We start from the raw sequence: 72,089 nt of genomic DNA on the forward strand, positions 1-72,089 counted from the left end.
AATATCAGGTTGTTTCGTTTCGTTTTAACAATGGAAAGAGCAGGAAAATGGAGAGAAAAGAAAGAAAGAAAGAAAGACCGAAAGGAAAGATTATGAATGTGACGATCTTAAACATGCCGTAGCGTAAATCGCAGTATAGCGTTTAGTTTGTGTTTATATTTATGGAAAGAAAGAGAAACATAGGGAAGTACCCCCACCACCATCACCCATAAAGCAAAAAGACAACGAAAGGTAAGAAAGAAAGAAAGAAAGAAAAAAAAAAAAAGCACGTAAGGAAAGAGCAAAACGGAAGTTGTGTTTGTGTAAGTAAGTTTGGTGCGTTTCACGTTAATGGCAATTCAGGTTATCATTAAACTCTAAACACGCGGGTTATAACGAAATTGAAGTAATGTAAATGTGAATTCAATTCCAGGTAACGGATTGTGTTATGTTTGAATCTAATTTTATTATAATAAATGTTTTATAAATTGTGTTTATGTTTTATCCTAACCAATGGCAAAGTAAGCGTGGTTCGTTTCAGCGTAAGTCCAGTCCAGTCTTTAGATAAATTCTAACCGGTGGTCGGTTTTAAATGTCTGCTGTGAACGGTCTGGAACGGTGTAAGTGAGTGGCGGTGGTAGGATGAATTTGTTAGAGAGAGAGTTTACTTTACTACTTCCATTAAATGTAACCGATTTTTACAGTGGACTCTCACCAGACAGAATATAGGAAACTCTGATCAGCGAGAAACTGGATATGTATTAACCCTATAACATACGGCAGATGTCGTGATTCAGTTTGTAAATGATACGGCTGCACCAAATGTATACAGGTGCATTCCTATAAAGGTCAAAGTCGGAGGGGAAAAAATGAGTTCATTTTATTTATATATATATATATGTGTGTGTGTGTATTATATATTTTTTATTTGTTTATGCGATATGTTTTGAATGGATTCAATTATTTACGAAAGTGCATTTTTACCTAAATGCGTGTTGGGAATAATTTTCCCTTTAACCAATTTCATACCCCCACATGGGGAGCGGCATATATATTGTTTTTAAAATATAATTATCCACTGACACATGTTTCGTCGTTTACGATGAATCAGAGTGGCTGAATCTAGTGAGGTTCGAAATCGGGACGCACGGTAATGAGTCTAAATGACTGCTTGGATACATCGCGATTCAAAACGTACCGCAAAAATAAAAAAAACAAATAACGTCTAAATAGATGTTATTTGTTTTTGCGATACGTTTTGAATGAATTCAATTATTTACGAAAGTGCTTTTTTACCTATATGCGAGTTGGGAATAATTTTCCCTTTAACCAATTTCGTACCCCTACATGGGGAGCGGCACGAACCCAGGTCGTCGCACGCATGAAGTGTGCCATACTGACGACCTAACCATATGGAGCACGGTTATGCCTCGATTTTTTAAATTCTTATATTTTTATCCAGTTCCATATTCTACGATGTGACAAGCAACGCGTCATATACAAACTAAGATAGTTACTGCTGGCATGCAGGCGGTAGATATCACATCTACAAACATTAACTGAAATTAGCCGACTCCCCAGACACGATTTCGGAACAACCTATTTGTCGGAGCACGTCACTGATGAGATGTAGTACATTGACACCCACTTTGGGTCTGGTGTTGTCCGTTGTCGATGCTCGATTCTATCTAATTCTGGGTTCTAGCTTTATCGTGAAAAGTGTATGTGAACAGTATATATGTATGTATATATATATATATATATATGTGTGTGTGTGTGTGTGTGTGTGTGTACAGTTGTTAAAGTTAAAGGACTTTACGGTGTCTATTGTTTATCAAAATGTTAGGTGAAAGGACGGATTAATTTAAAAAATATACTCCCCCTGTATATAATGGGTTTCTAAATTATAACTCATTATTTCAGCACTATCGTCATTATTTAGAGGTTCGATTAGTACCACTTAAAATCGTCAGGCAGTGTCAGAGAGGGTGGACAGGCTGAAATGGTACAGGTACTACTGGGACCTTTAAGAGATCTCTTGCACTTACATTGTAGAGAAAGTTATCGATTGCTACAAGCGAGAAGATAATGGTAGACGGCTGTTGCGATAACACAAAATAATTTTTTAGTTAATAGTTAAACGAGAAGAGCCGGAGAGTGCTGGGAATCTTAGGAGACTTGGTGTCACTCAGATTTAAGGGAATACTATTTGTTAATACCAGTGAGGAATTATGCATAATAATCAAGCATTAATAATTAAGTATTAATATTTTATTTCTGTTTTTTTTGTTTTGTGTTTCAACCTTATATATGTGATTGCGTTGCTCTGTAATTAAAAATAATGTAATTAATACTCCGATCATTTTAGTAATGGTAGCATTAGCAGTAGTAGTTACAGTAGCTACCAATTATTTATAATAGTAGTTATTATTGTTACTCTTATTTTGAGTTCTTTTATTTTTAACAATAATGTGATTTCCTCTTTTCTTCAATTTCTATTAATATATTTTTAAATGTATTTTTTTATTTGTCCTACATTTCTCTCCGAGTTTCCCTGGGTCATTGTATTTTCTCTGCAACTAATGATAGGCAGTAACGAAGAATACCATTCCTTAAAGAAAGTGCCAATTATCCTTTCTTTAGAAAGAAAAAAAAACAAACAAATTCATAATTAAGACCAATCACGAAATAAATTCAAAGAAATCTCAATAAACCAATCAACTCGATAAATTCATTTGGCAAAACAGAAACTTTATTGAATGCATCCAGATAATTTCATTTAAAACTTTCTTTTGTTTTCACTTAAGGTAATAAATTAAAAAGATTTAGTGGCGTCAGTCAATAGGTTTTAATAGATTTCAATTATTCTCTTGTTCGACATTTATAGAATTATCTCGAATCTAAACTTTGCTCAAAGATATTCGATTCAGTATTCGATACGCCCCAAGATAATAACATTATATGCCGATAAAGAGATCGACCTTTTCATAAGGAAACTGATCAACCGAAGCCAACCAAAATACCATCTACTAATTTATAATCATCTTCGCATATCACATTCTATATAACGTCTATTAGATTTATTATATTGAATTATAATAGTCTGATTAGAAAACATCGAATCAAAACATTTTGTACTGTCAGTCGTTGCGCAATTATATTAGATTGATTAGCTTCAATGAAAATAGCTTTCAAACTAAAACACAATTATTCCTGCAAATCGGCGATGCAAAAATATTCAATATAATAATGATGAGTTGGTGTCTGTAATCGAAATTACATCACTAAATATGACGTGGCGCTATTATAGCCCGGGAGGAAATCAATATCAGATCTTCGTTTGAAGCACCATACAGTTCGAGGGGCACTCTCAATTGTATTTTGATGATATATTTATTAATCAAAATTTATATGATCAGTTCTTCATTAAAAGTTTTGTGCTCACGCCTTAAGATAAGACTCACAAACATCGGATATTAAAGTGACTGGTGCAAATCAAGAATAATCGTATGATAATTACTTATGAATAATTTGGATGTGAGAAAATAATGCTGATTTGACATTAGAAACAAAGAAATTCTAAATTCGGTTGTTGAAATAAAAGGGCTAAATGAAAATTTAGACAAGCAGATCTTTCTGCTGTTTTAATATAATTTACTAGCAGGCCACCCGGCATTACCCGATCGTAAAATAAGCTTAAATATGACATTGTGATTAATGCAGATTTCGTATTTATTATTATATTATATTGGACTCAATATATAGTAATGTTTTAAAAAGTTTTTAAAATTAACTCGTGCGCCACCACCGAGAATCAAAACAAAAAAGTTAAGTGTACGATTTACTTTTTCCTTTGAGCAAGGTTAAAAATTAAAACATGAACTAATAGCTATTACGTTACGCATGCATATTCATAATGCCGTCGTTGAATCTTTACTTGGCAAATTCCATTATTTTATTTTCACATTTTGTACCGATTTTCCCCAGCTAAGGCCAAAATATAAAGCTACGCATGAGTTCGAATACCCTATATACTAAGTGTTATATCTGTAGAGAAAAAACTGACAGGGGAGTTTAGTAGTTATGATTTTTTAAACAAATATATATCCGCATACATAAATACATATAGAAAGAGGTGTGTGTTTACTATAACCTTTATACGGAAATATTACGCAAATATAAATTATGTAGAACATCTGCATGAACATAATTACACGTAATAGTTAACTAAAGATGATCATCCCACAAAAAACGAAAAATAATATAACTGATAGGGAATAAATTAAAATGAATGTTTAAAAGAATATGCAAATTAGACAAATCCTTTGCATATGAATGCAATTACACGGCACATATATAACCGAGTTGTATTTTATTTTTAAATAAATAGAAAAAAAACGGGTTTTAATAAGAATACCAATACACACAAAATAATTATAGGAGTATAGAAAGATTGTTTTTTATTCCATTAATCGCTCGAATTAAATTGATTTTCGCTTTTTCAAGTTAGAAGAGCAAGTTAAATATTTCTTACCTGAGTTGCATACTAGGTTATATCTCACTAAATATTCAACTTTAAAATATTATTCAACTTAAAATATTATTCAACATGAAAACGATATTTAACATAAAAACGTTGGTCAGTTGTAATATACAATTAAACTTAAAATAATATACCACTTAAAATATTATTCAAATAAAAATATTATTAAACATAAAAATATAAATCAACTTAAAATATTATTTTATTTAAAAATATTATTCCATTTAAAACATATTCAGCCTGAAAAAATATTTAAATTAAAATATTATTCAACTTAATATTATTAAATTTTAAAATATAATTTAGCTTAAAAAATATTATTTAAGTTTTATTCAATTATTATTAGGTATTATTCAACTGAAAAATATGTTTAAACATAGAATATTATTTAACTTTAAATATATTATTCAACTTAAAAATATTATTTAACTTGAAAATAATCTTCAACTTTAAATAATATTATTCACCTTAAAAATGTTACTCCACTGAAAAATATTATTCAACTTTAAAATAATATTCGACTTAAATATATTATTTAACTTAAAAATATTATTTAACTTACAAAATATATATACTTAGTAAAATTTTAGACATTCATTTCCAAACGTTTTTGTTTTTTATTTTAAGACTGTGTAAGTCACCATTACTTTTAAACTAAGAAGAAAGAGAATATTTCTCGTTTTAAAATGACAGATTGCTAGAATTGTATATAAAGAAGAAACACATACATTTTTTTATTTAAAAATATATTTAACTGACAATGACAATTATTCTTAAAGCATAAGAAAAAGACACTTCCTCTTAATAGCAATGACCCTAGTAGACATTTATTATTTCAAACAGAATATTATTTTACCAATATTTAACGCAATAAAAATTGTATGGATACAACGGTATATTTCTCGCTGATTAATTCGTTGTATAATGTTTTTCTTGATATTGATTTTGCACAAGCGTTTCTTTTTCAAATTTGTATCTCACATGATTCTAGCTGACAAGTGACTATCCTCACATCTAATCAGCTTTGTTACAGGTTCGATCCTCGTTTACAGTAAACGCCTGTTAGAAAACAAGCCGAGTCTGTAGAGGTGAACAAGGGGACGATCAAATTGCTCGGAAGACTAAAGAAGGAAAGGACGTCGTCAAACATCGTCAGACAAAGACACATTCAAACATAGATACACATTTTGTAATGCCTCTAAGAGTCAGAAAGAGTTATGGGATCGCTTTTATAAATGTTTTATTTAGGGACGCTCTTGGGCAAGGTCTGTCATTCTCCTAAGAAATAAACGTATCCTTCTTGCATTATTGTTGTGGTGGCAACCACTTATTTGCATATGCGAATAACATAACACTATAAATGGCAAGCCTAGGTTGGCCTTGGTGTGTCTTACTCAAATGCCACCAGAAGTGACGCCGAAGAGCGTACATGTCTTCCCACCAATACTCTCTGACTCGACACCGTCATTTGTACATATTGTAAATATACCTTTTCTTTAATACACTTATTAGTGCGTTATCTTGTTGTTTGCGTCTTCATTGTATTTCCTTACTAATTATTGTTCAACCTTGCAACCACAACACTTATCATTGTCGGAAACAATTGGATTTAAAAACTGTGATGATTAACAACCACCAGAAGCCTGCTTTGTCATTGACATTTTTACAGCTGAGAAAACGCAGGGAAGTTAAGAAGTGTCGCGAATTACGGCATAGTGCTATCAAATTTTATTTAGATAAAACTATCTTGGCAAAAAGTATTGTTGATGTGATTTTTTATGAGCATGTCGAATATTAAGCAAAGGAAAACGAGAGACGATTAAATTGGTGTCATATTTTGTGAAAGTGTTAATTACGATGGGGGTTCGGACTTTTGGACAGATTGTGTCGTCATGTTTTGGATAACTACTTATACAATTCGACAGTCTAATTTTTTCGAGAGTTAGAGTCGTCTGTTTTAGAAAATTCTCAATTATAAATGAAGAGCTAGGTTTTCATTTTTTTATATTTGAAAATCAACAAGAATATTATTCCAAACTACGAGAATTTCAAGGCCGTATATGAAAGACTAGTTATGCCTGGCTGTGAATGACCAGCTAATAATGTCTGACCGTGTATGAATAGCAAGTTATGGCCCTGTATGAAGGGTCAGCTGTACCTGACGGTATAAAGAGCTAATTATGTCGGCCGTCTATGGGGAAAAAGTATGTCTCGCCGTAAATGAAGCACTAGTTGTGCCTGGCCGTGTATGCATGATAGTTGTGTCTGGGCATGTTTTAAACGCTAGTTGTGTATGGTCGTGTGTCTGACTAGTTATTTCTAACCATATTTATAGGGCTAGATATGTAAATATTAATCTGGATACAAGACCATGTAATATGAAGTGATCTTTAATGATCATGGGAGGGTGTGTTAAAATTATAAAGGAATTAATTTGCACATAAGAGGATACATGCATCAATAATCATAACATCCGCTTTTGCCTATGGCTTTTTTTTCACTGCTCGAAAACAAGTGATTTATTTATTCATGTGTTTCTTTTTGGTTTTAGTGTTTGTTTCGTAGAGTTTATTGCATGATATGCCAATAATATAATTCAGTTTTGAATAAATATACAATATCAAAAATCATCTCTCTCTCTCTCTATCTATCTATCTATCTATATATATGCATTATATATTATTTTTAAAAAATTTATATATATATTTATTTTAAAACATTTATATATATATATATATATATATATATATATATATATATATACCAGTTCTAACGCATTATTGTTTTCCAGTGCTAAATATTAGATACCATCGGTGGTGTTCCCATTGCATAGAGTATGTTAACAAGAATCAAATTGAACTTCTTACAGTGATACAACTTTGTTTTTCCTACTTGATGGGTGTCACTTGAAGCGTTAAGCAGATGGATGGGTTGTTATGTAAAGGATAAAAATTATTATCAATTAAGATAATTAAAATAGAGAGATTTATCACAAGTATTTGTTGGCATTGAGTTTGAAGACGGCAATGCTGGCGCACTTAGAAAGTTCATGGATATTCGCCTGGATGCTAAGTACGTAGGTACTTGTTTTAGAGTGAAAAGTTCTTGTTATGAATGTCTTGTGCAAAATGAATATATCCCAATCATGCTCATAATGGGGAGCTAACTTTAAATTGTGAATTCAGTTCATGCGTTTAATTTTTGCCAGAGGGCTAACAAATAGAATGTTTTTAACACAACGTATTTTTAAGATTGGTTATATCTTAAGTTTAAATATTTTAACATGGCGTATTATTTCTGACTTAAAACCTAGGCATTGCTTCAAGTACAGTACTGAAATGTGCACACAATGACCTTCTATTTTCTAACATGGGATATGATGAGTAAAAGCCGGTAAAAAAAAGGTCGATCCATTTCGTTTCTAAATAAATACAAATATCATTTAAAATATGTTTGTAAAGATGGTGGCTATATGTTATACAGATAACTAAGTTAAATGCTTCCCTATTTAATTGACGAGTATAGCTTAATTTCCAAAATCTGCAAATACATTTCTGCTTCATATGTGTTTCAATCTCTTATTAGTTTTTGTTTCAAGAAAACATTATTGTATCTCATTCTGAGTTCAATTCGCTTTATATATTATCAGAGCCCTCTTCCTGTCTTTCTGCTAGCTATTTTTTGCACATGATTGGGAAGTATTACACCTTTCTGCTCAGTTAAAAGTCCTACTAAATCCGCTTACATCAGTGTCGCTATATATATAAGAGGAACTCTTATTGGAGTACATTTTTACGTTCAAATAAAATGCCAAGCACAATTACTCGTAGCGATTGCTCTTGCTAGCTATTTTCAGAATATTATATCCGCAAACCTCCAAATATGTGGTTTTATTGTATACAATACAGATTACGCCAGATAAGTTTCTCCAAACGACATTCTCAGATTGCGCACACAAAATAACGAACATTGTTTTGTTCGCCACTTTCTTCTACAACGTTTACCGAACTACATTTATCCTTTCTTTGCAATCCTTTGCGAATCGGTGGCAGCACGTGAGCAGCAGTTTAAACAATAGTGTTGTTATCATAGCAAGAATTTTGCCAATGCACCTCATCGACTGTCTATACGTTTACTGATAGTAAGGTTTACTGTAATAAATCTACACGCAACTCCACCGTAGAAATGATTATATCAAGTTATACTGGAGAAGAAAATGTTAACGCATTGACTTTGAGGGGAAGTGTAATTAATTTACTGTTATATATATTTTCTTTTTTGTATAATAAAAATATCAATTTACTGTCTACTGGATAATTTAAAATGAAATTTCAAGCATTTTACATTACATTTAATGTCTTCATATTCACGAGTAAATTGCTTAGAATAGAAAAGGGCAAGGAACCAAGCAAAAGGGAGACATGCCATCTGTTAGAAATGAAAAAAAAAACTTACTATTACAACTAGTAGTGCCATCACAACTACTACTTGTAATCAAAAACGTGGTTACTACTACTACTACTACTACTACTATTATTATTAGAATGTATAGTCACAAACCAGTCTTATCTAATACATTATGTAATTTACACTATAAACATGTCGTTGTTTTGCTTTGTGGTCGTATAGCTGTCTGTTGAAACATTATAATTATGTTAAATTCTATTTTTCATAATTATATACTACTGGCACTAAAATTAAACACGAAGCACAGAAAAGACGGATTTATTAGTGCTACAATAACAGAAAAGCACAAATAGAGATCAGTAAATACAAGACAGTTTTTCTTTATGTGATGCCGTTCTACTTAACAGTGACCGGATCGTCATAGCAAGATTTTCAAGAATCACTTATGCGTAGTTACATGTACTTACTGATGATATTAAATACATCAAAAACATAGTTTAGTTGTGCAATGGTTGGGCTTGATGGCAACCGCATACACAATCACTTTGAAATCATGACCCCAAACAGTTAAACCTTGGTGTAGATTACGTATGGATTTCGCGGTGCTATAAGAGGATTAGTATTGCCTATTAGTTGCGCGCAGCTAAGCAAAACTCCCAGAAGTGATCAGATATAAGACACCTGTTACAGGAATTGTCATTCATTTCCTCCATGAATTATTTGCTAATGTGCTTAGTAAATTATAACAGGTTTCGAGGAGTTCTGTGAGACGCACCAAATTTATCATATCACGACTCCCTAGTACTGTCTACGATAATATTTTATAGCAGATGGTACGACCGGTCGACCCGTTGAAACGAGCACACAGGAAAGCATGCGGCAAACCTACAGAAGCGGCATTGCAACAATTAATACAGGTTTATATGATCATACCTTGTCCTTATCCATTATCAGCATTGTCCCAAGCGTAAACTATGTTCCAGCTGAATATAAAACTCATTTAAAAAAAAGAAAAAAACTGTTACTAAAACAAACAAATTCGAAAATTACCTCTATTGTGCTGAATGGTGTTATTTTGTTTGGAATCCTAAGAGATGAGACTTTATAATTTGTGCATTAATTATTTTTGCCGACCGTTATCCTCATCTTCATAGTTGTTATTGTTGATAATAATAATAATAATAATAATAATAATAATAATAATAATAATATTACAACAACAACAAAAATAATAATAATAATAAAAATAATAATATTACAACAACAACAACAATAATAATAATAATAATATTACAACAACAACAAAAATAATAATAATATTACAACAACAAAAATAATAATAATAATAATAATAATATTACAACAACAACAAAAATAATAATAATAATTATAATAATAATAATAATAATAATAATATTACTACAACAACAACAATAATAATAATAATAATATTACAACAACAACAACAAAAATAATAATAATATTACAACAACAAAAATAATAATAATAATTATAATATTACAACAGCAACAACAAAAATAATAATAATAATTATAATAATAATAATAATAATATTACGACAACAACAACAACAATAATAATAATAATAATAATAATAATAATAATAACAACAACAACAACAACAACAACAATAATAATAATAATAATAATAATAATAATAATAATAATAATAATAATACACAGAACATGTCCAAGAAGTGAAAAGCATATGAGGCCTTAAGAAATTCAATATGAAGGCATTAGGAGCATTAGGAACAGTCTCGAAACTTATATTTTGAACAATCTAAGTAAATAATTATTATAATAATCACGTTGCTCACGGAATTGGAAAGTGTGAGTCATCTGGTATCAAGTAGAAAGGATCTTTTAGGAGATGGCATGAGTGAGTATGTAAGTACCTTACTAGACCATCAGCAAAAAATTAAACATCTAATGTGGCAACAAATCCTGGAAACATCAACCTGAAAAGACAGTTGGAAATGACTTATATAACATACATTAGACCACGTAATCCCTACAGCCACCTACATTGAAACCTGACAGACTTATATGGAGTACATATAAGTCAGAGAGTGTTGTAACCTTGGTTGAAGTGAGTGTCCCTAATGATGGAGGTCTGAACAGAGCTGAAAGGGAGAAACAGCCCAAATATCAAGGTTTCATGTATGATATGAAAAGAAACTGAAATCTTAGAGATATCAATCATACCAGTTATTATAGGTGCCACAGGGCTTATGAAGAAGTATCTGAAGTCCTACCTAACTAATATTCCTGGTGAACCAATTTCAAAAGAGATCCAGACAATTGCACTTAAGGGAATAGAGAGGGCTCGCTCGTCTGAGCTCCAATCTCTAGTCCCCTCTCGCCAATCTTTCACGCTAGATACCCGTCTAGCTGAAACCACTGTCAATAATTTTCCCCACTCTTTATCTGTGCCTAAATCAAAACGTAGATTCCAAGAACAAAGCTTCTTTCTTAGAAGTACACGCCTGTGGAACACTCTTCCGTTTGCTTGTTTCCCACCTAATTACAACTTAGCTGTATTCAAGTCCAACATAAACAAATTCCTGATGAACCACCCCCTTAAGTAAGACACTTTATCAAATCTCCAATACTAACGATTACTACGATACTATCCCATTGATTACTGTACACGCAATAACCCTTATCCCCGAGTGGCTTCCGGGCCTTGATAAGTGGTGACCACCATGTAAAAAAAAACAGCGAGGATACTAAAAAGAGCTCTCGGTTGGTTTCAATTAAAAGCAGGGCAATGTTGGCAGCTTGTTTGGTTGCCCCATACCCAGCGTTACAATCTTCAAAGGAAGAAAATTTTGAAAAAATGATGATGATCATCATCATCGGGAAAATGAAAAGAGGAATCAGATAACTAAACGTGTTGAAGTATATAGAAAAGAACAATATAAACACAGTAGTAAAAACACAGTTTGTTATCACGAAAGGTATTTATGGCAGGGGTGCAAGGACAGGGAGAGGTCGAACTATCCAAGCTTCGAATTTTAAAATAAATATAACAATTGAGCAAGCTCTTTTCACTCACATTCGAAGAGCAGCAGTTAAGTGGCCAGTGAAAAAAAAAAAAAAAAAAAAAAACATATGTAAGCGTCTGATCCGAAGGGCAATTGTAATAGTTAAAAACGTTAGTTAAAAACAGAGATTATTCAAAATATTGGTACAAATACTATCATTTTTAATCCATGGAACACCACTTGTTATTACCAGGGAGAGACGTGTGTTTGAAATTATTGCATTTGTGTAACTATCCCTCATTATCTATTCTTATAACCTAGTTATAGTGTTCGCAACAGCCGTTTACGATACAGTTTCGCTGATAAAAAAAAAAACTGATTACATTCTCTAGAATTTAAATAAAAATAAGCCTAGTCAGTATTCTCCGCACCCTTCCAATCTAGGTTTTGTATAGCTTTATTAATTGACACTTAATCTGAAAACATACGTATTCATGTAGAGCAAGGGTTACTATTTAAAAGAAAACTCCATGAATACATGTTTGGAGATATTACGAATCTAAAGCATAACAAATTTTACCAACATGATTTGCTTCAGCTTTACATAACATATCTATTGATATCTCGTAAAACAAATAAACTGTTTAAACGTTACTAAGCTCATAACTTTAATGACGTACTCTGCATTTTCCAAGAAAAAAAATACTATGCTCATGCACTTTTTGTTAGTTGTACATATACGGTTATCTATCTCTCTCTCTCTTTCTCTCTCTCTCTCTCTCTGTATATATATATATATATATATAAAAGTGAAACTGCCTGTGTATCTGTGTGTCTGTGTACGTTTTCATTCGCAATAACTCTGTTAATTTTTAGTCTACAGACTCGAAATTTGATATACAGTCTTGTTTTGCTCAGCATACACCTCAAAACACAGGGCAACGCCGGGCACCCATGATAGTATATCTTTAAAAGCGAACGTGTCTGTGTGTGTGTTTGTGTGTGTGTGTACATTTCCATACGCAATAACTCTGTCTATTTTAAGTCTACAGACTCGAAATTTGATATACATGGTACTGAGATTTGGGAAATTCTTTGTAATCGGTATTTGGCCAGACATTTGGCTGGTAAGGGGTCAAAGTTTAACGATTTCACCTTTGAGAACTCTATCAAACTCCTCCGACAATTTTGGTTCTAAACAATTGAAATTTTAGATATAGGTTCCTTGGGCATGGATCTAACTTAATAACTTGATTTAAGCCCAAAACAATAAATGTTAAGGGATCATAATAGGAGTCAAATGTTTAAAAAAAAATTGACCGTTGTAGTCTCTACCAAATTACTCGGTTTGGGTGGAAAATTTGAGTTACCAATATATAAATGTATGTATTTATGTATGTTTGCATGTCTGTCTAAAACTTTCGACAAAGGTGACGGATATTTACAAGATCAGTACCGTTTTGAAGTTCGACCTTTCAGACGACAAATATTGAAAAATTGGCTAAAAACATTAATATCTTCACCATAGACTGGCCAATTTTTTACAAGGGGGGTCGCTTTTTTCGCCAATGTTTTCAAAAGTCACCCACCCCTTTCGATTGTCTAGCCTTAATCAAAACATACGTCACTTCCGGTTTGGCGGTGACCGTAACAGTAAAGACGACACGTTTTTCTCCCGTTCTCTTTCCCCTTTGCGGTACAGGTTCGGGCCTGCCTTCCTACTATCACTTTTTTTTCGCTCAACATACACCTCCAAACACCGGACATCGCCGGGCACTCATACTAGTAACTTATAAATAAATTATAAAATACTCAAATAACGTATAAATAAATAATAAAATACTCTAATAACTCATAAATAAATAATAAAATACTCTAATAACTCATAAATAAATAATAAAATACTCTAATAACTCATAAATAAATAATAAAATACTCTAATAACTAATAAATAAATTATAAAATAATATTTTTTCAAATGTATCCGATTATTATCAACCTTCCTCTTACGGATATTCGAACTAGTGTTATTATGAAATATTCTTATTTAATAGATGTAAAGGGTTTGGCTTGTTTTGTTTTTGCTTTATTTTTGCTTTTATTCTCAAAATATCACGATAACATGAAATTGGCACTTGAACTTAATCTCCGTTTGCTTGCGTTCTTGTCCATTTTTCTTAAACTAATAAACTACGCTGTGCACACGGAAAATAGCCGAGTTAGAAAACTGATAAAGTATCTCCTGTTTCTGTTCCGGACAGCAGTGTTAATAGAAAAGGAACTAATATGATTAGGAAAAGCAATTAAGTTCGTTATTCTTATCAGACTGGAATTAATCAAGTGAAATCGCCCGCTAATAAAGAGGCCGAGTGAACATGATAAGAAAGCGTGCTAAACCTCGATTCACCGTATCGAATTGATACATTGAATTCGAAATTTTAAATAAACGCATTTCCTCGGCAGAGCTACTTTTTCTGAGTTTGAACTTTAGCAGACAGCCATGTTTTAATGCATAATTTATACTCGAGAGTCTTAAAAACTATATATATATATATCTACATCTGTTGACAGTTCGAGAAGAAGTAGCTTTAATTGAATTTAATTTAAATTGATCAATGAACCATGAATAAGTTTATAATACCAAGTGACACAATCGACAACAACTATTTTTTTTATTAACCATAGATTGAAGTCTGATTTTCAATAATATCTCCAAACTTTTATCTTTCAGCATAGGATTTGCTTATTTCCTCGGTGATACACATGATCATCCCTATATAATTAAATGGCCACAGAAATCCCCCCCTGGACCAAAGTATCGTATGTTTGCAACAACGGATGCCACATACAAATTGAATACATCTCCGATAATAGCTACTATCTTATGAAACATTCGAACACCATTTTAAACATATTCAATCGTTATACTAAAATACTAGATTACATTCTAGGAGCAACACCATCAGAATCGCAACATATTTAGAGTAAGGGGTACATATTTTTCCTTCTAAATATTTAGTCCTACTACCGCCACCAATCAACACCGGATAGAAATCTACAGTTGGCGCAGATTCTACTCTAACACTGCTCGTAACTTGTTAATAGATACACAGATACACCATTAAATTTCCCGTAGTAGAATAAAACAATAATAAAGTTTCCCTCAGAAAACTCCAATGTCTCTGACTGGTTGTCCACTAATTCACTAAGTTTGGAATTATCATTCAAATGAACATCTCCTTTACGTAAGTATTAATATTCTCTGTTAAAACTAAACCATACACAAACACACGTTTAATTGGCGACCCATATTGTATTATTCAGGGTTTAATGATTAATATTTCCTTTTTTTTCATTTTATACATCTAGTTATACATATTACTTGTATTGCTGCAGTTTAAATTCCGTCTTTTCGTGTGTTTTGTTCAGCGACGCCCGGCGAACGTCGAAAGCCGTCGGAGTATACCGAGTAAACGTGATTCATTAACATATAAAGATCTATATTATGCACTGTAATTCATTAGTGGCCATGTTTTACGCACTCGCGAGAAACAAATCTACTTCTACTACGGAGTTGTTAAAGTAAAAAAAGAAGCTTTATTGAATGGAACAATGTTTTTGGCGGCCATGCTTTTTTTTCAAAATGGACCAAATTCACTGGATTTTGACAAATCTGTGAACGTTTTAAAAAGACAAACAACATGGTGGCAACATTAAACTTGTAGTACATAAATAACATTTTTATTAGATGATGAATTCTGAATTTAATCTGTTATCGTCAACGAGTTTCTAATCGACGCAGATCACAAACAACGACTCACATTATTACTTGTATTAGCAGATTCGTAGCAATTCTAGGATTTCCAGACAATAATGCATTGCGTTCTTCATAGATGGATTCGATAACCAGTTGGAAAATGTATCTAATATTGTACTTTTTTTTCTCGAATCATCAATTAACAAGAAACAAATAAATAGTAATGGCTTTTTCCTAAAAAAAAAAAAAAAGAAAAAAAATGCGTCAGCAACTAACAACCCGGCTTGTGATAATGATTTGCATAATAAAATTAATGTTTCGGGTATGCAGCGTGCTGGCATCTTTCTATTCAGTCCAACGCAGTTTTTAGTTACGATGTATGAAATTTAAGATGGTCAAACAGCTTACACGTGCAGTAAATATAGTGTCCCAGGACGATAATGGAGGAGTATCCAATACAATTAGGGGGTTTGTATATTTATAAACGATTCAGAGTATTATTTTTATTCCCGTTTAAAAGTTATTAGAGTATGAAATCAACTCTCTACAGTCCGAACAGCTATTTACATAATAATCATAACCCACCGCAATACCTCGTGTGCACAGAGAAACTGATTATCAGTCGGCGGGAAAATAGCGGTTATTCGATCCTGCTGATATTCATATTATTCGTTTCATGTTGTCCTTTTCTGTTTTCGTTCGATACGGGTAGACTCGCTCGCGTTTTACGTCGTCAATTTTTTGTTTGTTCCTCGGGGTGATAATTTACATTGGTTCGTTTCAATATCCTGCAATGGTTGTATTCGCGTTGTTTTCGAGAGACTCTTCGCCACTCAGGGGCATATTTGATACAACGTTCATGTATATGCTCGCGTCATTTTTTTTTCTACGCGGCTGATTTTGTTTTGCGGTGTTTCTTTCTATTTTTACAGAAGAAAATGGTTTCGAGCAGCTCAACTATTTTGTCCGTTCAGCTGACGACGTATTAAAAGCTACTTTACCTTAAAGTTATCTAAGAATAACAGTTGCAGATAATCTTTTTTTCGAAACACGGCCGGCAACATAAGCAGTACTATTACTACTTCTACTGCTACCACTACTATTATTAATAACGTATGTTATTAATAATAGTAGTAATAATAACATACCACTACTATTAATAATAACATACCACTACTATTAATAATAACATACCACTACTATTATTAATAACATACCACTACTATTATTAATAACATACCACTACTATTATTAATAACATACCACTACTATTAATAATAACATAAGGCTTCAAACAACACATTCAGAAATGTTATTGAATGCGAGACGAACACGCGTAACTATCGAACTCTGTAAGTTAAACATGTAACTTGAAATAGAATCAGAACAAAAATACATTAAATTACACGAGCCTAGGGGAAACGAAACTGCCAAAAAACCCCTAAAACTATACACAAATAACACGGATTGTAACACAACAGCAATCGGTACGAAGAGCCAAAGGGCATAGAAGAGGCGGAATCAGAAACTAACCAGGAAAGGCACGGAGAATACTGGAACCTTAAAGGGGCTTATTGTTACGCAAATTCCAGAGAAAACCAATGGCCGTTGCCAGCGAAAAATTAATGGTAAACGACTGCTGCGTTAACGCACAATTCTTTTCAACTGTTGTCGAAATAAGTGTAGGTGCTAAAAATCTCGGACGATTCAGATACTTAAAAAGACCAATGAGAAATTATTAAAAATTACTTGCGTGAATACTTCTTGTGAGTTGATGTTGTTGTTAATAATAATAATAATAATAATAATAATAATAATAATAATAATAATAATAATAATACTTTACACAAGGCGCTACACCCGGAGAATTATACTGACCATCTCTAAAACGAAAAGAAGGGGAAGACACAATATAGAATTTAAAGAAGTAAATGACGCAGAGGCCAAAAAGGCTGATTATCTCAGAAGCGACGCAAAAATAAACAATGCCTGAAGCAGCGAAACATAAAGAATAGTACGAGAAAAAAAGTGGAAACAAAAGCAGCTACAAAGACGATTCACAAGAATGACAAGAAAATAGACTGGTAAAAATACTGTGAGATGATTACTAAAATGACTCTTAAACACAGAAATGGAATTGCTACTGACAGATGCACAAAACAATGCGGTTAGAATTAACTACATTACAGCTAAAACTGATAAATTCCGGTAAACACAGTAAATGTAAACTTTGTAGACTCTTATTTGTTTCTCTTTCTTTTCAAAACAATTCTAATTAAGCAGTATAACAATTTCATTTCTAAATAATGTTTGTACACTGCAAATCGGTGTTTGTTTCTCCTCGTCCCCATCATCGTTTTAATCTGCATTTGAAGCAGAGGTATTTCTTAATATTTGAATCAGCATATATTATTATTATTATTATTATTATTATTATTATTATTATTATTATTATTATTATTATTATTATTACATATATATGATGAACATTACAATGCTGACAAATGACTGCCAAACACCGTAGATACTTTGAATGATGTCAGCGCGAACATTTATCATTATACTTCTTTCTTATCGCATGATCAACTAGATGGCAATATGAGGCTTACTCTCATACTCCTCCATAGTGGAAAATATACTTACTCCTCTCTGAACAAATCATCTGACATGCTGTTATTAGAATTCGACCCCCTCCCCCCGAGCAAGTGTCTTAAGCGACAATCATTTCTATCTCTCCAAATTTTTATACTCATTCTTGTCACAACCTCCTGTCGATGCGTCACGTCTTTTGTCAACATTGTGTGAGTGCACGCTTTTCATGTGTCCGGGGTACGCTATAAAGTACCGCAGATAAGAACTAATTATCCCGGCACCATGAAAATATTCAAATTTGGATGTTAATCGTCCATGTGGAGGCTCACCCAGATTGCGTCCCATATTCACTACCTATTTCTCATTATTTATAACATCTTTCAATTATGCCATTTTTGGGGACAGATATAGGCGCAGCTCAATCAAATCAGGAAGTCCAAGTTATTCATATACTTTCTTAATTGTTAGTTACGGAAGGCATTATCACTGTCGGCCAGGAATTTAGCTAGGAAGGAGATACTTTAAATAATCCAATTCCAATTGACAGATTAAAAACGGTGTGGAACCGCAATCAACCATTTGTAAAAATATTGCGACCGCAGTAAGGCGTGATGTCTATTCCCAGCCGATTCCTCTTTTCATGCACACTAGGTCATCCTTTCTGCTATTCCACTGGATCTGAGTCTACAGACCGAAAATCTTGTGTGTCTGATATGTTGATGAACGTCTGTCGACTGCACGAGATACCTGTGTCATATGAGAAGAGAACACTTCTGCACCTTGTTATTCATCATCAGCCGACAAGTTAAGCAGCGTGATCAATGTATCCACGTGTCACTTGTAAGCAAGTCATAAACGGTTTTGGTGTTCAACCGAGATTTTGGTCCTGGATATGACCTTAAACTATATCCAGTGGTGAGGCCCCAGCTTGCGGGCTTTGGGGAGTGTGGAGCCACCCTTTAATTGCCATTGCTCCCAGGTCCACTCTGACCTGGAGTGGTAGTACCTGTTAGGGTCCCAACTATGGGTTAAATATAAAATGACTTGAAAACAACAAATATATTCTATTAAAAAAATCTTTCTTCAAAATCTTTGGATTCGGCATTAAATAACCTGAAAAGGGTTGATATGCCGTAAAACAAAAACAACCAACCAACCAATCAACCGAGATTTTCCTATAAGGGCGCTTATTATCCAGTATTGCAAAAAGCAGCACATTTCCAGATGTGAACACAGTAGTCCATCATAGGACACATCTGGCTCTTCTACCGGAAAAAGTATTGATTCGATAATTAGGTACGAATTCACAGAAATAGCAAATAAAGAACTAGTTTTAACGAGTGATAAATAAAAAAGTAAATAACATTAACGTGGGATTAAATAATTGTGTTGAATAAACAAAAGCTGATATCAAAAAGCGCTCAATAATGTGACTTAAATGCACATCTCATAATTAATACACAGATACACCATTTTATTTTGTGATATTTATTAAGTTTTCCCTTGGCAAAATCCCCTGCTCGTCTACCGTCAGTGAAAGGAAATAAAAACGAAATGAAAAAGCTTCGTGTTTATATCTTTAAAAGCACTATAGAGCATCTGGGGATTTAAAATAAAAAAAAAACAACATGTCATTAATTTTCATTTGGCATTCCTCTTTTTATCGCATATATTCCTATCATGATGCCTCTATCATTATAATGGAATTTATGTTTATATACTTTATATCTATATATAAAGCCGAACGTCTGTGTGCGTGTCTGGTCACGAATAGGCTCCTATATGGTTGATTATTATAGAAAAGTGATCACATATAATGATAGAAGATGTATCGAGACACAGAAATGGGTATGTTTGATCTGTCATAATGATGATTCATTAAAATCGTGGGATCTGCGTACGCGCCTGGTCCACAAAGTACGGAAAAAGCATTTACAAGTGTTTTTGATATCGATGTACATAAGAATACTTTGAGAAGTATGTTTTAACTTAAATAGGGATGGTATAATAAAATTGTGGGGTCTGCGTTCAAGCCTGACCGCTATAGAATGGAAATAGGCACAAACTGTAATAAGGACTTTTCATATCTATCTGCGTTAGTATACTTTGATAATTATGGAAATATGTCACAAAGTTTAACAAGTTTTTTTTTATATAGATCCACATAATATTATGATAGATGTTTCAGTGTGAACAGGTATAAATTATTGGGTTTATCTATTTTATTTTTACTTTCATCATATTTTACTTTGGTTTTGATTCCTCCTAATTCGAAGCTATCTCTTTACAACCCTTCCTTTTAATAACCTACCATACTTTTATAAATCAGAGTCCATTTTCTCTAGGCTGTTTTTGACACCAGTCAACAACGGGTACTTTTGCTAATATATATATATATATATATATATATATATATATATATATATATATATATATATATATTTGTATGATTTCTGTTTATATTAAGGCAATTACATATGTTTATGTATGGGTGTTTACAGAACTCACTCAGGTCTTGTTCATTTTACGAAAGTTTTCGCGCGTTTAAATATGACTAAACAAACCATTTTTTTTTATCATACTAAGAAAACATTATGGCAAACTATAAATAATAATGTTTTTTTTAATGTTTCAGATAATTGGTAGGGTGTACGGGGTGCCCCACTTAAAAATAGGCCAGAAAAATGTCGTAGAGAGAATTGTTTAAACTAGCTGTAGTGCTATAAAAGATGCTGAAAATGCTACCTGTTGACATCTGTGCATTTCTGGGCACGTTTAACAACGTTTGCAGATACTGTCTGTAGATCGTCTCCGGCGATTCTCCTAATAGCGTTAGTAATGTTTCTCCATAGAAAAATTTGACGATGTATTAAAAGCTATTTTCCTTACCTTGTAATCTAGGTCTTTAAATGGTCCAGATTGTGAGAATTATTTGCATAAACTTTTTGTTTTAAAGTCTCCCAAAGATAAAAATCACATGATAAGAAGTTCAGGGAACGTGGTGGCCATAACTCTTTGCTTATTGTTCTCTCTTCCGTAAACATATCATGAACTCGTGTCAGTGATTTGTGAAACGTGTGGCATGTAGTGCCATCTTGCTGGAGAAAGAATTGTATTTTTTCTTGTGGTGTCAGTTGGTCTATAAAAGAAAGATTAAAGAGATCAAGCTACTTTTAAGTGTGCCATATGATATTATTTGGATCAATCGGACTACTATTCTAATTTTTAGTTGTATTCGCACTGCGTTTTGACCGATGCAACCTTTGTCTTTATTCTGATGTATCTTGTTGAACTCGGTAATCCTCCGTCGCAGTAAGAAATCTGCATGGATCTGTAACGTAACGGATAAAGTACTAAGAAAATTTTGAAGGTCGAAAGTTCAATCCTCAATGCTGGTAATACTATGAAAACAATTGCGAATTACTTAACACTATTAGTGTAACAACATGGATGACAAGAGAGCGAGATAAATACATGAACAGATCATTAAGAGATGAGTGAGTTCTTCAGTTTACTAAATTACAACTATTTTAATTTAAATGGATTTTCACACATAATTCAATTCCAGAACTAAATAATAATTTTGCAAATATTCTGTACCATTAAAGCATCAGACTGTCCAGAAAGTCTGTGTATTAATTTCTGCATTCAAGATTTACAAATTGCTTAATAATGATTGTTTTAATTCTTTTACTTTTCGTGTTATGAAATGTGGGTCATGTTCAGTTAATGTCTTTATTTGATCGTGATTTGTAGACGGTTGTAATCTTAAGAACATCTTTGAAATGTGTACATATCCTAAAATAATCCCTAAAACACAGTAGAGTGTAATATGAGCGGAATATAGAGAAATAATGGCGATTATTTCACTATATGTACAGATTTCAAACATGTTTTTTCTTAACATTATAAGCGCAATATTAAATATATTCTAACTAGAAATAGTTCCTAATTTACTAAATAAAAAGGACAAGATCAATATTTATCGTTTGTACGCAATTTTTAATCGCATCATATTCAGGCCAGTACACTGAGGTTTTACCACTTTTAAATACGTAAAACAAATTGCGCCATTAACTTCTTTTAATGCCAACTGTTGCGTTCGGTGTTTGTTTTCTAAATATTTTCACGCAATATGTTGGATAACATATTACAATTTCACCTCCTAAGTGTACATACTCCGGACCAACCCGAATACTCGCAAAATACCAACCATTTCACTGTACAGATCTCTAGATACCAGACGATATCATACTCTAAAAGCCCATTTTCTTCGACAGATTGCATTTTGGATCCTCCCTTTTATCTATTTTCCTCGACATTAGTAGCATGAAAACGTTTAATTATAATGTTTACAAATACCTTGTTTGTTTAATTATTTTCATCTTAACATACAGATACTTCTTTGCTTCCAATCTCATATCATCCTTTATTGTTGGCTATTTTAAGAAGAGATGTCGTTTGCCAAAACAGAAACCCCGTTCTCTGGTAAAAATAGCATGACGGAAATTAACTGTTGTAATTTTGTTTTTACGCGTAATAAGCACAACACCCAAAAGCTTAATTGGATTTACGGCCAAATCACAAATGAACATTTTTCTCGTTGGATCAAAAACAGATGTAAATAAAAAATATGATGCAAATGCATAAATTCTCGGAGATAAAACCGGTGGAAGAGTAACAGGCTGCTGTGGATGCAGTACATGCCATGATAAGCAGGTGCTTTATGACCCTTTTTTTTAGAACTTATTGTAGGAAACGCTAAGAGAACAATGAACATCAATATCATGAATGAAATTGATGGGTCGGTTTCAATTCCCACCAGATCTAATATGATCACATCTCAGAGTAGAATTACAGAAGACATGAAACTATAGCGATAAAAAGCTTGGTTGGGAAATGGCTCTCTACTCCCTTATCCACGACAATATGAACATGCAGAAATTTATCTGTGATGTAAATAAAGATGGCGCTGCCTAATTACTCATCTAGGCTACTTCTTTATAAATCTAGTCTCTATTACAGTAGCCCCTTTGTTTCAGTGGCATTATGCTTGCAATAAATGTTTCGTTCATTTCAGAAGTGTGACGTCAAATTCCAAATTGAGAAATCCGACTAAAAGATTAAAAAGTATTATACATCTCAAAAATTAGAAACACTCTATGTAAGACTTAATGTAGATTCTATTTCATCTCCAATCTCTGTTACGTATACTATATTATTTGAATATTATATATTTTTAATTATTATATTACTATACTAGCGGGACCTGTGGAAATTTCACAGGGCACTCATTTATATGTAATTATATTCATGTTGGCATTCTTTAAATGTTCAGTGTAAATGGAGACGCTCTGGTATTATTGTAGCTTTTTGGTTAAAACGGCAAAATCATTTATCTAAGCTAGCACGAACGCCCGGCAAAGCCCAGTCATAAAGTACGATTAAATATGATATTTTAATTCTTGCATATTTCGTATATATTATTACAGAGTTAATGTTCTATCGATTGTTATATATTATAAACTTGCGATTTCAAAAATAAAAAAATACATCGCTATGATTTAGGTGCATTAGCGTGAATCAAAACCGAAATAAAAACTTAAGTAAAAATGTATGTATATATCCATAACTTAAGTTCTTTCAGCCATAATATAAATCGAAACTAAAACTTATAAAGAAGTCTTTATAAAATTATTTATTAAAAAAATAGATTATTGAAGTGTCATCTATAATATCAATCTCACCTGTCAGCTTAAATGTATGCAAAGATGTATGTTTGTATGTCTGCCTTAAACTTTCGACAGAGGCGATGGATTTTCAGGAGATCGATATCATTTTGAAGCTCGACCCTTTGGATAACGTAAAATTAGCTAAAAACATTAATTTCTTCGCCCTCAACTGGCCACTTTTTACAAGGAGGGATCGCCCTTTCTAGCCGATATTTTCGAAAATCTTTTCGATTGACCAATCTTAATTTAAACCTTCGCTACTTCCGGTTTAGCGATGGACGCAACAGCAAAGATGTCACGTTATTTTTCTCACGTTCTTTTCCTCCTTCGTGTTACGGGTTCGAGCTTGCCTGCTTACTTCCACTTTTTATGGTCAACACACACCTGCAAGCATCCGGGAATCACGGGAATTCAGGCTAGTTAGTTATAATCAAAACCGAAACGAAATCTTATGAAGAATTCTTGATAACATTATTTATAAACAAAAGATGACTTAACTGCCATCAGCTAAAATCGAAACCGAAGCCAAAATTATGAAGATTTCTAAGTAAAATTATTTATAAAAGATTGAATGACTTGAGTGCCATCAGCGATAATTAAAATGGAAACCAAAACTTATGAAGAATTCTTGGTAAAATTATCTATAAAAAAATGTAATTACATAGCAATTAAACGACCTCGATGTAAGCATGACACTGAAATTAACACATACGCTATCGTATTAATATATATATTATTTTGTTAATCTTGGAGAGACAGAAGATATTGACATATTTCTTAGTAAAGGATAGTTTGAAAATGTTCTTGAAAAATAAACGAAAACAATTTTAATTTGGATTACATCTTATTTACACCAACTATTTAACTAAAAGTTGCTTCTAGTTTATGTTTTTTTTACAAAGGAGTGATCACTTATCAAAACCCCAAGGCCAATCGAGGATAAAGGTTTTATAAGTGCACAGTAGCCAATGCCAAAATGTTGTAATAATTGTTAGTAGTGGAAATTTAGTAAATTGGATTATTTAAGGGGATTGCTCATCAAGAATTTGGTTATGTTGGACTTGAAGACAATCATATTGTAGTCAGCTGGAAGGAAAGGAAACAGAACAGAGTTCCACAAGCGTGCAGTTCTAAGAAAGAAGCTTTGTTCCTGAAATTTACGTTTAGGTTTAGGCACAGATAAAGAGTTAGGGAAATTATTGATAGTGGTCTCAGCTAGACGTTTTTTTTTGTGAAAGTCAGACCAGTGGAGACGATAAATTGAAGAAAAGACAGGCATTTGCCATGAAAATAACAAAAAAGCAGAAATAGGCTCGATAGTCTTTTTTGTGGGAAAGAGATAGCAAGGAAGAGAAAAGGAGCATCCCCCACCAGGTTACGAACTTTATTCTGAACTCTGTCAAGGCAGGATAAGCTGCTTCTAGCACCTCCTGCCCAGATGTGGTAATAGTACTCTATCCTTGGACGTAACCTCTTATACTGGTAGAGAATTGCATCAGCAGTGAGATATTTACTGGACCGGTAGAATTATCCCACCATTTCTCAAGCAGCCTTGGCAAGAAGGGTTAGAGAACAGGTTTAAGCGCCATAATTTCCAGAAGGTAATTTATGTTATAGTTTCACTTACATTCTTAAAGCAACTGACATTGTCATTTCATGCCTATATAAAATAACATTTACATATGAACATCCACTATTTATTCTAGTTTGCAAAATACAAATTAGAACTTTTTAAACTATTATACCAGTCGGAGAAACTAGTTAATTAAATTATGGACATACTTAACGTGTGATCCTATAGAATATTTATCTAGATTCTGAGCTGTTTTCAAAATAAATCTGATATTGTTTTATTTATTCTTTGCACTTGAACCAGTCTTACCGCGCACATTGCATAACAGGCAAATAAAGTAGAAAATATAAAATATTAGTGAATTTAATTCAACAACAATTATCCGCATCTTCAGTTGCGTCGTAACTTCCTGAGAATTTTTATTATCATTTCTTTCCACATATTTTCATGGCCATCTGCATATACTCTATGCATCGTAAATGACAAAATCGAACTGATTATTCCAAAAGTTCGCCTATCTAATTGTAACAGATTCGTATCGCTCAGCTGGCCTGAGAAATTTCTATGCTTGTTTATGCGTGAAGATACCAAGAAATGAATGGTTGTTTCCACTAGGATGAACAAGATATTTACTATACCGAACAAGATAACATACTTTAATACGATAACTAGACTTGTGAAAATTATTAAAATCTGATAAATGCGTTATAAAATAGATGGGCGTTCTTCGATAGATTTTATGTTGGAATATTTCTGATAAGTATCCAAAATCGATAGTCGAAAAATATTATTAAAGAAGCAATAGTTCGATTTGAACCAAAGTTAATACTCAGCCTAATATCATAATCCTAACATCGCAAGCGTATTTGAAAGGTTTTATAACCAAATAAGCAGATACGCACGGCGTATAAAATCAACAGTAGGTTATTTGATAATACTTGGATAATCAAACGATTTGATTAAAAAATGAGCGATATCAATGATTTTGATAACAATAAAAGTTGTGGAAGTGTAGATCCTCATTACGCTCTGGCAAAGTCAGGTACCCATGATAATTTATAATAGGTTAATGTAGTTTGCTTAAAACCTTATCTACTAACTATATAAAAGTTATTGATATAAGGACTGAACTGAAGCAAATTAAATATATAACGATGCAACTACGAAAATAGATATAACTGAAATTGAAATAGAAAAGATAATAGTAATATTTGATTACATACTTCATCGATCAATTTTACCACCGAAAATATGCACTATGGATAATATAATGACTGAGATTGTACAAAATACCTGTCAATATAATGACGTAGATAAAAATCCAATGAAAACATAGAGAATTGAACCGACAGCTGAAAACAACTGAGGTTAAAATAAAAAAAAAATGGTGGATTCCAGGGGAGTTCTTTGTCACTACTAATGTTCACGGATGGAGATGACCTGAAACTGTTTGCAAATTCGAAAAAAGAACGAGACGCTAATAAACACAACCAGAATCTTCAGCCAGGATATCCGACTGGAAATCGGTATGGAAAAGCGCACAGTGCATATAATGAAAAGGGGAAAACTGGAAGCAGCAGAAGGTATGGAACTACCCAAGCAAATAGAGATGAAAGCATTAGGTTTACATGACAGTTACAAATATTTAAGAGTTCTTGAAGCAGAAACTATCAAAGAAACAGAAATGAAAAGGAAAATTGGAACGGATTGCACCAGAAGAACAGGAAACTCTTCGAAACTAAACTATATGGGAGAAACCTAATAAGATGCATAAAAACATGGCCAATCGCACTGGAAAAATACTCCGGACTGTTTATAAGTTGGACAAAAGAAGGACCGAGGAATCTCGACGAGACTATCAGAAAATGCATGACTATGCACAGTGCACTATACCTATAGAATGATACTAACCGACTCTATATGAAAAGGAAAGACTGGGTGCAGGTACTGGTGTGTATAGAAGATTGTGTAAAAAAACACGAAAACAAAATTCGAAAAATACATAATGAAGAACACGGAAACATGCAGTACGAGACACTGAAAGAAAGAACAAAGTAGGAAAAGCAGGGACAAGGGATAAGACGAGAAAATAAAAATAAAAAAAGAAAACAGCTACACGGACGATTCATAAGGATGACTAAAGATGAAACTAATGGAGATGGATACAAAAATGAAACCTAATCAGAGAAACTGAATATGTAAAAACAGTTGCAGACTATTACACGATTAGAACCAACCACGTCAAAGCAAGAACTGACAAGACACAAAAAATAGTAAATGTATCCTGTGTTGTCAACACGACAAAACAATCAACATAATGAGCTAATACAGCAAACTGGCCTCCAAAAATTGTAAAAATAGACACAATTAAGTGGCGAAGGCAGTACACTGAGAGTTATGCAGAAAACTACATCTTCGACACCGGGACAAATGGTAAAATTACACATTGTAAGCAGCGCTTGAACACGAAAGCACATGATCCTAATGGACATTGATATACAAACAGATAAACCCATCCATACAAGAAGAAAGAATATAATAATAATTATCAAGACGTTAAAGTCATCTCAGTTTATATTTTGCTGTTACAGGAGACAACAGAGTGAATATCAAAGAGACCGAGAAGCGGATCAAATACATGAAACTGGCCAGGGAGCTTAAAGGAATATTGAATAGGAAGAAAGTAAAAAAAAAACAGCATTAATGTCAGGGAACACTTCCAAAAAGCTTTAAAAAAGAATGGGAGAGATTGGAATCAGAGAGATGGCTGAGAAGATACAACGGATAATAATAATAATGAAAACGGATGAAATATTAAGAAAAACTCTTGAATGTAGAGACTCCTGAACGAAAGCCGGACTTATAAAAATTACAACAGATGTAAAACACAACGAAACACCACACGGAATCATGAATACTGCAGCTATATAATTGCAAGTAAGCACACTCGTCTCCTTCTCTCCATAAACAGAGTGTAGTGTTGGCAGGACATCACATAATCAAGGAATTTAAAGGAGAATGAAAAGTCTGATGATAGAAAGCACTAATCACACCTCCACTGGGTGCATGCCAATTGGATTGGGACTTTGGAGAAGTTTATTACCATCTAAATTACAGTGAAACTAGTGATCGCTACCAACGAGTAATTACTAGTAAATGGTTATTGCGATAAAGCAAACTTATTAGCAAATGTCATTAAAAGTGTTGATGAGTGCTGGGAGTCTGGGGAGATTTGAACACACACACAGACGCACACACACGCACGCACACACACATATATATATGTATGTATGTATGTATGTATGTATGTATGTATGTGTGTGTGTGTGTTTACAGTAAAACTAAAACAAGCTAAACAAAACATTTGGAACATTTTTTAATTATATTTAAAGTTAAAATTGTAATTTATATATCTATAAAAGCGAAATTATCTCTGTGCGTATGTGTGTCTACGTGTATGTCTGCATCGACATTTCCCTACTAAACTACTCTGTCAATTTTCAGTCTTAAAACTCTAGATTTGACATAATGGGTATTGAGATTTGGAAAAATCTTTTTAATCGGTTTTACTAACACACAATTTTACATTACTCTTCCTGATTACAAGCTTACAGACCCACAAAAAATGCTTTAATCTTGGACCTAACTGCCATCTCACACCACAATTTAATCATCCAAATAAAAAAGCCGATATAGATTTACTCCATGAATGCATTACTAACATAGGAAAATAAAGCAAAATTACCACTCACCCTGGGTTAAGGGACATTCTAAAAGCGGAGACTATAAAAACTCGATTTTATAAAAAAACACAATTCAATACTAAATGCCGATTTAAAAAATGCTGCCAAAGAAGCGATTATGATGAAAAACTTAAAAATATTATTAATAATAATACGAAATTTAAAAGAAATTAGTATAATTCTACAAATACACTTAAAACACAAGTCAATAAACTAATTACAGCTAATAATGCACAAATTGGTAATTATCAAATGCACAAATTGGTAATTAGCAAATGCACAAATTGATAATTATTAAATGCACAAATTGATAATTATTAAATGCACAGTTGGTAATTATCAAATCACAAATTGGTAATTATTAAATGCACAAATTGGTAATTATAAAGTGCACAGTTGGTAATCATCAAATGCACAAATTGGTAATTATCAAATGCACAAATTGGTTATTATCAAATGCACAAATTGGTAATTATTAAATGCACAGTTGGTAATTATTAAATGCACAAATTGGTAATTATTAAATGCACAAATTGGTAATTATCAAATGCACAAATTGGTAATTATTAAATGCACAGTTGGTTATTATCAAATGCACAAGTTGGTAATTATCAAATGCACAAATTGGTAATTATTAAATGCACAAATTGGTAATTATCAACTCCCTAAAATAATTGAAGACTATAAACCTGGTTACCTATATGGCACAGTCAAGATACATAAACCTGATTTCGCTCTCCGACTTATCATATCCCAAATTCCTACTTCCATCTATCATCTAACAAAAACATTGAATGAACTTATTAGTCCGTATATTCCGAACAAATATAGTGTTAATTCCACACAGGAACTAATGCATATATTTAAATCAATGCAACCAGAAAACAAAATAATTGCTTATTTTGAAGTAGAATGTTTATTCACTGATGTACTTGTAGTAGAAACAATAGATATAATTATAAAAAAAAACATTTATAATGATCTGTCACTCCCCCAAGTTAAAATTGATAAAAGAGTATTAAAAAAAATTACTATTAATCTGCACTACAGATGTAACCTTCTATGACCCCAACGGCAAGATATATACTCAAATAGACTGAGTGGCAATGGGATCAGTCCTTGGACCAACCCGAAGTGAATTCTACATGGCTGAGTTAGAGAACAAAATATTTATAAATAATATAACCCCTATATATGTACCCTACGTGGATGACATCCTTATTTTAGCTGAAAATAATGAAAAGATATATCAACTACAGTACCTTTTTCAAGAAGACTCTATTATTAAATTTACAATAAAGTTAAATAATAAAAAAATCATTTCTTGATATCCTTATTGACACATCAAATAATACTTTTAATACTTCTGTATATAAAAGACGAACGAGCATAAACTTCAGCCTCCTGAACTTTAAAAGTGAGTACCCACTAAGGTACAAAATAGCCATAATAAAAAAAATTATTAAATCGCGCTAAAATCCACAAAAACATTACTAATTGAAATAAAAAAACATTAAACAAGTGCTCATCAATAATCATTTACCTAATTACATTGTCGATGAACAAATAAAACGAATACTACAATCCCTTGAAAACACTAATACTAATATTAGCTAACACTGCAATGCAAACCCCATTAATATATTTTATTAAAATCAAACGATACCGAACTTCAGAATCGAAGAAAACGTAATTAAAAATATCATACGTAGATACTTGCCGCCTTTTGATAGTAATTCTAAAATTAAAATTATTATCTACAACAAGAATTTTAGAACACAAAACCTTGTGGTTAGAAACAACTCCTCACCGGCTATAAAAATGTTGGAACAAACCAATGTAGTGCATCATTTCAAATGCTCTATCGGAGAATGTAACTCCGAAAATAATACATCCATTGGGCATACAACGACACATCGTCCCGGTGAATAGCCATGCATCTAATTAATACTAGTTATACATATAAACATTTGATAAAAGAACATAACTGTCCCCCTCCAATCTTAGAAAGATCCTCGTTGACAACATAAAAATTACACACCAGGAAAATAATATTAAAAAATTAAAAATTCTTAAAGTGTCATACATTAGAACTCTTCACCCCATAATAAATAATATCGCATTCAAGGAACGCAGTAACATTCTAAAATGTCTTGCATTGTTCGTATTGGACAGACATGGTTAACGGTGTCCACATACTTGCTGTTTTTAATACTCAAATTTTTAATCGACCTTTATTTTTAATCGACTTTTCATCGACTCAATATATGTTAACTTATCGCCATTTACTTTATATTTTAGTTTTCACTTTTAATTCTCATTTTCGTTCCTTCGGGCTTTTACTTCAACACCTGATGATGATTCCTGGACGAATCAAAAGCGCTCGTGACAGCAGCAACTACGAAACTTTTATTAATATTTTTTTATTTTAATACAAAATAAATTATACAGAAAATCGAAAAATTAAAAAAGTATCATAAAGCAAAGTGTCTCCGTTGCATTTAATAATGTTTGCTTGAATATATATATATATATATATATATATATATATATATATATATATATATATATAAATGAAATCCGCTGACAAGTAATAATTGTTCATGTTAAATCATACTGCATTTAATCTATATGATGAACAGATTTTGATAATCAGTAACTTTCTCTATTAAAAATCAATCGTCAATTTTGTCTATATAGTCAATCACGGAAATTATTGATCTCTGTTCAAACAGAATTTGAAATTCCAATTATTTTTATTGATATCGTCCTACTTTATATTTATTTACGTATCAGAAATTTCTCGATATTCACCTATAATTTTCATCATCTATATTGATTAGCCAATAAATTTTCTATGTTTTTACAAATGCTGATAATGCAGACGTATTTTAAATCTCAACGATGAGATAATATATGACCTCGTCGTCTTTTTCTCTCATTCATTTTCGCACTGATTCTTCACAGATTTTCTTGTGTCTTGATATTATTTATTTTAATTTATATATTAGATTCTATCCACTTAGATACGACTAGTTTTATATTTTTGGATTAAATTAATTTTCATGAAAATGAAAAAAAAACACAAAATTTATTGCGCCATTTGTCATTATAAAAGTCTGTTTTTCAGAGAAAATTAATTGTAGCGATTATTATATAAACGGGATTATTGCTTACACGAGATGAATAAATATTATTGGTTGGCACATCCAATTGTCATAAATTCTACGATGTTTCTTTTTCTTACTATTTTTGTGCTTCCTGTCCAATCACATTTGCGTTTATTGTTTCTCGTATTATTTCGCCGTGTTTGCAATCAACAACTCCGCCTTTATTATTTTCGTTGTTTCTTGTTTTACTGTGCTAGAGTTCGTTTCCATGTTTCTTGATTTAAATTTCTGATGTATTTTATATATTTTGATTTGGAGTTTTTGTCATCTTTCTTGCGTTCCCTGGTCAAGATTGCCTCTTGAGGATGTTATGTGTATTCAGACAAACATGAAGAGACATTCAAACGCCTTATTTTTAAAAATGTTCTATTCCCTTTTTTCCTTCTACTTTCCTCTCGTTCATTTCTATCTTTATATATATATATATATATATATATATATATATATATATATATATATATATATATGCAGAGAGATAAAGAGTAAGAGTATATATATATATATATATATATTTATATTTATATATATATTCTCATATAATTTATTCTCTTATATACCTTATTCTCTGTTAATTCTTCACATGAGGACACCTGCTTCTATTCTTTATATCACTGCTACATGTGTTATTTCCACTTTGCCCATCCTTTTTTCCATTTTTCTCTATCTCACACGATTACTATATATCATCCAATAGTTCACACATATTCTCTCTTCCTTATCTCTTTCTTTCACATATTTCGCTTCGTGTGTTGTTCTCTTTGAACAACCCTCTTTCGATCTGTATTCTGAGTCATTTTGACCCTCTTTATAGGATTTTTACGTACTCTTTCGCTCTATTTCTTTTGTATTTGTCTCTCTCTCTCTTAATTCATGCAATATACCATTTTATTATTTGACCCCTGTCTTTTCCTTTCTTCATTTCCTTTTCTATTTCTCTCTCTGTACATATTTTCAATCTCTCTCTCTTATATATATATATATATATATATATATATATATATGTATACATAATGCGTGTGTATTTGTGTATGTGTGCGAAAAATATTACCTTAATTCCCATTCTTTGATGGCATATCTTTTCCAGAAGAAAGAACGAGAGAATGGTTTTCAAACTGATCTCAATCGTGTGTACGAATGAATAAAACTCTTAGTTCCCAAAGTAAAAAAAGGAATCTGTTCAGCCACAAGAGAATCTGATTCTCAAGTTTCAAGTGACAGAAAAACAAAAATGTGATTTCCATCCTTTGTTTATTCATGAATGCATTATGCTGTTTGCTTACTCGCCCTGCTTTTTTATTCACAATACAATTTATTCAGCTGTAAACAGAAAGAGAGATCATCAACGATTATGTATGGAATCCAAAACTACGTCAATCGAAGTTAAACACCCAAAATATTGTCCCCAGATGTTAATGCATGTGAATCCTTCAGAAAAAAAGCGAAAAACATAATCTGAAAACCTTCTTGACAAAGATCCGTTTCCATGAATAGCACAGATTAGCAACAAGTGACAGCTTATACTATATGCGTATTTTATAAGATTGCCTATCTCGATCTTTCTTTCTCCCTCTGTTACACACTTTCTCTCTCCTTTTCTCTCTTTCTCTCTATGCTAAAATTAAACACAACTGCTATCAAATTAATATTTGGACTATAATGGTGGCATTATTTTTTTTGAATTAGCGTGTCTTTGTATATAATAATAGACTGAGTATGCATTCACACCGGATAATTATAAACAAAAGAAACAACTTTTTATTTAATTTCATTTATATCTTTAAATTAAAAAAGAAAATAGTGCGATCGGTGTTAGGTGTAGATGTAAACAAGAGCCTTAATTAGTTCCTGAGTTACGTAATTATAATCAGCTCTTTCGAGGATAACGATAACTATCGAAGACGCCTAAAGACGTGAATATGTCAAAACATCGTTAAACACAGCTTATCCTGCCTTGACAGAGTACAAAATAGACTTCGTGGCTTAGTGGGGGATGCCCTTTTCTCTACCCTGCAACCTCTCTCCCACAGAAGAGACGTTGCGAGCCTATCCTTGTTTTATCGTTATTTCCATGGCAGGTGCTCGTCTGAACTCCAATCTCTGGTCCCCCCTCGCCAATCTTTCACGAAAAACACCCGTCTAGCTGAATCCACTGTGAAAAATTTCCCCCACTCCATATCTGTGCCTAAATCAAAACGACGATTCCATGAACAAAGCTTCTTTCTTAGAACAGCACGCCTGTGGAACTCTGTTCCGTCTGCCTGCTTCCCACCGGACTACAGCTTGGATGTCTTCAAGTCCAATGTTAGCAAATTCCTAATGAACCGCCACCTTAAGTAAACACTTCATCAAATCTCCACACTAAGGTAATGTACTTGCAATAACACTTATCCCTGAGTGGCTTCCGGGCCTTGATAAGTGGTGATCACTGTGTAAAAATATATATATGCACTGTTATTTATTATTAATCATTTATTTTCCATATTTCAATTGATCTTCTTGATCACAAAATGTAGCTAAATAAAAAGGAAAGGCAACGTAATTGAAAAATACTAGGAATTTATATTTTGGGCTGCCTTCATTCCTTTTAACAATGTTCGAAAGAGTTCCCTAGAATAACTTTTACCGTTTGTAGAAGAAAAGTATTTACGTTGTTATGTATTTAAATTTAGAACGCATTAGCATTTATTCTAACCGACAAACAAACAATATGACACTTGACTTCATTATATATATGTTTAGAAACTGAAACTAATGTTTTGAAGGATAACATAATGATATTATTACTAGTCATAAAAATAATAATAATAATAATAATAATAATAATAATAATAATAATAATAATAATGATAATAATAATAAAAATAATAATAATGATAATAATAATAATAATAATAATTATTATTATTATTTTATCATAATAATTATTGTTATTATTATTGTTATTATTATTATTTTATTTTTTTATTATTATTTCGTTTATCAACGTCTCTCTAGAAAGGGATGGGATTCATTTCCTGAGGATTTCCCTCAATCCCGACTTCAAACCAGGAGCTTCAAAGATCAAGGGTTTTCCTAAGGATGTTGGTGCTACCTATAATTGCAGAGGTTTGAAGGCCACCTAAAACATCGGGGATTTGTAGTTTTTTCAATTCTCCTTCCAGACGACTTGATACTACTCCTAGTATACCAACTACGACCGGGATTATTTGTGTTTTAACCACGTGTATACGCCTTATCTCCAAGGCCAATTGAGCATAATTGCTCCACTTCTCATTACCCTACTCTCTCACATTCCTGTCCCAGGGTACTGAAAAGTCTACAATCTGCCAGTTTTTGAGACCTTGTCAATGACGACCAAATCCGGACGATTATGTTCCAATTGCTTGGTCGTTATGACACTTTTGTCCCACCATACCTCTACCTTTCCATCCTCACTTGTTCTCCTCAAACCATTTTCCAGCATACTTCACTCCAACCCTCTTACACACCTCCCAAGATATCTGGAGTCCCATGCGATCGTGTCTTTTGCGGTACTCTCTCTGGGCAAGTCCACTACACACTGCTGTAAGGTGCTCAATTGACTCTGAGGTCATACCACAAATCTGGCATTCTGCATCAACTTCCTCTCCTTGAACCACTTTTTTTAACAATCGTGTTCCTAATACCTGCTCTTGGGCTGCACAAACAAAAGCTTCAGTACTCTTAGCCAGATACCCAGCTCTAAGCCATTGCCATAATCTTTCATCAGCCACTTCTACTATATCCTGGAAGAATCTTCCATGCTTTTTCTTCCTAGCCAGTTTCACTGCCCTTTCTCTATCCATACGTTTCACATCATCAGCTTTAGTCTCACATACCTCCACTTCATTGGCCACAACCTTAAGCATCCACTCCTCGCTTCTAACCACGTGCTCCTTCAACATCTCCTCGGTTGTAACACACTCTTTTACACTTTTCAATCCTCCACCATCTTTCCTCTTTTGATACAGCCTTGCTACGCTATTTAGAATGTGAAATATACCAAACATTGCTAAAACCTTTCTTGTGTTTATATCCATAGCATGAAAATTCCTGTCAGACCATTCTAAATCCCACTTTGTATCTCAAAATATTGACTGTCCATGCATTCACTGCTTTCATTAGGTTTCCTCCATACAGTTTCGACTTTGCAATTAGTTTCACTCTTCTAAGGTACTCCTTCCTGACTTTCTCCTTCATTTCTCTTTTCATGATTCCTAGAACTTCCAACACTCCCAAATACTTATATCCTTTGTCTTCTATTTCTTTCATGATTTCTCCATTTGGCAACACTATTCCATTCAAATGAACTTTTACTCCTCTTTTCATCACCAGCACCGCAGAGTTACTAATCCCAAACTCCATCCCAATGCCTTCTGAATATGTCCCCACAAGTTCAACCAGTCTATCCATTTCCTTTTCATTTCAACCGAATATTTTCAAATCATCCATAAACAGTAGATAGCTGAGGTGTCTGTCACCAGATCCAAAGTTATACCCCAGTTTTCTCTCTTCAAGAGGATGGTCAGTGGCATCATTATCATTACAAAAAGAAGTGGCGATAACAAATCTCTTTGAAATATTCCACGTTTAATGCCAACTTGCCCCGTCTCCTCTCTGTTTGCTGTCAGCACTGTTTTCCATTGAGTTATACTTGTCTCCAAAAGCCCTACCACATTGTCAGCGACCTTCATCATCAATAGTGTTTCACGTATCCATGAATGAGGAACCATGCCATAAGCCTTTCTGTAATCGATCCATGTTACGCTCAGATTCCTTTTCTTTGCATCCTGCATTAATGATTTATCAATTAGTAGTTACTCTTTGGTACCTCTCGAGCCTTTCCGGCACCATTTTTGTTCGTCAGGAAAAACACCATTACTCTCTACATGTTCATAAATTTTCTCCGCAAATATTCCAGTCAACAGTTTCCACATCAATGGCAGACATGTAATTGGTCTATAATTATTGGCATCTGTTCCTTTTGCAGGATCTATTCTAATCAGTGTTGTTCTACCCTTCACAAGCCAATCAGGCATATCTCCCGACTCTACAATCATTTGCAGGGCAGCAGCTATAGGTGGATAAAGGCACGGAACCTGTTTAAACCAGAAGCCCATCACGCCATCTGGACCAGGTGCCTTCCAGTTTGTCATCTTTCGTATGCCAGCCTTAACGCCATCGATGGTTATCTCTATGTTCTTCATCTGGTGCATTTCTGATAGCCTTTCTCTGACCTCTCCCAACCAGCTAGGCTTCTTATTATATCGCCCTTCGACAGACCAAATCCCACTCCAGAACTTCCTGGCATCTTTTACATTTGGAGTATTGTTATTTCCCGCCTGTTTACTACCATTATACATTATATATGTTTACTACTTTTTATACAGCTGAGACTAATTGTTCCAGAAAAGGTTGTTCTGCTGAAACGCAACACTTTTTCCAACAAAGTTCCGAATTTTCATACCACCAGTGTGGATATTCTCTTTCAACATTGTTAGAACGCTCATGGTTCCCTTTTTCAGCAATCTATACCTCCTTTCAAGCTCGTCCTAAGCTTTCTGTCCTAGTTTAACTCCTTTTCTTATTTATTCGATTCTACCAATGTCTATCCGCCACCGTTTAATACTTTCTTCAAGCCACCGCTGCCAGTGTTGCCTTCTATTCTTTATATTTCTCTTTTTCTTCTGTATTAATCCAAGACGATTCGCAATAACGTATGACGCTGCACACAGACGCCTGTTAAGTTCCGTAATCGATATGTTCTTTCTCATGATGTTGTGAATTACTCCTTGAACTATTTTTACCTCGCTTTTCATCTTCCGCCTATCACTGCTCTTCATATTTGGAATCTCTGTTATATCGTCTCCAAGAAGAACCTCTCTTAACTTCTGAAGTACTTCTTTTTCTACAGAAGTCAAAGTTCGAACTTCATCACCACTTCTCCATACATCTGCTCCTTTCACTTGTTCCATTGTCTCAGGGTCAATGATCTCATCTACTTTAGATCCTTCAAACTCCTTCTCATCACTTCCCTTAACCATAGGATGCCATTCCTCATCGGTTGTCTGCCTCCCATCATCGCTTACATCTCTCTTCTACACTTCCACTCTCTCAGTTCTTTCATCAGAGCTAGTTTCATCAATTTTATTTTCGTTATTCATTTCTTTCCTAACCATCCATTCAATCTCTTCTCTTGCAATCACTGAAAGTAGGTTGTTATTTGTAATTTGTTTTAGCTGGGATACCAACCCCGCGACACTTCTAGCCTCTTCTCCTCTCGATTTCCATCCTTCCTTCACGTTTCAGATATATTCGCCAGATTTGGTACTTCAACTTCTTACAAAGCATTCTCACAGTACTCTTCTTTCCTCATCCGTCCATGGTTGTATGACATTTCCTATTCCAACTCCCTTCGTGTCTTGGGATCCTCTAGGGCAATTCTCACTCACCCTATATCCAGCCACATCCCCAGAATTTCAAACAGTTTTATGATGACGACAGAACTCAACCCTGTTGACCAGTGGGACACCTACCGGACGTGAGACCACCGCAAGATGTTTCAGCCTCATCCACACCGTTATTTTCAATATTTTGATTTGACATTCTCCCATAAATGGGGTTAGTGAATTTTATGTTACACCACCACCGATAGTTTTATTGAGACATCCTCTCTAGGAGGGTTCCCCACCAAGGTCAAATATCCCCTCCCGACCTTTCTCCTCCACCGCCACCACAACTACTATTGCCATTACCACCACCAACAACAATAGAAATAAAATCTACAATGATAATCGTAACACTAATATCGGTAGCAATAATAATAACAACAACAATAGCGATGACGGCAAAAAACAACACCTGCCATTATAGCTACAGTAATAATAAAAACATACCACCACTACTACCACCACCACTACTACTACTAGTAATAATAATAGCAATGATATTAATAACCAATAAAGTAATTTTTTAATAATAATAATAATAATAATAATATTAATTATAATCATAATAATGATGATAATAATAATGATAATGATAATAATAATAATAATAATAATAATAATAATAATAATAATAATAATAATTTCAGTTAGAAACGCTTACTTTGTTCGTCTGCTATTTTTTTAAAACTCCGCTGATAATGGTGGCTCATGGCCAGAAAAATGCTGGCCGGAAAAAATGTACACAAAACAGAAACATGAAACATCCAAACACGTGCAAGGCGATTCCTCGTTTAACTGTGAATTTAAGGTCCAAATTATAATTTCAGTTAGAAACGCTTACTTGTTTCGTCTGCTATTTTTACAACTTCGCCGTTGATGTTGTTGTTGGCTGGAAAAATTGTACACAAGCACAAACATAAAACATCCGAACATGTGCAAGACAATTACTCGTTTAATCGTGAATTTAAGGTTCAAATTATAATTTCAGTTAGAAACAACAACAACAACTACTACTACTACTAATACTACTACTAGTGATGATAATAATAATGATAATAATAATAGTTGAAACAAAAATAAAACTATATGAATATAGTAAAGTAATAACTAGCACTGTGACAACAGAATATTTTTTCATAGTGTATATATCCGACAAAGTTAGTACGCTTAATCAACCGAGACCCATATCCGTCTATATAAAAACATATAAGATATAAACCGATATATATATATTCAAGAGTCAAAACAATGAAAACAATATGCTGTTGTCACAGACCTAATATAAATAAACGATAGTTGTAATAATAGTGCAAACAATAATATTATAAATTATTATAATAATAACAATGTTATTTATATTAATGTTAATAACTATATTAACCACAGTGTCATAGGAAGGCTTACACTTAAATTTATGTGTGCACACCGATACTAACGTACATACATATATATGCATATATACATATGCACACATACGCAAACACAAGTATAAACTTCCACACATAAGTACATTATATAGTAATTGAAACGAATGTGTTGTACGATAAAAATAACCATATTTTAAATAGTTATTTATATATTAATAGGATAGCGTGTTTGTTATTCATTTTGTGTGGCAGGCTTAAATTCAAGTGACTGTTGTTTAATTGTTATGAAATTCCATTTCTTATTTATATATTAATACGATAGAGTGTGTGTTCTTTTGTGTGTCACGCTTACATCCGAGTCGTTTAATTGTTATGTTCTTCTATTTCTACAATTATCTGCTGGCACGTGTTCCGTCGTCTACGACTAATCAGAGTGGCTTAATCTAGCGAGATTCGAAATTGGGACACACGGTAATGAGCCTAAACTAATTATATTTTAAAAACAATATGTATCCCGCATCCCATGTGGAGGTATCAAGTTGGTTAAAGGGACAATTATTCTCAACCCGAATTTAGGTAAAAATGCACTTTCGTAAATAATTGAAATCATTCAAAACGGATCGCAAAAGCAAAAAAACAAAAAAAACATATATATATATATATATTACGCAAAAACAAAACAGATGTGTATGCGCATGCATATATATATATATATATATATATATATATATCGCGAGTATAAAAAGAGGTATCACTTTTTGTTCATAATAAAAGCTGGTGCTACAGGTGGAACGATAAAATTGTCGCCCTAGGAAAAATGTGTTTCCATGTCTGTTTGATGAAAACCAGTTTTCTTCTTTTGTTACAAACGATAAACCAGTTGGCCAGTTGTGTACGAATCTCAAAAGCAATAGAAGCCGTCTATGATGTCTAAAAGTGGCACAATGTTCAACGAGCAAGATCGGAAATGCGCTACTCTACAACTCATGCTCTCTACTGATTCAAGTTATAACAACAGGACCATTGCAGCCATCTTAAACTGCATTATTGCCCAGAGTGATGAAAACAAACTTTCCGGCAATGATTATGGTCTTTGGTGTGGTTTTAAGTGAGGGTCACATTATGCCACCTCACATCTTCAAAGTCGGTTTGAAAGTCAACACCAAAGTGTACTTGTATGTGCTGAAAAAAGTGGTGATCCTCTCGTACAACCAGGTGGCCGCTAGTAACCCCTGCATTTGATAGCAGGACTCGGCAACGACCCCAAAATCCAAAGAGACACATGTTTAGCTTCAGAAGGAGTGCTACGACTTTGTACCCGTCACTCACTGGACCCTCTCCTCCCTCGACCTGAACCCGCTTGACTACTTCGTTGATCATACATAAGAACATCACCAACATGACCTCCCACAACACCAAAGCAAGCCTTATCGCCGTCATCCGCCGAGCTCATTTGTTGAAAAGGCATGCTTCCAGTATCGGACCCGTATCGATGCGGTAAATGAGGTTGAAGGCGGCTACATCAAATAGATATCAGGTCTACTACATAACAAAGTTACCTGAATTGATTTTTTTCAATAAATAATAATAATAAAACAGCTGTAGTGCTGTTTTTCTTTGGGCCGGCGCTTTGATCGTTACACGCGGTATTGAGACGTTTAAGCTTAAATATTAATGCATATATTCTGTCACTCTCATGCTTTGATTAATAAAACAGCCTCGTTTTACACTATTTTTTCTGTTATAATAATAAACAATGACATACGTTTATGTTCTACTACTTAACATAATTGAAATCTAAACAACCTCAATATAAACATGGCGGTTATAAGTGTTATTTGCTATTCATGAATGCTGCAGGTTCTACTATGATATAATTGTTGTTTGTTATTTATTTTAAAAAATATTGAGGAAAAATAATGTCGGAATTGTTATTTATTAAGATTGTTTTCCTATTCAACACAGCAACAATATTTGCAGTTTGTAAAATCCATGCAACGAAAGAAAATTAACTTGCGTTACATAGGGAATTGTGTTTCCTCCAAATTGTTACACACTAATTGTTTCGAGTTGAAATTTTAGTGATGGTTGTATATTCATAAAATGTACATCTATGTATTATTCATGGATATAGGTTTATTCAGTATATATCTTAAGTTTTCAATTTCGTTTTAGTTTACTCCTGTTAAAGTTCTCACAAAGAAACCCCTTTTGTGAGTTAACACTTGACTTCTGTATAAGATGTACTGATATTCGAATATTCAATTACAGCAGTTAAAACTTGAGTCAATTAAGAAGTTGGAAACATATTATCTTCACACCTATTGGTTAGTCTAATATATAAAACGTTATAAGTTTATCTGTCTGTCAAGTCTGTCTGTCAAGTCTGTCTGTCTGTATGTATGTTTCCCTATTTTCGAATTCTATCTCTACCGAATGTATAAGTCGCAGAGCGGCACTAGGAGTATCAAATGATTGGATTTTTTATGGACCGTTCTTTTATGTGTCTTTAGTCGGTTAAAATAGTTTTTAAGAGGTCAATAAGGGGTCAAAATTGAAAAAAAATCCTTATGCATTTTGTACATTCATATTTATTTTCAATTTTCAAATTTTAAACAGTTTATATGCATGTTACGTTGGTGCAGTTGTAACGTCATCAATTTTGAATGGTGCAGGTTCGATTCTATCTGATCGCATCAAAATGCTTTTCATTTACTTTAGAAATCATGATTCTATGATAATAGTAGCTCTCACATTAAAATGATATTGTGCCTTGAAATAAAAAAAACAAGAAATGTAGACGAATTAAAATATCATATTTAAGCGTTTTTTACGCCCGGCCAAAGCCTGGCATACTCTGTTAGTTGAATATATAAAAGGTTGTATGTCTATCTGTCTGTCAGTTTTGCTTTCGGTTTCGATTCCAGCTGATGGCACTCAAATACTTGTTTTTTACTTTTGAAATCAGGACTATAATATTAGGTTGGTGCAAAAATAAAGTCGGTTTTTGGCGTATTTACATCTGATAAAAACTACATTATTTTTGCACCAATCATGTAATATATACCAAATTTTGACAAATTAAAATATATTTAACCGTATTTTACGACCGGAAAAAGCCAGCCGCTGCCCTCCGCCAGTGAACTTTATTTAATGAAAATTAAACATGATATGATAATCAAATGTTGACTAAAAATATGTATATGTACATAAATGTATATACTCAAATAAATATATAAAATATATACGATACATGTATATTAAGATAAATATACATATATGTAATATGAATTTGAATATATATATATACATATATATATACATATATATATATATACACGCACAAACACATCTCTATATATATATATATTAGTGGCTTTGAAGGCCACAGAGGAGATAACCAAGTAAAACACCTCTAAGCAAATTCATCCCAAAGAAAGAAGTGACAGAGATACATTTACATTTTGTCCATGATGACCATCCCCCTTGAAAAAGCCCGCACAAATCGGGTGAAATGTTGAGCGTTCAGGTCCTTCCACCTCCAATCTCTTTTTCATATACATTTCTTTGTATGATTTTATATACATTGACTCAATATTTTTATATACATTTACTGAGTATTTTTCTTGTTTTATATACACATTTTTCTTTCCCTTTTTATATATACATTTCTATCAGTTTTTTTCACATACATTTCTCTTTTCCATATGCATTCCTTTTTATTTTTTATATACATTTCTCTTCTATTTTTTATATACATTTCTTTTTCATTTTTATATACATTTCTTTTTCATTTTTTTATATTCCTCTTTCATTTTTATATACATTTATTTTTCATTTTCTATATACATTTCTCTTTCATTTTCTATATACATTTCTCTTCAATTTTAATATACATTTTTCTTTCATTTTTATATACATTTCTTTTTTATTTTTTATATACATTTATTTTTCATTTTCTATATACATTTCTCTTTAATTTTCTATATACATTTCTCTTCCATTTGTGTATACATTTCTCTTTCATTTTCTATATATATTTTTCTTCCATTTTTATATATATTTCTCTTTCATTTTTATATTCATTTCTCTTCCATTTGTATATAAATTTCTCTTTCATTTTTATATAGATTCCTCTTTCAATTTTTATATACATTTCCCTTTCATTTTTTATATACATTTCCCTTTCATTTTTTATATACATTACTTTTTCATTTTTTATATACATTTCTCTTTCATTTTTTATATACATTTTCCTTCATTTTATATATATATTTCTCTTTCATTTTTCATATACATTTCTCTTTACCTTTTTCATATGCATTCCTTTTAATATACATTTCTCTTTCATTTTTTATAAACATTTCTCTTTCATTTTTTATATACATTTCTCTTCCATTTTTCATATCCATTTCTCTTTCATTTTTTATATACATTTCACTTTCATTTTTACATACATTTCTATTTCATTTTGTATATAAATTCCTGTTTCATTTTTTATATACATGTCTTTTTCATTTTTTATATACATTTCACTTTCATTTTTTATATATACTTCGCTTTCATTTTTTATATAAATTCCTGTTTCTCTTTTTATATAAATTCCTGTTTCATTTTTTATATACATTTCTTTTTCATTTTCTATATACATTTCTCTTTAATTTTTATATAGATTCCCCTTTGATTTTTATATGCATTTCTTTTTCATTTTTTATATAAATTTCTCTTTCCTTTTTATATAAGATTCTTTACATTTTTATATACATTTCTCTTTCATTTGTTTATATAAATTTCTCCTTCCTTTTCTATACGTTCCTTTACATTTTTATATACATTTCGCTTTCATTTGTTTATATAAATTTCTCATTTTTATATACGTTTCTTTACATTTTTATATACATTTCTTTACATTTTTATATACATTTCTCTTTCATTTTCTATATACATTTCTCTTCAATTTTTTATATACATTTTTCTTTCATTATTATATACATTTCTTTTTCATTTTTTATATACATTACCTCTTTCATTTTTATATACAATTCTCTTTCATTTTCTATATACATTTCTCTTCCATTTGTATATACATTTCTCTTTCATTTTTTATATATATTCCTCTTTCAATTTTTATATACCTTTCTTTTTCATTTTTATATACGTTTCCCTTTCATTTTTTATATAAATTTCTCTTTCATTTTTATATACATTTCTTTTTCATTTTCTATATATATTTCTGTTTCATTTTTTCTATATCTTTCACTTTCATTTTTATATACATTTTCCTTCATTTTTCATATATATTTCTCTTTCATTTTTTATATACATTTCTCTTTACCTTTTTCATATGCATTCCTTTTAATATACATTTCTCTTTCATTTTGTATATACTTTTCTCTTCCATTTTTCATATTCATTTCTTTTTCATTTTTATGTCCATTTCTCTCTTATTTTTACATACATTTTTATTTAATTTTTTATATAAATTCCTGTTTCATTTTTTTACATACATTTCTTTTTCATTTTTTATATACATTTCTTTTTCATTTTTTATATACACTTCGCTTTCATTTTCTATATACATTTCTCTTTCATTTTCTTTATACATTTGTTTTTCATTTTTTACATACATGTCTCTTTAATTTTTATATTGATTCCCCTTTGATTTTTATATACATTTCTTTTTCATTTTTTATATAAATTTCTCTTTCCTTTTTATATACGTTTCTTTACATTTTATATGCATTTCTCTTTCATTTGTTTATATAAATTTCTCATTCCTTTTCTATACGTTTCTATACATTTTTATTTACATTTCCTTTTCATTTTTTATATAAATTTCTCTTTCCTTTTATATACGTTTCTTTACATTTTTGTATATACATTTCTCTTTCATTTTTTATACATTGCCCTTTCATTTTTCATATAAATTTCTCTTTCATTATTATATACATTTCTCTTTCATTTTCTATATACATTTTCTTTCATTTTTATATACATGTCTCGCCATTTTTTGTATACATTTCTCATTACCTTTTTCATATACATTCCTTTTTATATACATTTCTCTTTCCTTTTTTATATACATTAATTTTTCATTTTATATACATTTCTCTTTCGTTTTTTTTGCATGTCATTTTCATTTTTTATATACATTTCTCTTTTATTTTTATATAAATTTCTTTTTCATTTTTTATATACCCTTCTTTATCATTTTTTATATACATTTCTTGTTTATTTTTCATATACATTTCTTGTACATTTTTTTATATGCATCTCTTTTTCATTTTTTATATCCAATTCTTTTTTCATTTTTTGCATACATTGCTCTTTCATTTGTATATGCATTTCTCTTTCATTTTTCATATACATTACTTTTTCATTTTTTATGTATATTTCTCTTTCATTTTTTATATCAATTTCTCTTTCATTTTTATATACATTTCTTTTTCATTTTTATATGCATTTCTTTTTCATTTTTTACACTCCTCTTTCATTTTTATATACATTTCTTTTTATAGATTTTTATATACATTTCTTTTTATCGATTTTTATATACATTTCTCTTTCATTTTATATACATTTCTTTTTATCAATTTTTATATACATTTCTCTTTCATTTTTATATACTTTTCTCTTTCATTTTTTTACATTCCTCTTTAATTTTTATATACATTTCTGTTTTCGATTTTATATACATTTCTCTTTCATTTTTTGCATACCTTTCTTTTTCATTTTTATATACATTTCTCTTCCATTTTTATATACATCCCTCGTTCATTTTTTTACATTCCCTTTAATTTTTATAAACATTTCTGTTTATCAATTTTATATAAATTTCTTTTTCATTTTTTACATACCTTTCTTTTTCATTTTATATACATTTCTCTTTCATTTTTTGCATACGTTTCTTTTTCATTTTATATACATTTCTCTTTCATTTTTTAACATACGTTTCTTTTTCATTATATATACATTTCCCTTTCATTTTTTGCATACGTTTCTTTTTCATTTTATATACATTTCTCTTTCATTTTTTACATACCTTTCTTTTTCATTTTATATACATTTCTCTTTCATTTTTTGAATACCTTTCTTTTTCATTTTATATACATTTCTCTTTCATTTTTTGAATACCTTTCTTTTTCATTTTATATACATTTTTCTTTGATTTTTTGCATACCTTTCTTTTTCATTTTATATACATTTCTCTTTCATTTTTTGCATACCTTTCTTTTTCATTTTATATACATTTCTCTTTCATTTTTTACATACGTTTCTTTTTCATTTTATATACATTTCTCTTTCATTTTTTACATACCTTTCTTTTTCATTTTATATACATTTCCCTTTCATTTTTTGAATACCTTTCTTTTTCATTTTATATACATTTCTCTTTCATTTTTTACATACCTTTCTTTTTCATTTATATACATTTCTCTTTCATTTTTTGCGTACCTTTCTTTTTCATTTTATATACATTTCTATTTCATTTTTTACATACGTTTCTTTTTCATTTTATATACATTTCTCTTTCATTTTTTATATACATTTCTCTTTCATTTTTATATACATTTCTCTTTCATTTTTATATACATTTCTCTTTCATTTTTTATATACATTTATCTTTCATTTTTATATACATTTCTCTTTCATTTTTATATACATTTCTCTTTCATTTTTTATATACATTTCTCTTTCATTTTTTATATACATTTCTCTTTCATTTTTTATATACATTTATCTTTCATTTTTATATACATTTCTCTTTCATTTTTTATATACATTTCTGTTTATCGATTTTTAAATGCATTTTATTTGCTTTTTTCCATATACATTTTTCACTTCTTTTTCATAAACATTTGCTTTATTTTTATTCTACCTTTCTCTTACCCTTTTTCCATTTCCATTTCTCTTTTCCTTTTTCATATACATTTCCTTTTACTTTTTCATATATTCTGTCTTTATCTACGTTCATATACATTTCTGTCTACTTTATTTCATATACATTTCTTTTTATCCGTTTTTATGTACATTCTCCTTACTTTTTCATATACTTTACACTTTATCTATTTTCCTATACATTTTGCTAAACCTTTTTATATACAGTTTTTATTTTTGATATACGTTTTTATAATTTTTTAATACATTTATCTTTACCTTTTTTCATATATATTTCTCTTTATCTTTTTTTATATATATTTCTCTTTCATTCTTTATATACATTTTACTATATCTTTTTTCTTTATGTGTATTCACATCTATATCCTGAGTATATAATTGATGTTTTTTTGAAATTTACTCACCTGTCCCATTTATCGGATATGTGCCAAAAATACTTTTATTCTAATGATAGAAAATTTTACCCAGACGCTTCCGCCGTTTTTCTAATATTATAAACCTAAACACGCACAAGTAAGACATCTGGTGGTGTATTTCTCATGACAATATTAACATTATGATCAATGAATATCATATGCAATTCTTTAGTTTTCTATTTAATCCTTTATCTCCGTATGCCTGATAATGTCGTTTGATACTCGTTGAATTTTATACTCTTTTTATGCCGTTACTTATTTAACTTTATATTTTACACTGCAATCATAAACAACACGTTAGGACTACTGTTTAATAGTATTAAATTAGAATAGTATTCAAGCTAACGTTAAAACTATGAAAGTGGGATGTAATACATTCATAGACCATGGAAAATACCATAATATTATAAAATATAGAACTTGAAAAACTGGAAAAAAATATTATTTTTTTTATTGCAGAATATTACCACATCCTTCTTAGTTGTTGTTTCACGACGTTACGGCCAACTATTCCTCTGGCCTTCGTCAGGTGGTAACCGCGATGGGATAAGAACTCCATTCTCAGCAATTATTGCCATCCATAGTTGTTGTCGTCTCATAATGTGTTGACCAAGTAAGCCTCTCGCCGGCTTTAGATAGGATGGAAACTGCTATATTTAGACAAGTCTCACCTAGAGCCGTAGAAATTTAACGTCTCAATCCACTGCGCCACGGGCCACATGGCGATCAATGGTTGGAGTTTTTGTTTTATAAATTCACGTTTATTTATTATCTGATATTCTGAATGGTATGCATATTTTAATTGGGATTCATTATTGAGATGAGTATTTTCTTATTAATTTTATTTTTTGCGATCTATTATCCTCATCTTTCTTGTTGTTTCACGACGCTTCGGCCAACTATTCCTATGGCTTTCGTCAGGGGGTAACTGCGACGGGATAGGAACTCAGAATCTCTTAAGTGCATTCTCAGAAATTAATGTTGTTGTCATCCAACCTTGGTCGCCCTTCGTGGCCCGTGGCGCAGTGGATAGAGAAGTGGAATCTCTACGGTTCCTGGTGAGAATTATCTAAATATAGCGGTTTCAATCCTACCCAAAGACGGCTAGAGGCTTACTTGGCCAAAACGTGGCAAGACGACAAACACTATGGATGGCAGTAATTGCTGAGGATGCTATTAGGATATTTCGAGTTCTTATTCCGTCGCGGTTACCGCCTGACGAAGGCCAGAGGAATAGTTGGTCGAAACGTCGTGAAACAACAACTAAGAAAGATGAGGATAATAGTTTGCAATAAATAAATAAAATGATACTCATCTTAATACTGAATTCAAATTAAAATATATGAAAAGAGTTACTCAAACAATGAACGGGAATGAAAATGAAGAATTCAAAATATTACACTTACTAAAAACGGATAACATAAAACAAATCGGATTGAAACAAAGAGAGGCAATATAATTGAAGATGAAAAGCAAAATAGTAAGCGAAATCATAGACAAAATTAATCATTGTAAGAAAACACTTTTAAGAAATGAGAGGCAAAATAACGGACAACAAAGCATGATATACAGTAAGATATAGACGGACAACCGCTGAGCATATATAAAGAAATATAAAAGAGCTTACAAGATAAATGACGTTGTGACACGGCGTTAACAAAGTTCCATTTTATTAAATACATATTAAAAACAACAAAAGCGGTAAATTTATAAAATGTTCTAAAGCTTTCCAGACAAAATGAAGCTCATATGTTGTTCAAAGAAAATAAACACGGATTATAATCCACATGTATCCTGCGTCTGTCAAAGTTACAAGATTATTCTGAATAAAAGCCGGCTCATTTTCGGATGCCCTGGACTAATTCAATTCAATCAAAGTGACAACACCGTAATATCTATCTCTGTAATATATTCTATCTCTGTAATATATTCTATCTCTGTAATATGTAATAATATGTGTAGTCATACTGACTACACATATTATTACATATTACAGAGATAGAATATAGAATATGGTGGGTCATTGAAAAGACATGAAATAATTATATAGAGAGATGTAGAGATATTTTAGACATGTTATGTCCATTAAAGAGTCAAGAATTAAATCAGCATGAATCATGTTTCGTTTAAGTATAATTAGGTATTTTCGACATGTATACACATATTTTCGAAATATGCTAAACTAATCAAAAACGTATAAGATTGACAAGAACGTTCTTGCGGTATTTCTGATTTTGGTTCCTAATGATGCATTTTCTAAAGCGTTTTAGTTATAATACCTTTACTTTATATGCCATTTTCAACAACGTTTTTCGCTTTATGTAATCGTTTAAATTATAATCGTTTTAAACTGTTTTCAAAATGTTGAATACAAGATAGAAAAAGTAAATTCGCACAGTTTTCTCATTTCAATTCAAGCTAGTACGAAAAGTTGCTGAAAAAATTGCAGGCTTTTAGAAGATTATAATACTATTCTATAGCTAAAATGTTATGGCAATTAGCTAAAAAGAACCTATGCTTACAAACCAATGAAATATGCCCAAATTAGCCTACATTTATATACATAGTGTCCTAGCAAGCCAGCTTAAGTTTTGCTACTTTGGGATAAATTTAAATTCGGAGTTTATTTGCTTGGTTGTCTCCCTTGTGGCCTTGCCAGGCCACTTAATATATATATATATATATATATATATATATATATATATATATAATATATATATATATATATATATATATATATATATATAATATCATGTACGAAGGTCGTTCCAAAAGGAATGATTATTAATTTTACACACAAAAAATAAAAGAGCTAGAAAAATCAAGTGACCTTTCGTTTTCCAGAATGTATTTTTCCAGTGCTATTCTCAATAAACCTTTTCAAGCGATGAACGAGAGCCTCGATGCTTCAGTTGTAAAAGTCACTGCGTGTCGAGGCGGTCTTTATTTTCATGGCTGGAATTATGGTGGCGTTGTCAACGAAATGTTGTCCACGTAATACGAAGAAGTGGAAATATGATGGTGCCAGATTGAGGCTATTCAATCAATCCCAATTTTTTTCACAAATTCTGTGAACTTCAAACTTGTCTAATGTCTAGCGTGTTTGTATTGAAAACGGACTGTTGCCCTTTTTTCTTACCTTACACATTCAATTTGGGCGTTCATCTTTGCCAGTGTTTCAACGTTACAGTCAGAAGTGGCCAGTCAACCCTGGTTGAAAGAAATCTAGTAAAATGACACCGGTCTTGTCCTAGTAGATGGTGCAGGCGTTTACTTATTGAACTCCTTTACTGGGGAGCGTGAAAGGTGCCATTATGTCCCCTACTGTTTTGACTAGTGACACTAGTGGTGAGACCACATATCGTCCCCAGTGATAATACGACTGAAGAACTTGTCACCTTTGGCTTAGTACTGATTAAACAAATTCTGACAGAAATAAAGTCGGTGTTTTTTTTTTCATACTGCATGAGCAATCGTGGAATCCATCAAACACATACTTTGTAATATTAAAGTGATGACAGCGTCGTTACCTATGCACTGGCATGCTTATTAAAATCATGCTTATTAAATTCATGCCTATTAAAATCATGTTCCCATTTCTTCACCGCTATCCGCTAATCAGTGCATAGAAGTTGACCGAAGCGCACAGCATGGCCATTTCTCTGTTTTCCTTTTACGCTTACTAAATACGTGGCGCTTTTGCCACAGTCCCAACGATCCCTATGACTAGGTGTCCGTCTCTTAACTTGTCGTTTTTTTTTTCATTCGGCAGTGGACACCTATTTTTCTGTTCTCGGAGGCGATTGATTATACCTTCGACAATGCGGATGACATACTTCCATGGGTCCTGAGAATGGGTCGTTCATGCGTGGGTTTGCTTCTACCCCAGCTCTTTACTTATCCTTCCACCTTGGCTAGATTATACGCGTTATACAGGGTACCTGGATAAACCCTAATGACTGCTAATTTAACTTCTAAATTCCGTAGCCCTTTCACAAAAAATGTTTTTGACTTGTTTCTGAATGAATGGATTCAGTCTTTGACTACTTTTGTAATCTCTTTTTGCTAACCCTTCCACCCGCTTGAAGTTAATTTCGAACTTTTCGTCGATGCGTTGTACTACTTTAGCCAGTTTAACTAAATATTCGTGAGCGGTTGTGGTCTATATCATAATGCACTCGTACCTTTCACTTAATTTCATCCGAAGTTATTTGACCACTATTTGTTACTAGACGGTGCACTAAGATCTCCACGGAATCATTTGCACTTCTTCAGCTCAGACGACACTACGTTTAAAAATAACTTTTCCAACTCTTTCGTCCACACTTCATACCTATGTCCTTCTTTGTCACCTATGATATGTTTGTTGTTTATTTAAGTGTGAGCTGATCAGAACAGAAATAGCCAAATCGCGAATTGCATTTGTAAATTCACCAGGAAAACATTTCAGTATTTCCCGAAGGAAGTGCTTTATTTTATTACCAAAGTTATTTACTATCTAATATTTTCTTTTTTTCTATACTATTTACCTATTTCCTTCCTACTTGCGAAAACGAGATACGACCAACAAAATAAGAGAAAATATGAAAGTCAAGTAGAAAAGAAAAGGATTAACATATTCTCACATAATGTTTTTTTCAAACTTTTTGGCATCTCTCCTTTTCATTATACTGAATTCGCTTCTGTGGAAATTTAATTTCAACATTTTTTACCTTTTTTTTGTGAAATATGCCTGGTCTACACCGGCACCAAATAAATTACCGTAACACTGTTATTAATTTAAAAGTGGATTTAAAATTTCTTTTTATGTAGAGACAGTAACAAAGGAAGGTAAAGCTCTGACACGAACTTTTTTTTAGGTAAAAAAAAAATATTTGTTTCGCATACAAGTCGCCGACATGCATTTACAACACAGGTATACTTTCTATTTTTTGCTCAATATAGAATCATCTTAGGTAGTATCGCAATTCTCTCTAGAACTAAAGGGTCGGTCGGCTCGCTTTCGATAGGGCAGCAATTGAGAAAATATTCGCCTACTTATAGAGGTTACTATTCAAATCGCCACGCGTCCTTTTATTTGTTGTTGTTTCATGTTTCCTCTTTTTTGATACGTGTAGGTATTTCATTACCTGACCTGATGCTCACACAACGCTCTAAATACTAACGCGACATAAACTCTACACATGGATGGCCAATATTCGTTCGTGCAGTGTCAGATTACGCTACACAAAGTGAAATTCAAACCTAGGGGACAACTATCTTGAGTGTAATATTTTAAATATATAACATTATAAATATAATCAACAATAATTTTAGCTTTGTATTCTCTCTCTCTCGCTCTCTCTCTATATATATGTGTGTGTGTGTGTGTGTGAGAGAGAGAAAGTGTGTGTGTATGTTTGTGTGTGTATTTACTAGCAAGTTGCCCGGCGTTACTCGGTCGTAAAATACGCTTAAATATGCTAGTTTAATTTATGCAGATTTCCTTTGTAATATGTTAATACACTTCTAATATTAATTATTATATTGAATACAATAGTGCTCCAGACTTGCTTGATTGTAAGAAGCGCTTTAATATGATATTTTAATTCATGTAGTTTTCTTATATATTATTATAGAGTCAATACTCTATTGGTTGTATATGTTGCTTTACATATAGTAGTTATTTCAAACGTTTCATTTTACCAGAAACTGACAGAGTATTTTGTTAGGGACCGTTCTCTACATGAATAGACATACGAGGTCACTTATATATATATTTACACACACGCACACACGCACGCACACACACAGTATATACTTTTATGCCATTATTAACAACAACAACAACAATAATAATAATAATAATAATAATATATATATATATATATATATATATATATATATATATATATATATATATATATATTAGGGTCTATATTATTTGTATTGCTAGGACTATTGTTCACATCTTGAGTGCTATTAGTGCAACGCTTTGGTCGGATTTTTCTTCGATCGTCATCAAGCCTGTCGCTTGTTGTTTGCAAAAGAAAGGAAAAAAACTTACTGGCTGCTTTTTTTTACACGGTGGTCACCACTTATCAAGGCCCGGAACCCACTCAGGGATAAGGGTTATTGCAAGTACAGTACGTTAGTGTTGATATTTATTGAAGTGTTTACTTGAGGTGGCGGTTCATTAGGAATTTGTTTACGTTGGACTTGAAAACATCCAAATTGTAGTCAGGTGGGAAGCAAGCAGACGGAACAGAGTTCCACAGGCATGCAGTTCTAAGAAAGAAACTTTGTTCATAGAATCTACGTTTAGATTTAGGCACGGATAAAGAGTGGGGGATTTTTTTTTTTCTGCGAAGATATTTTTTATTTCAGTGAGTCAGTCTCCACTTTTTGATCATCGTTTCGAATCTGAGAAAACAATTTGATTGACAAAGAGAGAGCAATTCTAATAAAAATCGACAAGGCGATTATCTCACTACCATCGCCGAAATTTTAAGGGTGTCATTTTTTTTCCACAATTAGAGGCTTAAAAATATTACCAAATTCCAGGCTGTGTTTTTTTTTTAGTAATTTTTTAATTTTTTTATTTTATAGAATATGTGCTGCCTTCTTCAGTTTCCTTACCTTGCATCCATGTCATTTATTTTGATCTCGTTTCGCAAAGGGACGTGTGTAACTATATGTGATCAGCTAGTCCCGATTTTTTCACCTTTTCCCGTGCCACAGCTTTACGGTGTTTTTCTAGTTTTATCTTTAGGGGGCGATCAGTCTTACCTTTGTATAGTTCTCTGCATTCGCATGAAATCTCATATATACAGTTATTTTTCATAAGACTTTCGGTCGAGGGCTTTACTTATACTAGTTGTTTTGAGAGTCGAATCATTCTTGAATATCGTTCTGATGTCATATAGACTTCATATCTTTAAAATGTTTTCGTACTGGGCTTTTATGTATTGTGTGTACACTGTGTCAAGTTTTCGGGTATTGTCTTTTTCAGGTTTTCTGGAGCAGATGTAACGCTCTCTGGGTAATCATTTCGATGGAGAATTATTATTGGATATGGAAATGGTATCATTAAAACAGGCGAACCAGAATTTATTTTCCACATAGTCACCACCATTATCTAACAAGAATTCAATAACGAAGTTTTGCTTCTACGACCGTCCATGACAGATGTTATTTCTTAGAGCTTCACAGCGTCAATATTTGTCACAGAGACATGAAACTTTCAGTTCTGTTATTATAACAATACAATTTACAATCACCTCTGATCCAATCAAGCGGGATAAAATTAAATCAATGTAAAAATAATGAAATAATTATATGATTTGAAGTGACCATGAAAATAATAATGATGAAAATATAATGTACATACACACATAATGTGTATCATTGAACGGGGAAATGTAGAGTAAAAATGTATAAAAGAGGATATGCAGAAGAGTGATGAAGGTACTCCATGCAGAAAGCAGGGAAGTCGACGCGTAATTCATATTGTTGATAAAGGTCGTTTCATGAGGTAAAACACAAGACAGATGCATTCAGTGTCAAAGGTGGCGCGGCTGTCTTCACTCTCAATATTGGCAGTTGTCCCATCACACACATCGCACTTTTTTTCTTAATTTTTATATATCGAACCATACTTGTATCAAAGTAGACAAAACACACACACACACAATCAGACACACACATGGACACATACATGTATACCTCAATATAAACTTATTGATCTGATATAATTTACTAATCGTGAACTTTGTCAATTAGTGCAATGCGTTATCAATATATCAACTTTTTATCTATACAATATATATATATATACATACTAACATAAACACATAAAAACACATACATATTAAATTTTGAAAAATATATATGGCAATTAAGCTACACAAAATTACTTACGGTTCATCCTGGTGAATATGTGTAAGGCTATTGTCTGGAATCTATGTTATTTCATGTTTTATAAACGTGAGCCTATTAGCAAGAATAAATAAATGTGTGAATAACAAATAAATAGATTGACTGACTAGCAACCCCATTATAACGTGAATATATAAGAACACAATGTAACATAGATTCTTTTTAATAACTTGACGAATCCTCGGGAGGAGAAAACACGGAAAATATTTTCTAAACCTACGAGGATCTATTTGCTTATTTACAAATATAGAAATAAATACTGCAAATTTTATACAGATATATACAATAATATTAATAGAACTCATAGTGAACTTTAAAATCAACCGTTTGAATATAATGAAGGATTTAAATTTACACAAACAAGCAAAAAACATCGTAATGAACGTAAATAACCTTGACGAAATCTTTGTAAAGGGGATAAAAGTAGACATTTTATAAAAAAAATGGATAAAGAGTAAAACTAACTAATCACAAAATGATCACGAAAAAAAAAAACGAAAAACGAAAAACCTATATAAAGTGAATGCAATTACATAGATATATTAAATGCTGAAAGTAAACAAATAACAAATCAAAAATTAGCCACGCAGTTAATAAACTAAAACCTAAAGAAGCACATATCTCATGAACATATCTCTAGTTTTAACATTCGACTGAAACAATCCGAAATATGTAGAATTAGTAAGACAATTCTTTCTAGAATAAACAATAAAATAAAAAAATAAGATATCGAATTAAACCAGTCAGCGAATACTGCCGATGCAATCGCTTTGTTTAAAAGTATCGAAAACAAAAACAAATGGGCTTTCCCGCAATTTGACATCATGAACTTCTATCCTCCATATCTGAAGAAATCTTCAAAACTGCACTGGAGTTTTCCGACATATATACCGATATATTTGAAGATGACATCCAAATCAATAAAAATATAGATCAGTATTAATCAATAATACCAAATAATTGGTCAAAACAAAAATGATGAACCCGATTGATCTTGAATGGGTCTTTTGGATTCTGTAAAGGTATCTGACCTTATAGGGTTATTCATTTTATATGCACTCACAAATATTTTTGATAATACTGACAGCAAACTATATAGAGATGATGGATAAGCCATAGTAAGAGATTCTAACAAAGTCAGTGGGAAAACTTTAGGAAATTAATACACACGGAAATAAAAAGGTGGACCTAAAAGAAGAAATAGCGGCTATCATAAAAATTACGAATTTCTTAGATGTAACACTAAATTTAAATAAATGCGCTTATCAACTAGAATTAAAATATTACACTGGTCATATATACGTAAACCGAAATGTTAACTATGCTTATTAATCAAAAAAGATCCATAACTATATAGAGAATAGAGATAGCACACATTTGAGCGACGAAAATTCATTAAGGAAATCAAGCTAAGCCTACAACACAACTCTAATAAAATAGTGGATACCATAATGACGAAATCAAAATGGCCCGAAAAATAGAAGTAAAAGACATAATGTTATTTTATGCTGGGGCACCATCGGGTGGTCTTTCTGATATTCGATTTAGAATATCAATTTTATAATAAAAAGTAAAATGTTAGATAGTTACACTTATAGTTTTGTAACTGTTTTGTATAAAAAGCTATGCAGGAAAAATAGAGACGGACCTAAGATTTTAGATGGCTCCACGTAGAGGAGTCAACAATGGCGATAGTCAGAATCAGCGTTACAACTTGCAAAGGATAAAAAACTCAGGAATAAAAAGTTGTCGAAAATAAAACCTGAGGCTCTGTCATTTTCTTGGAACGAATTTTCATTGCAGCTTCCCGTCGAACAAGACAAAAAATGGACCAGTTATGTTCCCGGTTGGCTAGATATTGAAACTCCTAAATAAGTGTCATTCGTCCTTTGTTTTGAAAAGGTGTTTAGACATGTTCCTGTTCCGCCATAAACTGTAATTGAATGTACTTACACACGCGACGAATTCTATATTAGATGATCATAACGCTAGACGGTCATAGAAAAACACAGGTATACACACACGTCATATAGATAACTGTGACACGTATGTACAAACGTATATACACATGTATACACAGATTACATAGACGACTATATAACATATACACGGCTTGGTCCTCTCGCTTATAAATCACTGTTTTATATACACTCGCAATACACACTTCCAATTTGTATACAAAACCACGCAACGTAATAACAATTTGCCATGCGCCACCATATAATAAGATGTTAAAAACCAAACGTGGCAAAAATTCCTAAATCTCATTGGAAAAAAAATCTCTCCAGTAACAAATCTCTCACACCAGTTTTTTTTAATTGAACATAACATTAAACTTTCCTATAGTTGCTATGAAAACGTAGAGATGATAAGTTAGCACAGAAGATTAACATATTAAATAGCAGCAGTAAAGGAAAAAATAATAAATATAATAAAAAGTGACTAGCATAATAATAAAAAAAAAATTCACACAGAAGACAAAAATATAAACTATTAAAAATAGTAACGGCGAGAAACTACTAAAAATAAAAACTACCGACGAAAAATAAATTGTAACTGTAGACCTCAAGCGCTTTGTGCGCTACAAAATTAATGCTAACCCAAAAGCATCGTTTACCAGGCTATGATATATATATATATATATATATATATATATATATATATATATATATATATATATATATATATATTAAAATGATTGATAATTTATAATTAAAATTAAAAATTAAAAATCGGTTTCGAAAGGAAAAACGAACAAAATCAATAAATTGTACGATCGTTTCGGAAACGATGTTTTTATTGAGACAGACAATACAATATGTAGATATGAAGCCCTTTATATTTAAAAATATAGTGACACTAAATCCATTCTCTTAAACTTAAAAGACGGAATTCTTACGGAATGCATTCATAAACGTTGGTTTGGGTTTTCACAAATTTAAGCCACCATAAATCATAACATTTTCTTATTTCTAATCTTTTTGCAAATTTATAATTTATAACTTAATAACTATTATTATTATTATAGTCTTATTATTATTATTATTATTATTATTATTATTATTATTATTATTATTATTATTATTATTATTATCATGTTATGTGATATTTTACCATTATTTTATTTTATTATCTATTTAATTTTGAATTCATATGTTATTATTTTTTTTATTAATATTAGTTCTATAAATATTATAGTTACTATTATGAATAATATTATTTAATTACTATCAAAAAGATTCATGGTATTACTATATTTGATTTTATTAATATTACTATGTCTAAAATATTATATAAAAAATAACTAATTCATAAATAATTCGTGGTTACCTCCCTTTGGACAATAAAAAGTTTTCTTTATTTTTCTATTTGAGTATCATTTTTCAAAAATGGCAGTTAACTCACTGTATAATTAAATTATTTAAGTTAGATTCGAATACAGCGTTTCCAACGATTTTAAACTGGTAATATTAGTTTATTAGCATTTCCTTTGAAGTTTGTATATATCATCATTTCAACGATTCATAAACTGCATTTAACAATATTTCAATGAATGGATTGACGATGGTACTTACGGGTTTTAAAGGCGGACAAGCAAGTTATATATATATATATATATATATATATATATATATATATATATTATTAGAAATATTCAAGATATCCCCCTTAATCTTACTTTTCCATCTGATTTTATTTTATTTTATCTTACTTTGTTTATCATTTAACTGTTTTTCTTCATATTTTAAATATTTTCCAGATATATCTGCCTTACTTAAAACATGCTAGGGTTATTTTTGGTGTCTTTAAACCTCCACACACTCTTTTTGCTGATGCGAAGACTTTGTTTTATAAAATCAAATGATAAAATTATTGTCCAAGACGTATTTCCTGTCTCAATAAAACATCGTTTCCGAAACGATCGTACAATTTATTGATTTTGTTTCTTCTTCCTTTGAAACCGATTTTTAATTTTTAATTTTAATAATAAATTATCAATCATTTTACTCAATATTAAAATAGCTCTAGAATATCTATGCTTATCAAGCTTGTTATATATCTACATTACAACGAGCACTGTTTTCTTTTAATTGTATTTATGTATTTACTAATACATTTACTGCTCTTTAGACTGTTGTTCTAATCCCTTACAATTATATATATATATATATATATAAATATATATATACATATATATGTAAATATATATATATATATATATATATATATATATATATATACAGAGAAATATAAAGCAACAAACTGAGTTATGTGTCCATTATATGTTCATCAACATTTCGTCTTTATTTCAATGAGCATTGTTTACTTTTAATTGTGTTGATGCATTTACTTATACATTAAAATAAACTCTGCTCTTTAGACTGTTGTTCTAATTCCCTTTATATATATATATATATATATATATATATATATATATATATATATATATGTGTGTGTGTGTGTGTGTGTGCGTCTGTTTATTGATATAGTGTGAATAATGAATTACAAACAGAAAATAAAACTTACCTCGTACAGAACACGTATAAATCCATTTAAAGACAACAGTCTTATGTAGTCGTCGATTCAGACTGCTTTACTAAAATTCCCGTACATCTAGTGTAACTATACAAAATAATTATCAACTACGCTCAATAACAGTGATCAATTATACACCCACACACACACACAAACGCACACACACACATATATATATATATATATATAATATATATATATATATATATATATATATAGTGAGAGAGAGAGAGAGGAGAGAGAGAGAGGGGAGAGAGAGAGGAGAGAGAGATTGGCGTAATGGTTCAAACCAATGGCTGTACTACGGGCGGTGGGGTTTCGATCCTGGCTTGAGATAATTGCCTGTTTAGCCGCACTGATGAGCTGTGATACAGAGAAACAGTACTGTATGTGGATGAATACAATGCTGCTTATCTTAAGTTGAGCATATTCGGAAGTGATACACGATATACCATTGGCATATTAAGCGATGCTCTTTGTGTAAACAAATCGAGCTTAGTCATTCGGACGATATCAAAACATCGTTAATTCACGGCCTGCACAACAGCTTCTGATTGGCGTAATGGTTCAAACCCTTGACTGTCGTACGGACAGTCGAATTTCGATCCTGGCTTGAGGTAGTTGCCTGTCTAGCCGCACTGATTAGCTGTGATACAGCGAAACAGTACTGTATGTGAATGGCTATATATATATATATATATATATATATGTATATATATATATATATATGTATATATATATATATATATATATATGTATATATATATATATATATATATATATATATATATATATGATGGGATGATTCCAAGATTTTTTCCGATTCCAATTAATCCCGATTCTCTTCGAAATTTCTGATTTATATGCCATTACCGAATTCGATTCCCATAGCAAAAGCGCCGGAAAAGACACAGCTACTGCATACGGGTATTTTACAAAGTAAGGTATAAAAATTTAATTTAAACTGAATACAAAAAATCACCTTCGATTTATTTTATGCAATGTACATTCTGTTGCACTTTAAAAAAATAATTGAAAATTTTATATCTATATCATTAATTGCTAGACAATGTTTTTAAATTGCAACAAAATGTACATTACATAAAATAAATCCAAGGTAATTTTTGATTCAATTTAAATTAAATTTTTGTACCTTACTTTGTAAAATTTATAAAAGGGAACTTTGAAGCTAAATAAATTTCAAATTGAATCTAGTACTTTTATTTTTAAAGCCTATAGTAAAAACATTGTGTTTAATAATTTTCATGCTTTGGATGAAATGCTTTTCTAACTTGAATCTTATCTTTTTAAGATTATATTTTAAAACTGTCCTTATCTCTGTTTCAGTTTGTATATCTCCTCACACCACAAATCATTTTTGCAACCCCCTCTTTGTATTATTACAGGTCTGAATATTCTCTCTGTTTCAGTTTGTATTTCTCCTCACATCACAGCTGATTTTGTGCAACCTCCTCTTTGTAATACATGTTTGAATAATGAGAAACTCTTAATTCTTTTAACCAAAACTTTAAAATAATTTTTTAGATTAAACTTTTTTAAACTTCTTTCGGAATAGAAAATCTTTAAATTTTAATAAGGAACATATTTCATATAGGTTCATTAACAAATATTCAGTACATAACGAGAAAAATAGAGATGAAAATTTAAAACAGATGTATGACTGGTTAAGGTCAATAGTAGTCCTTGCAAGCGAAAGTCTTTGTTATTGTTATTCGATTATTATTATTATTATTATTATTATTATTATTATTATTATTATTATTATTATTTAAAGCATTTTGTGTCCTGCTCTTTCGCGCGAGGACTAATGTATATACACACACACACATATATATATATATATATATATATATCGTTAAAAGTGAAGTGTCTGTCTGCTTGTCCGTGTACATTTCCCTACGCAATAACTCTGTCAAATTTTAGTCTACAGGCTCGAAATTTGATATACAGTGTACTGAGAGTTGGGAAAATCTATGTGATCGGTTTTCGGCCAGAAATTTGGCTGTCAAGGGGCCAAAGTTCAACGATTTGACCTTTGAGAACTCTACCAAACTCCTCCGAGAATTTTGGGTCTAAACACTTGACATTTTAGATATAGGTTCCGTACATATGGATCTAACTTAATAAATTTATTTGAGCCAAAAACAATAAATGTAAAGGGGTCATAATGGGGGTCAAATTTAAAAAATGCACAGCATACACCTCCAAACACCCGGGCAACGCCGGACACCCATGCTAGTATATATATAAACCAGTTATGATGAATAACGGATAAACTTTATTTCTGTTGCCTGACGAGGAACCTTTGGTTTTTTAATAAACCAATCGTTCCGAAACATTACCATATTCAGTGTAGCAACTATGCAATATTTATCTGTGTGAATAAAAATATTATATATATATATATATATATATATATATATATATATATATATATATATATATATATATAATTAGATTTTTATGGGTACATAATTTTATAATACTTTTAAAGAATACGGAATGTAGTGCCATAGTTAATTACTGAGGGTTATTTTTTTGTAGTTTAAACATAAACCATTAAAAAGAAACTTTCAAAAAGACCAAAAATACACTTTTAAAAAAGACCAATATACTCTTTGTATAATGTAGGCTTAGGAGAAATATACTCTAGAAGTGTATTTTGTCTTTTTGAAAGTTTCTTTTTAATGGTTTATGTTTAAACTACAAAAAACACCTCAGTAATTAATTATGGCACGATGTTCAGTGTTCTTTAAACGTATTATAAAATTATGTAGCCATAAAAATATTTTCATATATTTGAGGAAAAGGTGCAATAAAAGTATTATAAAGAAATTAAATAAACTCATTGGATTGAAGGCTAAGATTACTTTAGTTCAATCCGAAGTATTTTTTCTCCGATGTTGTCTCACCCGATTGCATTTTCATGCTTATTTTGAGGGTTAAAGCGGTAAATGCCGTAAATGTCGAACGAGCTTTTTTAAAAGTTGAAATTCTACAATTATCTGAAGTTTTGGTTTCTACCAAACGCAAATATCACTCGTTGTGGAGGTTTGGATGGTGGAATTTGTCATTCTTTGACAAAATACGATTTTCTAGTTATATTTCTGCTAGTGATATTTTACGAAAAGAAAAAAAACTTACTTCAAAAACTCAAAGCTTTCTGAGTTTTCTTATTAATAGGTGTTTGGTTCAGGTCAGACGAGTGAAAGGAATATTTTTAATTTTTCAAAATATTCGTTATCTGACACCGAAAAAGTTGTCCTCTTATGTGGCCTTGAGTTTGACATACATCCTTCATATATTAACAAGGAGGAGGTATTTGCTGAATTTGAAATGCGTGTATCTACAGCTGAAGAAACACGTGCCCCCTTCGTCTGAATGCCTATTTTAGTTAAAAGCACGTCTCGTCAATATTGCGCACAGTTTCGTTAGTGGTCTGATTAACTCGAAATCTTTTGTGTTGCAAGCCAACCATTTTAAGGCAATTAAGTCTTTGGAATCAAATAAAGACATTTATATTACAAAACCAGACAAAGGTTATTGAGTCGTCATTCTCGACCAAAATGTCTAAATCGAGAAAATGATGGTGATACTTGGGGATGCTACACAATTTGAATATTAAGGCAACGTCAGTATAAATTACAGGACAATCAATACAGAAACCAAACTTCAATCTCGCTTTCTTAGACTTTATAAAAGTGGATTCCTTTCCAAAGAAACTAATGATCGAATTCGTCCTGTGGGTTTGCAACATCCCAGAATCTACGGTTTACCCAAAGTCCATAATGAAAATATTCCTATGCGACCAATTCTTTCAATGTTGGGTTCCGCGCAGCATGAATTGGGTAAATGATTAGCCGATATCCTTAAACCTGTCCTGGAAATATATACCGGTTTCTGCATTCCTGATTCTTTTCGGTTTGCAGAATTTATTCCTGATGTAAAAGGTTCATCAAATACTGCATATTTATGTTCCAATGACATATCCAGTTTGTTCATCAATGTGCCTTTGGATGAAACTATCGCCATTTGTGCCGACAGTCTTTATCGTGGTTCCCAAACTAAACCCTCCTTTCCTGAGCATATATTTTTGGAGCTCATGGGTTTAGCTACTAAATCGGTTGAATTTTGTTTTGGCGGGAACATGTATCGTCTTCAGTCCAACATTGGCGAATATTTTTGTCGGCTTTCAAGAAAAACTGCACTTTGATCCTTTTCCTAAACCGTCGATGTGCTATTTCCGTTACGTGGATGACATTTTTGTTATGTGTTCTTCCTATACGGAAGCCGGGGAATTGTTAGAACAATTAAACTTACTTCAGCCTGCATTAAGGTTTACTATGGAGGCTGGAGTTAATGACTCGTTACCGTTCTTAGATGTTCTTATTGAAAGATCCGGTATGAGTTTTACTACTAGCATATATAGAAACCCCACATTAACAGCGCAATACATTAGCTGGGTTTTGTTTTCCCCTAAAATTAGAAAATTAAATCTGATAAAAACTTTAGTGCATTGTTGATCTGCTCTAGTACGAAACTGGATGCGGAACTCCAAAGCATAACTGAGATCCTTTTGGCTAATGGTTATCCTTTACACGTAATTCAAAAATGTATGAGGGATAAAATCTTCACTTTAAAGGTGGAACATTTATGGGCCCTCAAAAATGTCCCATATATGTGGAACTCCCGTGGATTGGTGTCAAAAGCCAGGTGTTTTCGCATAAAATTGCTACAGCCGTTTCACGTTGCTATTTTGCAACGAAGGTTCGAACAGTGTTTGGGACGAGAAATGCTTTCCCCTCCTTTCGAAAGGATGGTATCCCTACCACTCAATATAATATGGTTGTTTATCGATTTAAGCTAACTACTTGGGCCATATAATTCAACGTGTGGAGGTTAGAATTTCCCAACATGCCCCCCCTTCGATACGTAGGCACAAAAACTGGCCAACATCCTGGCGTTTACCAACTCATAGTTCGGCCATTGGGGAACATTTATTACAGTCCCAAATTTGCACTGAAGTATACACGGATGAAACTTTCTCGGTTTTACACAGAGTGCGCTTGAGAATTCACTTAAAAATTAATACATTAATTTGCGCCAACCATCTCTGTGTAAGCAAAGAGACTATACCCAGAATTTAGAACTTATGGGTATTGTTTCTCTGTCTTTTTTCTCCTATTCCCTATTCAACTTTCTTTTTACCCTCGCTGTTAATTTATTGTCTTTTGACCACGTTTTTAAACGATGTTTTCTCCACCGCTGCCAACGTATATCTTGAAAAAAGGTTGGCTGAAAGACGTCTAGATAGTTTTTTTTCTTGCTCCACCCCTTATTTATCCTCTTTATCTAATGATGACTTAGGAGAAATAAACTTGAGAAGTGTATTTTTGTCTTTTTGAAAGTTTCTTTTTAATGGTTTATGTTTAAACTACAAAAAAAAACCCTCAGTAATTAATTATGACACTACGTTCGCTGTTCTTTAAAAGTAATAGATATAATTCTTAATACGGCATTATCACGGTGACACACCGGTTCCCGCTGGATCAGCGAAGTTAAACAACGTTGAGCCTGGTCAGTACTAAATGGGTAACTATTTGGGACTTTCAGGTATTGTATGTGCTCTCCGCATATCTTGGCATTGCTTCCAGTCGTCCTGGAATACTCTTTGCCACTAAATTCAACCAGTACCGATTCAGGAGATGTGTGGTTGTAGATTACGCAACCCTTGCTCCACAATTACACACGCAGCTGTCTCTAGAAGGGGTATGCTATGTCTTTCAAGACTAAACGGAGGTATCGGAATGCCGAATAATTTGCTTTTTTATCAAAATTAAATATATAATAAATATAAATTTTTGGGGTTTAATTTTTATCGTAATAACTTTTATTTATGAGACAATCTTACAAACAGATATCAGAATTCACTCGGAAGAATGGAGCAAACCTTTTCGTATTTTATTCTGGAAATATATATAAATTATTTGCCAAAAATCATTATTTACATTTGAATGCTGAAATCTTTATTTTCTGAAACTATTTTAATGTTTTTCATGGCTTTGCTTAAATCTCTTCTATTTCAGGCCATTCTTATATGAATAGTGAGAGTCACAATGAACGATCAATATGCTAAAAGGATAATTACAATATCCGAACAAACGCCTATTCACGTAATGCTATTCCGTATGACTGGTTTCCTTTAATGAAAGTCACAGCGTATCGTAGAACTTGTTTTAAAGACGAAATAGCTGAGTTGAATTCCAGTAGACACTTTCAAGCGTAGAATAGAAGCGTGTTAGGGAAAGGTGAGGAACCGCACGATATTGCCGAAGCATGAGAGAGGAAGCCATATCGCTAGTTGCTTTCAATTGAAATATACTTGGCAATAGCTCCGGTACATTTGATACATGAAACTTATATTGGTTTTATTTGCAAACATTAAAACAGTTGTAATAATTGCAATAGTTACACTTTTATCGGAATAAATGCAAGTCGAATGTAATGATTTTAATATGAATATTTGTATTTATGCTTTACAAATTTATACTTTATGAATTGAATTCATACTTTATAAATATATATTTTCTCTTTAGCTTGTTTTAATTCATTTTTAACTAGTTGATCGAAGCTCGTATTTCTAAAGGTTTTATTGCCTGTAGGTTATAGAACGATTAAAATATGACCCTCTTAAAATTGCGATATATGTTTCAATAATAATAATAATAATAATAAAAATAATAATAATAATAATAATAATAATAATAAGAATAACTAGCGGGACATGTGGAAAGTCCACGGGGGGCTCATTCATATGCAATATATTGATGTTGGCATTCTTTAGATGTTCAGTGTAAATAGAGACGCTCTGATATTATTGTAGCTTTTTTGTTAAATCTGAAAACGTATTTATCAAAGCCAGCACGAACGCCCGGCAAAGCCCGGTCGTAAAATACGCTTAAATATGATAGTTTAATTCTTGCAGATTTCGTATATATTATTATAGAATTAATGTTCTATCCATTTTTATATATTATAAAATTGCGATTTCAAACATAAAAACTATATATATATATATATATATATATATATATATATATATATATATATACATATGAATTGGGTGCATTAGCTTGAATCGAAACCACAATAAAAAAAACTAAAACCAAAACTTTTGAGAAACTTCAATGAATAGAACAGAAAACAGAGGGGAAGAGAAAAGACAAATGAGGTATTAAACAGCTACACGAGCGATTCTTAAGGATGACAAAAGATAAGACTACCAGCAAAAAGTTGGGCATGGCTAAAAAAAGGAAACCCAAACAAATAAACTGAATCCCTAATAATAGCCGCACAAGATAATGCGATAAGAACAAACTGCATCAAAGCAAATATCGACAAAACATAAGAAAACAACAAATCCAGACCATATGGACAAAGAGACGAAACGATCAACCATATAATAAGCGAATGTAATAAACTAGCCCAAAAAGAATGCATCAAAAGACACGATCAAGTGAAAAAGGCGGTACATTGGGAATTATGCAAACTCATGCATCTTGAACACCCATACATATGGTACTAGCACAAACTGTATTTGGAAACTAAAATCATAAAATCCCATGGGACATGGACGTATAATCAGATAAATCCATCTAAGCAAATAGACCCGATATCATAATAATTAACAAGGAGGAAAACCTCTGAATCACTTATTTCCCTGTTCCAGCAGACCACACGGTGGACATGAAGGAGACTGAGAAGCAGAGCAAATATGTCGAGCTATCCAGAAAGCTGAACGGGATAAGGTGAAGCTACCACTAATAATAGTTCGAGCATTAAGAACAATACTAAAAAATACTTGAAAAATAAATGGGAGAAATTGGAATCAGAAGAATGCCTGAGAAGGTACAACAATATTAAAGAGAACCTTTGGATGCGGGGATTAAAATATATGAGACAAAGGCGCTACCCGGACATATAAAAACTGCTATAGCAGCAAAACACAGACAAACGCTAAATAGAATCAAGAAAATTGAAATTGTATAATTGTAAGTTGCCTCCCTAATAAAAAAGTAACGGGATCAACTAATACCACACCAAATACTTGAGGATAAAACAAATTTTTAGTGGGTGAGTGCGAAGATAACTGAGACCTTGAGGCGGCTTATTGCCCCCTGAATTTCAGTGAAGACCAATGATTGTTACCAATGATTGTTACCAAGGATTGTTACCAAGGATTGTTACCAATGATTGTTACCAATGATTGTTACTAAGGATTGTTACCAATGATTGTTACCAAGAATTGTTACCAAGGAGAAATCAATGACAACTCGCTGTTGTCATATCGCAAATTAATGTGCAAATATTATCAAAATCTGGAAATCCGAGGAGAATAGCTGGCACTCAAAATCCAGAGAATACCACAGGTTGTTGTTGAGAAGAGATCTTTGACGATGGCCTGTACTGAAACTCCCAGTTGTAACTACTACTACTACTACTACTACTAATACTACTACTACTACTACTAATAATAATAATAATTATTATTATTTTTATAATAACGTAATTTGTATCTAATTAAAGAAATAAAGAGTAAATCCCTCTAAGCAAGTCATGAAACCACTTAAAGCAAGGAGCGAAAAAAGAAAACAAACAATAATTAAAAGTTAAAATTAGTCACCAATAAGTGTTATATGGCTAGATTACAACAAAAATCGCCATATTTCCTCCTTCCCTTAAAACGTGAGGACTAAAGAAAGATAAGGGAAGCGAGAGTGGTGAAGTAACGAAGAGTAAATTAAGATCCATTTTTTAATCCTCTTTAAATGTACTACTATTTGGTACTCGAATTTCCGACGAAAGTTAACGGACATTATCAGCAAGCATTCAATGGGAATCGGATGTTGCGACAACGCACATTGATTTCAATAGTCCAATATAGCCGCCTCTGTAGATTATTGATGTAGAGCTTGGAATAGAAACGTGTTTTATTGATTACACGACGTGAGAATATTCTCTGATATGAAATTATCCAGTAATAAAACTTTCAATGATCCAACAGGAAATAAATACCTAATTATAGGCAGAAACAAGACAGGTGCAGTCATATATCTTTATTTTAACACGCTGACGCTTTTGCAGGAGTCAGCATCCGTGAAGTGTTGACAACCATTAATATCCGGTCACGAGCAATGATCGGATGCAGTATGGCCGCAGTTGAATTGTGTGAATGATCATGGATTAGAAAAGCATGATAGATTTACAAGAGAATTAATGTGTACTGAGAGAACGTTTAATCAGATTATATATCACTAGAAGGAAAGAAGAGGCGTTCTTAACAGAAGGAATGGATTCATATTCTTTGTATGAATCTAGAACAGGAATGCATAATTGGTTTGTGAATAAATAGCTAATAAACTACTGAAGAAAATATGGAGAAACAAATGAAGATAAAATTAGGTTAAACAAAAAGAATGTAGAGTTGATAGAAATAATACAAGGGTAGATATATAGAAAATGGATAGATAGATAGATAGATAGATAAATAGATAGATAGATATACATAGATATAGACCTAGATATAAAACATACGTATAAAAATATACCAGATTATATAGTTTTATAATAGATAGGGTTATACCAGTATGTCATATGAAGCCTATGTGAGGAATTTAAATCTTATGTCTGTACTGCGCGAACAACAACCCTACAATATGATTATGCTCCCTTTTGATTGCATAAGTATTTACTGCAATATATTTGCAGAATATATATGGTAACGCCTGCTTCTAATATAAGCTCTCACAATATTAATATAGCTCCTTGAATCACAATGAACTATACTTAAACAAATACCCTAATTAATGTAGTTTCAAAATATATTTGGTTATAGGCTCTATCTCAAATACTCCAAGATATTGTTGCATATTTTCGATTTTATATATGTTCGACGCATGCGCAGAAATCACTGTACCATTTTAATCACTTGGACAATTTCTCCTTTCTATCTAACCGTAGATAGGGTTATTCCCATCGCGGTAGGTTCCCCAATTCATAAGGTACTGCTGAAATGTCTACCTAGATATATTTGTTTCCACTCAAAGTATCTTTTTTTTCAGGGGCCAGTTCGTATGCAATATATACCGAGATTTTCAAGCATTTCATATTTCTGCCAAATTTGTCCCCTTTTTCTTTTTTCTTTTTTCTCGCTTTATTTATTATTATCAGCCAAATACCTCCTCACTTTTCGGATTCCTTCCCCTTTCTCTTTATTCATGAGTAAAACATATGCACAAAGAAAAAAACAACAAATTTAAACAAATGACAAATTATACAGAAAGAAAAAAGAAAAATATTTTTATAGCAGTCGGTTATTACTCATCTCTCTCTTCTCCTTTATCTGTCTGTCTGTCTGTCTGTCTGTCTGTGTGTCTCTCTTTATCTCGCTAACTCCCGCCTTTGTTTTCTAACATATTATCTCATATATCTTCCTCCTTTCTCGCACGGTCTGAGTAATTTTTCGTTCCCCTCTCTCTCTTTCTCTCTCTCTCTGTCTCTGTCTCCCTCTGTCTGTCTCTCTGTGTGTCTCTATCTCGTTCTGTCCGCCTAACTCTATTTTATTATTCGTCTTCATTTCGAAATCTCCTCTAGATGAAACGTTGATGAACGCATAACTCGGTTTGTTTTCCTTTATATATATATATATATATATATATATATATATATATATATATATATATATAACTCGGTTTGTTTTCCTTTATATATATATATATATATATATATATATATATATATATATATATATATATATATATAAATAAAGGACTTATGTTATGCAACTCGGTTTGTGCCTTTTTATTTCTCTTTTTCGTCGGAATACTATTCGTATTATTCTCATAAAGTAAGAGTGCGGATCAAAACAAACTAAATTATAGATTTTTGAATATGCGCATT

Source organism: Euprymna scolopes, chromosome 8, assembly GCF_053919585.1.
Source record: "Euprymna scolopes isolate OS-2025 chromosome 8, ASM5391958v1, whole genome shotgun sequence".
NCBI classification, from domain to species: domain Eukaryota; kingdom Metazoa; phylum Mollusca; class Cephalopoda; order Sepiida; family Sepiolidae; genus Euprymna; species Euprymna scolopes.